We start from the raw sequence: 70,833 nt of genomic DNA on the forward strand, positions 1-70,833 counted from the left end.
CCTGCAACTTGAGCCCCTTATTCCGTGTCCTGCACTCTGGGACGATCTTGAAGAGATCCCGGCCCTCCTCTATGTGACAACCGTTCATGTACTTGAAGAGTGCTATCATCATCATCATCATCATCATTATTATTATCCCGCCTGTCCCCTAGGGGGCTATATCGGGCTCATGTTCCTCCCTCCCTCCCTTTTGCACCAACTATATCCGTTGCCTTTTTGTTTCCAAGCACAATTCAGAGTGCTGCTTTTGACCTATCAAGCCCTAAACAGTGACCAGGTTGGACAGCTTGGACAGCTCCTTGAAAGTTCGGACTAAAACCTGGATTCCACTGCCCCGCTGATGTGGAGCCACCAGCCGCCACTGCCTCTTGTCTAACCTGGCCCTCAATCCAGATCTTCCACAGTCTAGGCCCGCCTCACTGTCCCTTCACAAGATGATAGAGAGCAGGGCCTTTCCTATGGCGGCCCCTGCCTCTCCAACTCCCTCCCCCAAGAGATTCGTATGGCTCCCATACTGCTTACGTTTAGGAAGGCAGTTGAATGTTTTATTTTTGGTCAAGCTTTTTGAGATATAGCCTAGATAATGGGGCTGTTGTGGTAACTGCTGTTGTTTTATACCAGGGATGGAGAACCTCAGGCCTGGGGCCTAAGTGTGGCCCTCTAGGCCTCTCTGTGTGGCCCTTGGGATTCTCTCTGGGCTTTGTACCCTCCTGGAGTGTTTTTTACCCTCACAGAGTGGCAATCCCCAGAATGGCTGACAATCAATGGCTCTTCCCCGGGAAGCCCCATGAGGGGAATAGGGGTCTCCTAACAACGCTCAGTGAAACTGAGGTTATCCTACTTTGGACACATCATGAGAAGATATGATTCACTGGAAAAGACAATAATGCTGGGAAAAACAGAAGGGAGTAGAAAAAGAGGAAGGCCAAACAAGAGATGGATTGATTCCATAAAGAAAGCCACAGACCTGAACTTGCAAGATCTGAACAGGGTGGTTTATGACAGATGCTCTTGGAGGTCACTGATTCATAGGGTCGCCATAAGTTGTAATCGACTTGAAGGCACATAACAACAACAACAACAAACAAACAAACAACTCTCAGCAGTACCTTTAACAAACTACAGTTCCCAGGATTGTTTGGGAGAAGCCATGACTGTTTAAAGTGGTGTGAAAGTGCTTTAAATGTATAGTGCGGATGTGGCCACGCTTGTCATTGGGGTTAACATATTCTGGGCTCTTCCAGACAACCTGTTTATGGAGCATTCATCCTGATTTGTTTTCACAAGGTTTGCACAGAGGTTATACCATGGCTGCTGTTTCTTGAGCGCCCAGTCTGGTTTGCTTGCGCGGAGGTTGTACGCCATCGCATCACGCGATTGTGATTCCATGCTTTCCGGTGCACTTTCTTTGCCACAAAAACTCTGATGCTTATTTATATATTTATTTGGAAGTGGGTTTGGGCACCAAATCCACTTCAGTTGTGCAGCCTAAGGCCTCATCTTCAATACTGCGTCCAGTTCTGGTCTCCGCACTTCAAGAAGGATGCAGACAAACTGGAAAAGGTTCAGAGGAGGGCAACGAGGATGATCAGGGGACTGGAAACAAAGCCCTAGGAGGAGACACTGAAAGAACTGGGCATGTTTAGCCTGGAGAAGAGAAGACTGAGGAGAGATAGGATAGCACTCTTCTAGTACTTGAAAGGTTGCCACACAGAGGAGGGCTGGGATCTCTTCTCGATCGTCCCAGAGTGCAGGACACGGAATAATGGGCTCAAGTTGCAGGAAGCCAGATTTCGACTGGACATCAGGAAAAACTTCCTAACTGTTAGAGCCATACGACAATGGAACCAATGACCTAGAGAGGTAGTGGGCTCTCCGACACTGGAGGCATTCAAGAGGCAGCTGGACAGCCATCTGTTGGGAATGCTTTGATTTGGATTCCTGCATTGAGCAGGGGTTAGACTGGATGGCCTTATAGGCCCCTCCCAACTCTACTATTCTATGATTCTATATATGTGCTCGAACTGCAGCAGCACTAAGTTCCCCTGCCCCTCCCTCCTGCCCCAGCGCAATGAGACTTGCTGACTCCAGCATTTGGCAACCAAGCTGTCGTGGGCGGGAGGGGCACCCAACCTGGCTCTGCAAGGTTTTAGTGGCCATTCATGCTGGAGAGGGTGTTTTCAAAAGAGCTGGCTCCCTTCAGCTTGAAACTTGGTCTTTTGACAAGAGGTGCATTTCCTCATTTCCCCACTCCCCCCCACATCTTCAACAAAGAGGGTCACACATATTGTTTTAAAGGCATTCGCTACAGAAACCAACACAAAATATCCAAATGTTTGATGATGCGTTGTTTTTGGTTTTTGCAGAGATACTTTGCTTTGTGCTGAGATACTCGCTTTTCCAGCTCCTGGATAAATAATCAAATAAAGCAAAAAGGAAGAAGCAGGTATTCAGGTCTGGGGGAGGGGTTGACCCACTTCAAAACAGCAAGATTCCCTGAGACTGCATTGTCCTTAAGGGAAGAGTCATCACTCAGTGACAGAGCATCTGCTTTGCACATAGAAGGCCCCCGGTTCAAACCCTGACAGCACTTCCAGGTAGGACTAGGAGAGAATCCTGTCTGGAATCCTGGAGAGCTGCTGCCAATCAGTGTAGACAATACTGAGTTAGATGGACCAATGGTAATTGGAGCTGACCTTGAGTGACCTTGTGGGGAGAGCCTATTGGAGACTTGGGGCATTTTCAAAATATCACCACATTTACATATATACAAACTGGGCTAGTCTTTAAAGAGGCATCAGTCCCACAAAGGCCAACAGAATACCATTTGCAGCCTCTCAAGGCTTTATGTTGCCTGCCAGCTGGCTGCAATCTGGTGCTCGGGTATTTAGAATTATTTTGGTAAAAAAGACATTATAAGTGGACTTCTACCAGGTGAAATTGTCCAGGCCAGTATTATCTCCACTGATTTGCAGTGGCTTTCCGGGGTCTTAGGAGGCAAAGAGAGGGGGATTGAATCTGGGGTCTTCTGTGTGCAAGACATGCACCCTACCACTGAGTTATGGGCTCTCCCCAAAAGATAGGGTTGCAAGTGTTGCAGGAATTGATTTGCTAGGCAAGCTTTTGCCCACCCTGGTACCCTCTAGATGTTTTGGACTACAACTCCCATCAGCCCCAGCCAGCTTGCAGGTTGTCCTTCAAAATATCTGGAGGGTGTAGGGTTGCCAGGTTCATGGCCTGAGACTGATCCTGTATCTTTAGGAGAAGAGGAAGTCAGCCAAGTGCAGGTGTTCTTGCAATGCTGTAATGGGAAAAACCACAAGGTGGAATTCTCCCTTTCCCCTGCACAACTTTTAAAGATACAGAAGATCTCTTGGTTGCCAGGCCCAGCCTCCAAGAGGTCTTCTGCATCTTTAAAAGTTGCAGGGGGAAGGGAGAATGTCACTTTGTGGTTTTTCCCATTACAGTGTTGCAAGAACACCTGCACTTGGCTGACTTTCTCTTCTCCTAAAGATACAGGATCAGTCTCAGGCCATGAACCTGGCAACCCTAGGAGGGCGCCATATTGGCAAAGTCTGTCCTAGATCAAAGACCACACTACTTCTGCATAAACTGAGCCATATGTCAACTAAAGAAGAATTATGCTTTTTAATTTTCAATAACACTAAATATCAAGCATCATATGCCCACCAATTTGAAATCCAGTTGGGAACATCAGTGCCCAACCCCATCCCACCCGTCTGCTAAGGAAATAATGCCTCCATGGTCAACTGGAGCAAAATGCCTCTTATGACTGAGAAGGGAAATATTTTATTGATTGATTGATTGATTGATTGATATCCCGCCCTACCTCCCAGCAGGGAGAATTACTCAAAGCCCGCCTCCTTCCCTTGCTGGACAGATGTTCCAGCATCTTTGCACTCATAGATCAGAATCTTGGTTTGCTTATTACTGATTGGCAGGGCAATCCTTGGCTATTTACTGAGCCCTCCTCCTGATTTGTTTGCAAGGAGGTTAAGACGATCTTGTGCCAAGCAGACTTTTCAGTGCATCTTCCCATCAATTTCCTTATCTCAAAAAAAGCCCAAACTTTTGGGGAAGTAGGTTTGTTGCACAAGAGCACCGAATCCACTTTAATTATGCAACCTACATTTACGTGTATGTGACTGCATCCCACTCAAAAATAGTGACAGTCTGGAAGCACCGTTAGTAGGTATGATTAGGATTATGAGGGTAGGTCCACACCATACACTTAAAGCACATCCAGCGCACATGTAAAGCACATGACTTCCCCCCCACAAAAAAATCCTGGGAACTGTGGATTTCCTCCCAGAGAGCTACGAATTCCCAGCACCCTTAACAAACTACGGTTTTGGGGACGTCCTTAAATGTGCATTGGATCTGCTTTAAATGTATGGTGTGGATCTGCCCCAGCACATGCAAAACGTACATTTAAAGCACATTGCCGCCCTAGGCTCCTGCTGGGAGGAAGGGCGGGATATAAATCAAACAACAACAACAACAATAATAATGATGATGATGATGATAATAATCCAACTGCCTGCAAGTTCTGATTTAGGAGATCACTTTAAAGGAAATGGCACACGGCTTTTCTTTCTTCGCGTACTGCAAGCATGACATTCAGCAAAGGGACCTTGAACACCCCTGAGGGGCACGCCCTTCACTCCTCTCCCCACTGCGAGCCGCCAACGGTTCTGACTTTGGGTATTTTGGTCTCCCCTGGCATCAAGGCCAGTGGCTGTGCATCAGTGCGGAGATGAAACGTCCTTGCTCGGAGAGGGTTTCATTCATTATTCAGAGGCTGCTTCTTGGCACTGGCGTTAAATGCACGGAGCGGAGTCGATGGCCCCTGCTGCTTTAAAAACGTGCCATTTTGCACAGGTAAAACAAAAGGCAGACCAACAGTTCCTTCCACTCTGAGGGCCAGCCTGGACATAATTTAGGAATGTAGAAAGCTGCCTTGCACTGAGTCAGACCATCCGTCCATCTAACTCAGTACTAACTACACTGACCGGCAGTGGCTCTCTGGGATTCCAGGCAAGAATTCCCTCAGCCATTTCTAGAGGTGCCGAGGATCGAACTTGGGACCTTCTTCATGCAAAGAAGATGGTCTACCCCTGACTTGTGGCCCCTCCCCAATATCAATAATTTAAGATATGCAGACGATACCATACTACTAGCAGAAACCATTAACGATTTGAAACGAATGCTGATGAAAGTTCAAGAGGAAAGCACAAAAGCAGGACTACAGCTGAACATCAGAAAGACTAAAGTAATGACAACAGATTTATGTAACTTTAAAGTTGACAACAAGGACATTGAACTTGTCAAGGATTATCAATACTTTGGCACAGTCATTAACCAAAATGGAGACAACAGTCAAGAAATCAGAAGGCGGCTAGGACTGGGGAGGGCAGCTGTGAGAGAACTAGAAAAGGTCCTCAAATGCAAAGATGTATCACTGAACACTAAAGTCAGGATCATTCAGGCCATGGTATTCCTAATCTCTGTGTATGGATGTGAAAATTGGTCAGTGAAAAAAGCAGATAAGAGAAAAATCAACTCATTTGAAATGTGGTGTTGGAGGAGAGCTTTGAGCATACCATGGACCGTGAAAAAGACAAATAATTGGGTGTCAGAACAAATTAAACCAGAACTATCACTAGAAGCAAAAATTATGAAACTGAGGTTATCATACTTTGGACACATCATGAGAAGACATGATTCACTAGAAAAGATAATAATGCTTGGAAAAACAGAAGGAAGTAGAAAAAGAGGAAGGCCAAACAAGAGATGGATTGACTCCATAAAGGAAGCCACAGACCTGAACTTACAAGATCTGAACTGGGTGGTTCATGACAGATGCTATTGGAGGTCGCTGATTCATAGGGTCGCCATAAGTCGAAATCAACTTGAAGGCACGTAACAACAACAACTTTTATTATCATCAGATGAGTACACACTATACATTTAAAGCACATGACTTCCCTCAAAGAATCCTGGGAACTGTAGTTCCCCCCCAGAAAGGGATAATTCCCAGTAACTTTAACAAACTGCAGTTCCCAGGATACTTTGGGGGAAGTCATGCACTTTAAAAGTAAGGTCTATATGCAGCCTTTGTAGGTATATATGTCTTGCAGGCTGCTTTGGGGCTTGCAGAACATTGCACCTTTGCCTGCAGGGTTTGATTTCAAACCATGCGGACAAAAATGGCTCATCTGACATCATTGTGACATCAGGTGATTGACAGGTGGGTGCCCCCCACCTGTCAAACTTGTAGCTCAGTGATAGAACATCAGCTTTCCATACAGAAGGTCCCAGATTGAGACTCTGGCATCTCCAAGTTTGGCTTGGAAAGACCCTTGTCTGAAACCATGGAGAGACACTGCTGAGTTAGAGGAATCCATGGTCTGACTCAGGGTAAGACAGCCTTCCTATTCTGGCACTTTCCCATGAACAAAGGAAACAGGCAGCTGACATTTTGAAAAATACAAGCCAATTAAAGTTGCGTCCAAATGAGCTTTAGGGAGGACGAGCCATTGCAGACGTAATACCCCCAGATTTCACTCATATGTACAGTCTTCTCCACAGGATTCAGCTCAGGGACAACCAGTTCAGTGTGCTCAACGCCAGCTGTGGATTGCACTAACTGGCGGGGTCCTGTGACATCACCAACCCTCCTTCCCCTCTGGAGCGCAAATGTGAGTGTGTGTTTTTAAATAAAGCACCAAAACAGATATTAAATTAAATTAAATTTAAAAACTCACAATTTAACCTTTAAAAGAATTTTTAAGCCAGATAGCCCACTTGATGCATTGGGTGGGTGTGTTGCGCAATAGAACGACTCAATCTGCATTCAGTTTGCTGATGGCAAAATCACTGCAAAGGTGGTGGTGGTGGTGAGATCCTTGCAGGAGCAGGGAATTCTGGGAAGTCTTTTGTTGTTGTTAAAGTGTAGATCTATATGTACACTGCAGTCCTATACTCACTTAGCTAGGCCAATGGAGGATGAGGCTAACAATCACTACTATGATTTGTCATTAAGGTGCTGCTGCCCAAGCTTCCTGTGACTGTTATGGGAGTTGTTTTATTTTTGTGGGATATTTATTTGTGTTTTTCACAGTGTTGTAAGTTGCTTGGAGGCCTTTGCATAACAAGTGACTAACAAATCTAATAAATAACAACAGCAACCCTGCTGGCTATGTTCTTCTCAGGGGTATAGTCGTCCGGGGTCTTGGGGGATCTTAAACGCCTTGCTTTTTTGGGAGCAGGATCCCAACAGGGTCCCTATGTCTCCAACATCCTGTGAGGCAATCAGCATGAAAGGGGAGTGTGTTAGCCACTGAGAAGAGTCTTCTAACATGCTTCCTTGTTCTTTCCTGGTGACTGGAGCCAATCAGAGTGAAAGGAGGTCAGTCAGCCATTGAGAAGACTCTTCTCAGTAGCTAACACTCTCCCCTTTCATGCTGATTGGCTCCTAGGGACACCTGTTGTTGTGGGAGAAGGCGTTCTCAACCAAGCAGCAAAAGGGGAGGGATGGCATGGCTGTGACTAATATGAAGGGACCCTGCACTTCTGAATTTGCCACTACACTACTGGTTCTACCTCCAATGTTGGGGGCAGTATGCTTTTGAAAAGGAGTTCCTAGAAACCTCAGGAGGGGAGAGCGCTCTTGTGCTCAGGTCCTGCTTACAGGCTTCCTTTTGGGGCATCTGGTTGGCCCCCGGGAGAATGGGATGCTGGATGAGATGGGCCACACTGGCCTGACCAAGCAAAGCTCTTATATTCTTAGGACACCTGCATGATTGTGCTGTCAGGCTCATTCCCCTGAAATAGAAGTCCCACCCCTTATTTATCTACCAGCCTCTGCAATCAGCACTGCCAATGTGCTTTACAGAGTGTAAGAGGATAGCTCCCTGCCCCAAGATGCTTACAATCTAAAATTCAGCACAGCGCAACAACAGAGGGAAGGCAGCAGGGAACAGGATCAACTAATAAAGCAGAATGATGTATTCATTTATTTATTTATTATTTGATTTATATCCTGCCTTTCCTCCCAGTAGGAGCCCAGGGCAGCAAACAAAAGCACTAAAGACCCTTTGACACAGTGATGTGTGGACAGTCCAGTACAAATCCTCCACTAATGCACTGTTATTGTGCAAAGAACATGATGCAGAATAGCAAACACACACCCAAATCATCACTGGAAAAATCACCAGTAGGGCATGGGAACTACAGAGTTGTGTCGAAGGTTTCATAGAAATGGTTTGTTTGTTTTTAAAAGAAGGGGTCCAAAGCAGAGCTTGGAAAAGTTACTTTTTTGAACTACAACTCCCATCAGCCCAATCCAGTGGCCATATTGGCTGGGGCTGATGGGAGTTATAGTTCAAAAAAGTAACTTTTCCAAGCTCTGGTCCAAAGTAAGAGAGCCAGTGTGGTGTAGTGGCCTTGCCTCCAAGAGGTCTTCTGTATCTTTAAAAGTTGTGCAGGGGGAAGGGAGAATGCCACCTTGTGGTTTTTCTCATTACAATGTTGCAAGAACACCTGCACGTGGCTGACTTTCTCTTCTCCTAAAGATACAGGATCAGTCTCAGGACAGGAACCTGGCAACCCTAGTGTTGGACTATGACCTGGGAGACCAGGGTGTGAATCCCTACACAGCCATGAAGCTGACTGGGTGACCTTGGGCCAGTCACTGCCTTTCAGCCTCAGAGGAAGGCAATGGTAAACCCCCTCGGAATGCCACTTACCATGAAAACCCTATTCATAGGGGCGCCATAAGTCAGAATTGACTAGAAGGCAGTGCATTTCATTCAAAGAAAGTAAGGTTACTTCCAGACAACCCATTTATTGAGCACTCATTCTGATTCATTTGTGGGGAGGTTAGGTGATGTGTTAAGAAAATTCTGTTCCACACGTTCCAGGTTGCATTTCCCCATCACTTTCCTTATCACAAAAAGGCCAATCTTTACGGGATGCTGGTTTGTTGCGCAAGGCCTCCCCATTGGCAACAATTGCGCAATCTGAATTGTATCCCTCCGGAAAATAGAGACAGTCTGGAAGTGCCCCAGGTTAGGTAGAATCGTCCAGGTGACACATCTCGAAAATGATAGCATAAATTTAAAGGGCAACTTGTGGCACCTTAAAGACTAACACATTTATTATGGCATAAGCCATGGTGTGCTTAGTACGGGTACCAATGATCTTGGGGATAGAGGGACCTGTCTTATCCCAGGTCAGACTGTTTTGTCCACCTAGCTCAGAATTACCTACTCTGACTGGCAGCAGCTGTCCAGGGCCTCTGGCAGAGAGAGGTCTTAGGAACACAGAAGCTGCCCTTTTACCAAATCAGACCGTTGGTCCAACTAGCTCTGTATTGTCTACACTGGCTGGCAGCAGCTCTCTGTGATTTCAGATTGCGGACGTTCCCAGCCCAAACTGGAGATTTTATTTTTATTACCCGCCCTTCACCAGCAGGTCCCAGAGCGGGTTACGACAACTTAAAATTCACTATTAAAAGCAAAACAAATTACAGTCAAATTCAAGGTGGGTCCTGAAAGGATACATCTCGGGTGTCAAAGGGGCCGAGGTAAAAAAAGTGCATCTTCAGCATAAGCCAGTCTTCCGCAACCTGGCATCCTCTCGATATTTTGCACTACAACCCCCTCTCATATGGTCCTCACAACAAACCTGTGAGGTAGGTTAAGCTGAGAGACAATGACTGGCACCCAGTGAGCTTCCTGGTTGAATTGGAATTTGAACCCTGATCTCCCAGGTCCTTGTCCGAATCTCTACGCCATCTCTGGCTTACAGTAATATTACTATAAGGATAGGACCTTTCCACGGTTTCATGCCCAGCCTCACTTGAAGACCTCCGGGGATGAATCAGTGCAGTGAAGGTGTGCTGCCATTCAGCTATGGCTCTTGCTCATTTATTTATTTCTTACATTTGTATACCGATTTACAACAATTAAAACATAAAAACAAATATACAAATTTAAAAACACATATTTAAAAGCCAATTAAAACACATGCTTAAATGCCTGGGAGAAGAGGAAAGGCTTGACCTGGCACCAAAAAGATAACAGTGTTGGCGCCAGGCATGCCTTGTCAGGAACATCATTCCATAATTCCATGACCTGCTGCCTGGTCCTTGAGACTCGAGGTTCCTGTGATTTTACCTAGGACTTTGTTTCCAAATCCTTTCCTCTGCCTTGGAGCTGTAGTCCTTTTCTTTTCTGGCACAAACTGCCATCTTCCGCAGTCCACCCGCATCGCCCTTTGCAACAACGGCTGTTTCCATCCCAGGCCTCACAGCAACCCTGATGTCACTCTCTCGCCAGTTGTCTTGGGGCAGGGAAATCTTGGCAGGATTAGCAGGGATCAGAAAAGAACGCCTTCATATAGCCAAGCTTAGGTGAGAGAGCCGTTTTTCATGGTTTTAAGGGCAAGGAAGAGATTGGGGAATTAGAAGCTTTCCGCGCTTTGACTAGCAGGAGGCCTTCTCCCAATGTTGGCTGGTGGCTCCATGTCAGTGGGGCAGTCGAATCCACTCTGGGTTTTAGGGAACGTTCATGGAGCTCCATGAAAGTCCAAACTACATCCTGGAGTGGATTCGACTGCCCCACTGACATGGAGTTACCGGCCACCGCTGGCCTCTTTGCTTTTCCCATTTAGAAATCCTACCCCTCCCAATGCTCTTCAGTGTTGGCTCTCAGCTCTTTCTTATCCGCGTCCCTGGCGGAATCTCCACCACTGCCAGCAAAAACAGGCAGACAGAGCAAATGTACATTTGGTGAAATGTTTGCAGTTTATTTGCTAAACAGCGAGGCTGACTTTAAAAGAGAAAGGCAGGAAGGGGGCTGAACAGAGCACCGTTGGGGAAGGTTGTCAACTAAGGATGGGGAAACTTACCTAATTTGCATTTTTCAAAACAATATGAGAACCATCCTTTGGAATTCGGACATCTCTGAATTTTGCAATGCAGTTCCCCAGCCCTGTAATGTATACAAAAAATTGTATATACTAGTGTAAAGCATGCACCAAAATGTATATATTCATAAAAATAACATACAAAAATGCATTACATTAGGGGAAATTGTTTTGCAAAAATGCATATATTAGTCAAAACAGCAAGCAAAAAGGTGTATTAAGAGAAATCCATACTAAGGATTTTCATTAGGATTCTTTTTTTAATCACAAACTGATATTGGAGAATGAACTTAAGACTGGGAGAAGGGGAATCAGAGGGAAACTGAAATAGACAGTTGCTGAATGTGTTATAATTGTCTTTTTTTTGCCAGGAAGGTGGGGGGAGATGCTTGTGGGTTTTTCAGCCTCAAGAGCCAACACAACACACACACACACACACACACACACACACACATATACGTGTTCGCCACATGCATGTGCCATTTGCTGTGTTGCCTTAAACAGCAAAACATCTTAGGTCAACCCTGAAAAAGGCAGCAATCCTTTACATCGGGGTGGGGAACCTTTGGCCCTCCAGATGTTGCTGAATTAGAACTCCCATCAGCCCCAGCAAGCACAGCCAATGGCCAGGGAAGATGGGAGTTGTAGTTCACCAGCTTCTGAAAGACCAAAGGTTCCCCAACCTTCTGCACACATAAACCCAGTTGAACTCAGTACTGCTTACTTCTGAGTAGACACACAGAGGATTGCACCATCAGGATGGTTGGCCTTCAGTACTCCTTGCTGAAGAGAAGGGGGGGGGGAAATGCTCAATCCTTTGCATGTTTACTTAGAAGTAAGGCCCAGGATGTTTTATGAAGTTTACCCCAAGGTAGCCTTGCAGGTCGCCTCACTAGATGCTAAAATGATGGAACTGAGGCAGTAATTCCTGGCTGCTCCCTGCACATAGCTAACACCTGCTCCAGCAAGAATAGGAAGTGGAACAACTCCTGCACCCTTAAGGGGCCATGGCAAAATAGCTGTGCAGCTCAGTAAGGGAACGTCAACAAATCCCCACCCTCTATTGCAATGGCATTTTCCTAAGGACTCTGTAGAGTTCACACATAAATTAATCTCAGTAATCCTTACAACTGCCTCAGTGGAGCATTGATTTAACAAATGCCCTTCAGAATGATGGGAATCAAGAGGCTGGGGACTCTTGAGAGATTAGAACTAAGGTGGGTCCCCAAGTGTGGGGAACTTTTGGCCCTCTATATGCGGCTGAACTACAACTCCCACCATCCCTGGCCATTGGCCGTGCTTGCTGGGGCTGACGGGAGTTGTAGTTTGGCCACATTGGGAGGCCCAGAGGTCCCCCACACCTGGATTAGAGCCTTGATTGGGGTGGGGGGACCATTTTTATTAATAATAATACCACTGCTTGATTGCTTTGGTGATTGTGATGATTTTATTGATCCTATTGATGATTATTTTTGTTGCCAATTTATTGCCGAGTGTGAACTGCTTTGCTATTTCTTTTTGTAAATGAAAAGCAGAATAAAAGTTTAGAAATCTTTTAATTAATAAAAAAATAAAAATTTAAAAATGTAGCGAGCTCACCACACTTCCAACCAGAAATTCAGGGAAGCTGCTTAAGGACTATTTCAATTTGTCTCACCCAGCCTTTGCCAACCTGGTGCCCTCCATCTGTTTTCGGCTACCGTGCTGCCTAGGACTGATGGGAGCTGTTGTCCAAAACATCTGGAGGGTGCCGGGTTGAAAAAGGCTGGCCTAATCTCTCAGCAGATCAAAACAAATTTGGTTAGCCAGTGGTGACATACCCGGCATGGAGAAAGTGGATAGAGAAAAGGTTTTCTCCCTTTCTCGTAACACTAGAACTTGTAGACATCCAATGGAGCCAAATGTTGGAAGATTCGGGACAGACAAAAGAAAGGGCTTCTTCACGCAGTGCAGAGTTAAAACTATGGAATTCGCTCCCACAAGAGGCAGTGATGACCACCAACTTGGATGGCTTTAAAAGAGGACTAGAAAAATTCCTGGAGGATAAGGCTACCAGTGACCACTAGCCACAGTGGCAATGCTCTCCCTCCATTGCCAGTATGCTTCCGACTACCAGTTGCTGGAAACCGCAGGAGGGGAGAGTTGCTTTTTCGCTCAGGTCCTGTTTGTGGGCTTTCCTATTGGGGCACCTGGTTGGCCAGGGAAAGAACAGGAGGCTGGACTAGATGGCCTGATCCGGAAGGGCTCTTCTTAAGTTCTTGCAGTGCGATGAGTTTATTATTATTTATTATTTGATTTATATCCCACCTTCCTCCAGCAGGAGCCCAGGGCGACAAACAAAAGCACTAAAACACTTTAAAACATCATAAAAACAGACTTAAAAATACATTAAAACAAAACAACTTTAAAAACATTTTTTTTAAAAAAGCTTTAAAGACATCTTTAAAGAAAGGGTTAAAAACATATTGTTTTTTTTAAAAAGGTTTAAAAATATCTATTAAAAAGCAATTCCAACACAGACGCAGACTATTAACATAGGATGAGCATACATTATACATTTAAAGCACATGCAACAGACTTAAAAATACATTAAAACAAAACAAATGTAAAAACATTTTTTTAAAAAAGCTTTGAAGACATCTTAAAAAAAAGGTTAACAAACTTTTTTTTTTTAACACAAAGGTTTAAAAACATATTAAAAAGCAATTCCAACACAGAAGCAGACTGGGATAAGGTCTCTACTTAAAAGGCTTGTTGGAAGAGTTACCGCTTATAGCCGGTAAATCCACCTGTGAGACCTCAATGACGAATTAAACTCTTGCAAGTGATCAACGTAAAGGAGAAGTTGGGATAAGGAGATAGGTCTGGGCTTGGCGTGGTGCTCCACCAGCCCACAGGGCAGCGTTTGGTGAGGGCCCAAGGGCCATTGGCAGAGCACACGCTTGGCATGCAGACGTCCTTAATTCAGGCCCTGGCATCTCCAGTTAAAAAAATAGTCAGGTAACAAGTGATGTGGAAGAGCTCGTCTTGAGACCCCTGAGAGCTGCTGCTAGTCAGAGGAGACCTGTATTCTTGCACCTTGGGTCCCCAGATGTTGTCAGACTCCATCCCAAATGGTCACAGATGGTGGGAGCTGTAGGCCAACGCTATGTTGGGACCCAAGGTTCAAGAGCATTCAGTGGGTCAAATGGGTTAACAGGCTGGAGCCACATCCGCACTCTACATTTAAAGTATCATGCCACTTTAAACAGTCATGGCGCCCTCCCAAAGAATCCTGGGAATTCTATCGTGTTAAGGGTGCTGAGAGTTGTTAGGAGACCTCCTATTCCCCTCGCAGAGGTACAGTTCCCAGAGCTCCCTGGGAAGAGGGATTGATTGTGAAACTACTCTGGGAAGGATAGCTCCACAAGGGTGATGGGGTCTTCTAACAACTCTCAGCTCCCTTGACAAACTACAGTTCCCAGGACCCTTTTGGGGGGAAGCCATAACTGTTTAAAGTGGTATGATGCTGCTTTCAATGTGTAGTGTAGATGGGGTCTGACTTTGTGTAAGCCACCTTCTGCTGTCCCTAAGGTCAATCAATCTGTGATCTGTTTCACTTTTGTTGGGGTTTGGGGGAAGATTTATCATATGTATCCTGCACAGGGGTGTAGTCATCTGGGGTCTCAGGGTGTCTTAGTCCCCTTACATTTTTGGGAGCAGAGTCCCTATGTCTCCAGCATCCTATAAGCCAATCAGCATGAAATGGGAGTGTGTTAGCCACTGAGAAGAGTCTTCTATCATACTTAAGAACATAAGAAGAGCCTGCTGGATCAGGCCAGTGGCCCATCTAGTCCAGCATTCTGTTCTCACAGTGGCCAACCAGGTGCCTGGGGGAAGCCCGCAAGCAGGACCCGAGTGCTAGAACACTCTCCCCTCCTGAGGCTTCCGGCAACTGGTTTTCAGAAGCATGCCGCCTCTGACTAGGGTGGCACAGCACAGCCATCATGGCTAGTAGCCATTGATAGCCCTGTCCTCCATGAATTTGTCTAATCTTCTTTTAAAGCCATCCAAGCTGGTGGCCATTACTGCATCTTGTGGGAGCAAATTCCATAGTTTGACTATGTGCTGAGTAAAGAAGTACTTCCTTGTCCTTTCCTGCTGATTGGAGCCAATCAGAGTGGAAGGAGGTGAATCAGCCACTGAGAAGACTCTTTTCAGTAGCTAACTCATGCTTATTGGCTCCCAGGGACATCTGTCAACTTGCTCTCCTTTGGACAGACATCCTCACAAAAATTTGGGAAACACAACTATTACTCCCCCCCCAACACTTTGCAAAAAAAGCATTGCTAATTTCTTCTTTGCCTGCTTGTATCTGTGAGGCTTTGCTAGATTCCACTCTGTCAGGGCAGGTCTCCATCGCTTTGCTAGAGAATTAAGTCTCTCTGTGTGGATGAACTTGGCAGAGGGGAGGAGAGGGCAGTTCCTCAGCGAAATAATCTCTGCTTGCCGGAATGCAATGCAGTACAAAAGTCAGCATGTTCTCAGGGTGAAATGGGGAGCCGGACAGTTGTGGAAAGCTATGAAACAGGGAGGACAATTACAGTGAAGGAAGGAAGCCTCACAGTAAAAGTCTGAGATGGGTTTTGTATTCTGCATTGCAAATATCCAAATTCAGTCCCAATATTTTTACGTTTAAATTGGGGGGAGCTCACTCTTCATCTGCCATCCTGGGGGCAGTCACTTGTACCATGTGCCCAAAATCATCAGGAAACAAAGGCCATCAAATCTATAATAAGATTAAAAAAGAACAGCATATCTATCTATCTATCTATCTATATTCATACAATCAGCCACATATTTAACAGGAAAAGCTTTTCCCAGAATACAGATTAAGTAGTAGGGAAAACTTTACCAGCCAGATTTCTGCCTGTCACACCACTGTTAGACACAAGAGCTGTGCCAGGAAACAGACAGCCATGCTAACCTCAGGGCTGCTTTTGTGTGTGTGTGTGTGTGTGTGTGTATGGAGCTTGATGACTACTTTTTTTGCTGCCTGTGGCAGCCATTTTGTGCTGGCACCTACGACACTTTGATCAAGATGTGAGGGACCGGCACCTCATTTTTAAACCAAAAAAACACCACTGGCCAAGCTGTATGTGAATAGGAACATGAACCAGGGAAAGTTAGAAATTGTCAAGCAAGAAATGGAACGCATCGACATTACAATACTTGGCGTGAGTGAATTAAAATGGACAGGAATGGGACACTTTCAGTCAGGCAACTACAAAATATTTTATGCAGGAAATGAGAAATTAAGAAGAAATGGGGTTGCTTAAATAGTGAGAAGTGATGTAGCAATAGCAATTAGGAGCTATAATGCAAGGTCTGACCAAGTGATATCAATGAGATTAAATGGGAAACCTATTAACATCACCATCATCCAAGTCTATGCTCTAAAGGCAAATACTGAAGAAGAGGAATTGGAGAGATTTTACGCAGAAGTACAGGAAGAAATTGATCACACACCAAAACAAGATGTTCTGATAATCCATAATTTCTGCAAAAACAAGACCCGGAGCAGACAGTGGTACAGATCATGAACTGGTAATATCAAAAATCGGAGTAAAGCTAAAGAAGACCAACAAAGCAATCATAATGCCAAAATACAATTTAAATAACATCCCAGAAGAATATAAAGATCAAATAAGGAACAGATTTGAGGCTTTAAACTTAGTTGACAGAGCTATGGAGTGAAGTCAAGAGACATTATCAGGGTAGAATGCAAAAAGGCAATACCTTCAGTTAAAAAGAGAGAAAGACCTCAAGGGATGACTGAAGAAACTCTTAAAATGGTTAAAGAGAGAAGGAAAGCAAAAGCAAAAGGAGATAGAAACACGGTTAGAACCTTAAATGCAACTATGCAGCGACTAGTATGTACCGGACAAAGAGAACTCTTACAATAGTTATTGTAGAGAAATAGGACAACAAAAAGGGTAGAACAAGAGCCCTATTCCAAAAGATTAGAGAAATGAAAGGGAAATTTAAACCAAGAGTAGGGATGTTGAATAATCAACAGGGTAACACACTGACTGACCGAGATTAAATAAAAGGAAGATGGAAGCAATACACCGAAGAACTCTATAAAAGAGATGCAAGGATGACAGATTCATTCATGGAGGAACCATATGATGAAGAACCAGAAATTTTAGAATGTGAGGTGAAAGCTGCTCTTAAAATACTTGGGGAAAACAAATCAACAGGAACAGATGGCATACCAATAGAGTTGCTACAATTTACTGAGACTGAATCTGTCCAAATTTTGACAAAAAATTGACAACAAATATGGAAAACAAAACAATGTCCCATAGACTGGAAGCGTTCAGTATACATCCCAATTCCAAAGAAAGGGGATCCCAGGAAATGCAGTAATTATCAAACTCTTGCCTTAATGTCCCATGCAAGTAAAATGTTCAAGATTCTACAACAAAGGCTCTTACCATATATGGAGCGAGAAATACCAAACGCCCAAGCTGGATTTATATAAGGAAGAGATCATATCGCAAACATACTTTGGCTAATAGAACGGACCACTGCTGGAGGGAGACAAGCTCCTTATCACTGCCTTAGAGTAGGTGTGGGGAACCTGTGGCCCTCCAGATGTTGTTGGAACTCAGATAATTGGCATGCAGACTGGGCCTGATGGAAGCTGCAGCCCAACAGCATCGGGAAGACCACCAGTTCCCCACCCCACCTTAGAGCTTGCTCCATTCCCGTGAAAGACAGGAGTAGCTAAGGATGCGTTCTTATACACGCTTACATGGGAGGAAGCCCCACTGAACACAGTAGGGCTTCCTTCTGAGTAAACATGCAGGAGCTCTGGCTACCTCAGTCACAAAAAGGCCAGAGGAAAAGGAAGCATCTTTCACTTTAACAGCTCAAGGTGACCAGCCTTTGTGCTTGAAGGCTCCTGGGCCACGCCCACTTCCCCCAATAGCCATTGTGGGCATCAAGGGCCAGCCTTCACACTTGATAAAAGGAGGGATCCGCAAAGGGTCTCCTTTGCATTTTAAATGCTGGCCTGGCTTTCTTTCTCTGGTTTGTTGCTAAGAGGAAACCCTTTGAATGTGCCTGGGTGGCAGTTCTAGGCGCCCTTGCTTAAATGGAGCCTGTCCTGAATTTTCAGCTGCTTGCGGAAGGGGAAGGTAAATGTGAACTCTTGGTTATGGGGCTGGCTAGGGAGAGCGTAGAGGCTTCTGTTGAGCAGAGATCTGGAGATGCAATGAATAAATGAATGGATGGAAGACAAGGTCCATGATACACCCATCGTCCCAAAAGTTGTGTTACTCATACAACTGTTTCTCTGTGTGAAGAAGGGCTCATTTGGACTTATTATTATTATTATTATTATTAGATTAGATTTATGTCCCGCCCTTCCTCCCAGTAGGAGCCCAGGGTGGCAAACAAAAGCACTAAAAAAAAAAAATGAAAACAGACTTTAAAATATATTACAACAAAACATCCTTAAAAATATTAAAACAAAACATATTTAAAAACATGTTTTTTTAAAACCATCTTTAAAACATTTTTTTTAAAACAGCTTCAAAAACATATTAAAAAGCAATTCCAACACAGACGCAGGCTGGCATAAGGTCTCTACTTAAAAGTCTTGTTGAAAGAGGAAGGTCTTCAGTAGGCACCGAAAACATAACAGAGGTGGTGCCTGTCTAATGTTTAAGGGGAGGGGATTCCACAGGGTAGGTGCCGCCACACTAAAGGTCCGTTTCCTGTGTTGTGTGGAATGGACCTCCTGATAAGATGGTATCTGCAGGAGGCCCTCACCTGCAGAGCACAGTGATCGACTAGGTATGCAAGGGGTAAGATGGTCTTTCAGGTATCCTGGTCCCAAGCTGTATAGGTCTTAACTTTGGAAGCTATTTCTCTTCCACCCCCACGCCCCAGGCAATGAGATGTGCAGTTCCAAGACATGTGAAATGTGGAGAGTGCCTTTAAGGGTGCCCAGAGTATCCTTTTGTATTCCACTAAGAAATTGCTGCTAACTTGTGCCCACCTGGGACAGGACCTTTGAGGCTTGGGGATGTAAACCTATAGGTACACTTTGGTGACTGAATATCTTAGGCTGCAATTGAAATTGCACTTCCTTGGGAGTAAGCCCCACTGAATTCAATAGGACTTACTTTTGAGTAGATATGGTCAGAATTGTGCTGTTAATCTGAGGACACTTAAATATTTTGCTGGGTCTCAGGTGGATGTCTCCTATGAATGTAGGAATGCATATTCCTTTGTTTCAAAGTGCTTTGTGATTCTGATATATTTTCTTTTTTCTTTTCTGCAGAAGTTTAATGGGAATGGTTAGTTGCCAAAGCCCATCCAGGAGTTTAAAGGATATTAAGGTTGTTGTCTCATATATGCTTATCTGGGAGTAAGCTTCACTGAAAATAAGAGGGCTTACTTCTGAGTAAACATGCGTGGGAGTTGTGCCCCGTGGCTGTGATGCCTTGACTGTATTGCTTGCTTTAAAAAGTTGTTTAGGGAAGCCTACCCAGATATGTAGGTTTTAACACAGTCTTTGCTGACCTGGTGCCCTGCAGATGTTTTAGACTACAGCTCCCATCAGCCCTAGCCCACTGTTTTGGCATAATATCATTACACATAATTTGATTTTAAAAACTGCTGGTTTCATAGTTTGATATAAATGCTATGCTAATTCATTTTCAACATTGGATTTTTATCCATCGATTTCATATGTTAATGTAAACCGCTTAGAGGTTTTTGTCAATTAAGCAGTATACCAATCTTAAAAAAAAATTTCAGTGAGACTTACATCTGAGTAAACCTACTTAGATTGGTTGGGGTGTTCATGTGCTGAAGGGGACCCAAGATGGCAATCTGGTCTGGGGTCTCAGATACAATGCTTGCACTGCCTTCAAGTCGATCCTGACTTATGGCGACCCTATGAATAGGGTTTTCATGGTAAGTGGTATTCAGAGGGGGGTTACCATTGCCTTCCTCTGAGGCTGAGAGGCAGTAATATTACTGTAAGCCAGAGATGGCGTAGAGAGTCGGACTAGGAGCTGGGAGATCAGGGTTCAAATTCAAGTTCAGCCAGGAAGCTCACTGGGTGCCAGTCATTGTCTCTCAGGTTAACCTACCTCACAGGGTTGCTGTGAGGATCACATGGAATCTCCCATGATCCCTAACTGTTGGTCATGATGGCTACTGGGGCTGGTGGATGTTGGGAGTCCAACAACATTTGGAACACCAGAGAAAATGCCCATCCCTGAAGTAACTAAGCCTTAGTATGGCTAATTGTGGAAAATGGAAATGGACTGCCTTCGAGTCAATTCCGATTTATGGCGACCCTATGAATAGGGTTTCTGTGGTAAGCGGTATTCAGAGGAGGTTTACCATTGCCTTCCTCTGAGAGGCAGTGACTGGACCAAGGTCACCCAGCTCCATGGCTGTGTGGGGATTTGAACCCTGGTCTCCTAGGTCATAGTCGAACACTCTAACCCAGCCTTTCCCAACCGGTGTGCCTCCAGATGTTGTTGGACCACAACTCCCATCAGCCTCAGCCGCTGGCTGAGGCTGATGGGAGTTGTGGTCCAACAACATCTGGAGGCACACCGGTTGGGAAAGGCTGCTCTAACCACTATGCCACACTGGTTCTAAATCTATACTATGAGCAAATTGGACTTTTGCTTAATAGAGTTCAATGGTATTTACTTCCATGCAATCATGCTTAAGATAGGTAAAACTGACCATGGGGATGGGGAGGAGGGGATTGGAAGGAGAGGGGGAGGGGGAGGGAGGGGCAAAGGAAGGGGGAAGAAAGGGGCAAGAGGGAGGGGATAGGAGGGAGGAGAAGGGAGGGTCGGTTTGGTCATTTGCATACTTTTTGAGTTCAGTGGGATTTATTTCTGTGCAATCATGTTTGAAAATGGAAATGGACTGCCTTCAAGTCAATTCCGATTTATGGTGACCCTCTGAATAGGGTTTTCATGGTAAGCGGTATTCCCATTGCCTTCCTCTGGGGCTGAGAGGCAGTGACTGGTCCAAGGTCACCCAGTGAGCTTCATGGCTGTGTGGGGATTCGAACCCTGGTCTCCCAGGTCATGGTCCAACACTCTAACCACTATGCCACACTGGCTCTTAGATGCAGTGCTTATGCATTGCTTAATACAGAGTTCCTGATTCCTGCTTGACCTCATCAGCAAAAAGGAACTGGGCATCTGTGGCTTATTAAATAGGTTTGTGCCCCCACAGTTATCTATCATCTGCTTTGAGCCTTCCCTTCCTCCCCTTCATTTGCTCTTCCCACTTCTTATAAGCTCATTGGCTGCATTACCCCCTCGGCCTTAAGACAGCATCTGCTCAAGGTGCTTATCCTCTTTCTATTCATAGGGTCGCCATAAGTCGTAATCGACTTGAAGGCATATAACAACAAAATCCTTGTCTGACCTGATGCAGGTTGCTGTGGCAATTAGCTCTTTCTTTTCTCTAGGGCGTCAATGACCCTCAAAGAGCTGATTCAAAAATTTGGGGGGGGGAGAAGCATGTGACCTTCTTACCGCCTCAAAATGTTCCTGCCCAGCAGACACCCTTCCTGTGGAAAGCTAGCACCTCAGGAAGAAGAGTTGTAATGTAGCCCAGGGGTAGGCAGAAAGTAGTTTGGGATCTGCTGGTAGATTTCATTCTACCTAAGTTAGACTGCTGAAATGAAGAAAGATAATCAGGAGTGGGTGTTGGGCTGTGAGCTCTGTTTATTTCTGATACTGAAAACTGATTCCTAGGCTCTGAATGGGATCAGAGGCACCCTCTTCTCTACTGCTAATCATACGTGTCTTTTGCACCCGGGTCTGACTGGTAGAACTCGGGCTTTTGGTCAAAGACAGAGTAGATCTGACGCATCTGAAATCTGCCCACCTTTGCTTTACTTCAGTAATGTTGGAAGGCACCCTATATGGAGTCAGAGCATTCGTCTTTCTAGCCCAGTACTGTGGAGAGCGCCTGCCTGTCAGTGCAGGGTTTCAGATGGGGCATTCCCAGCTGGGCAGCTCTACCCAGAGTTTAATTTTTGTTAATTGTATTGTTTTCACTGATGTATTTTTTCACTTGTGTTTATTTTTCTTTGTAAGCCGCCTTGAGGGCCTTTATAAATAAATTTAATAATAATACCTGTGCACTGTTTGTAAATCTGGTCTCAAATACATAGCTGTCTTGATAAAAGTATGTGGGGTGCCCCAGCGGAATAGCCCCCATATTCCCCAACCTGGTGCCCTCCAGATGGTTTAGGCGACAACTCTCATAATCCCTGACCATTAGCTAGGCTGGCTGGGCCTGATGGGAGCTGTAGTCCAAAAACTCTGGAGGGCACCGGGTTGGGAAAGACTGTTCTGGGGCATGGCACTGAATGTTCCACGCACCCCTTCTCCTGTGTGAGAGGAGCCTCTTTTTTTTTCTTTTCTGCTGTGCAAGCAAGCTTTGAAAAGTGGCCAGGCTTAATCCCTCCTTGGCAAGGATCCGAAGGGTCTGGATAGAAAGGAGTGGTGCTTTCCACTGTCTGTGCTTGCGAGGACACCAGCTAGCATTTCTCGTAAGCTGCAATCCGCTCCCCAGAGGCTGAGCTAGATCAGTAGGAAGGGAGGGGGCATCAGGCCCATTAGCCGGACCTCCACCCCAGAGGTTAGCAGCCTGCCTCTCAAAAGCATAGTATCTGTGCAAGCTAGGAGTTGGCAACTTTCCCCCTGCCCAGCCCATAATAACAATAGGTGGTACTTATTTAGGGATTTACTGTTCAAAGTGCTTCACGTCCATTATCTTGGCAATTCGTGGAGCCGCTCTGCAAAGTGGATCGATAAGACGCGGGGGCGTGAGAAGCCCATGAGGGTAGCGCTTTTTGCAACTTGTGTTCATCTCTAGTGCCTATGGTACTCCAGCCCCCATGATGCATTTGAGGCTGAAGGATAAGGGGTGAGTATGGCTCTCTCCCACCCCAATGCAGTGATGGCTGGTGCCCGTTGGGACCGGTAGGGTGGAAGGCAGGGAGCCCACCAGTAGGTGGGGCCAGAGAGCCCATGGCAGGCAGAGCCAAATATTTCTAGTGTTCTGCCTCAATGGGGTTTCCCATTGCCTCCCTCTGAGGCTAGGGCCTGATCAGCTTGCCACAGCTGCACAAGCCAGCCCCTTCCTTGTCCGCAGCTGCCAGCTGGGGGGCAACTGGGCTCCTTGGGACTATGCCGCTTGCCCACGGCTGCACAGGTGGCAGGTCACGTAACCCCTGAGCCACTCCCTGTGGGGTGATCTTTAGCTGGCCCTTAACACCCAGGAGACACGAGTGGGGATTTGAACTCACAGACTCTGGACTCCCAGCCAGGCTCTCCCCTAGAGCATCCCTAATATTGGTGCTGGCTCGTGGGAGGGGCTTTCTATCGGAGACAGAGCAACTGCTTTGTATGCAAAAGTTCCCAGGTTAAGTGCCTGTCATTGCCAGGTAGAACTGAGAATGGCCCCTGCCTGAAACCTTGGAGAGCGGCTGCCAGTCAGCGTAGACAACACTGCGCTGGATGCACCAATGGTCTGGCTTGATTTAAGGCAGCTTCCTAGATTCCCTGTGTTTCTAAGCACTAGGCCAAGGTGACCCAGAAGATGTTCTGAGGTGCTGTGGTTGGTCTTTTGTGAGAAGTGATCACTCCTGTGAGCTGGCGTTTTAGTTATGCCTCTTACTAATATTTTATTTTATTTATTTATTATTTGAGTTATATCCCACCCTTCCTCCCAGCAGGAGCCCAGGGCAGCAATATGCTTTGTTTTCTATGTACGATGCGTTGATTTGCATTTGAATATGTGCTGTAAGCTGCCTTGGAGATCTTCCTGAAGAAAATATATAATACTAACTCTGTTTGTTAGACCAGGGCTGGCCAACCCTCCCTTTTTTGGCCAGAGGACTGTATTCAAGATTAGCCAACACTCCAAGAGCTGCATGGTGTGCACAGCTCACATGCAGACTCTCCACATGCCCCAGGTGGTTGCAGTAGTGAGTAGCAAGCACTCCTCCCATCAGAAGTGTAGTGGCAAATTCAGAAGTGCAGGGTCCCTTTGTGTTAGTTACAGCCCCCTCTTTTGTGCTGCAAGGTTGAGAATGAGATCTTTGTTAATGCCTCTTCCCACAACAGCAGAGACCCCTAGGAACCAATGTGCATGGAAGAGGGGAGTGTTAGCTACTAAGAAGAGTCTTCTCAGTGGCTGACTCACCTCCTCTCATTCTGATTGGGTCCAACCAGCAGGAAAGGACAAGGAAGCATGTTAGAAGACTCTTCTCAGTGGTTAAACACTCCCCATTCATGCTGATTGGCTTGTAGGATGCTGGAAACATTGGGACCTTGCTCCCAAAAAAGTAAGGGGACTAAGACCCTGGATGACGCCACCCCTGCTCAACAGCTTCCTACATCCTGCACACACTCCAGCTCCTGGGCCTTGGCAAAAATGGGGCCACTGCAAATAATAAAGACTCAGAGTTTACCTTTTCTCTCTCTAGCAGGTGCTGGTGATAGAGTGTGAGGGACTTAAGGCAGAGTTATACAGCTGTGAAATGTATCACAAGCAAGGCGTATTTGAGCACTGACCATTAATTAGAGCATTTCCCGGAGGTGGCTGAAGAGATGATGGGGGTGGGGCGGTGGCGATGACTTTGAGCCCAGCCGCCTGGCTTGCCATGTTGTCTGTCTGGGTCCTTTGAGTCTCAGTTTCCTCCAGGCCTTCTGTAGAGGGAGCCAGCAAGGAATGACTCTGCACAGGAGTGGCAAAAAAATCTGGAATTCTGCTGAGCATCGTTTTTTAAAAGTGTGTGTGTGTAGGGGAGGGATTGGTGCCCAGTGTGAGATGGAGATGCCTATTTTTTCCCAGCTGGCTCCTAATTGCTGACCTTGTGCCTTGTCACCGTCTTTTTAAATAAATGATCATTTATTTATTTATTATTTGATTTATATCCCGCCCTTCCTCCCAGCAGGAGGAAGTCCTCATGGCAGTCTTTCTCTCTCCACAGACAGTCAGACAGACACACACGCTTGCACAATGCATCAGTAAGAAGCATAGAGCACTTAGCTTTGCATGCAAACGATGGGATTTGTGGATTTGATCCTGCAGTCAGAAACTCTACAAATATATGGAAGCCTCTATTGATGTTGCATGTAAGAGCTTGAGCTCTGGCTTCAGTATATTACATAAGGCAAGCCTGGCTTCTGGCTCAGGCCATCTAGTCCAGCTGCCTGTTCTCACAGTGGCCAACCAGACCTCCCAGTGGGAAGTCCACAAGCAGGACCTGAGTGCAAGAGCAGCACTCTCCCCAGTTGTGATTCCCAGCAACAGGTATTCAGAGGCATCTTGCCTCCTGTGCTAGCAGAGTTAGAACATAGCCAACATCGGCCAGTAGCCATTGATGTTGTTGTTGTTATGTGCCTTCAAGTCAGTTACGACTTATGGCGTCCCTATGAATCAGCGACCTCCAAGAGCATCTGTCATGAACCACCCTGTTCAGATCTTGTAAGTTCAGGTCTGTGGCTTCCTTTATGGAATCAATCCATCCCTTGTTTGGCCTTCCTCTTTTTCTACTCCCTTCTGTTTTTCCAAGCATTAATGTCTTTTCTAGTGAATCAGGTCTTCTCATGATGTGGCCAAAGTATGATAACCTCAGTTTCATCATTTTAGCTTCTAGGGACAGTCCTAACACATTTGTTCTAACACCCAATTATTTGTCTTTTTCGCAGTCCATAGTATCCACAAAGCTCTCCTCCAACGCCACATTTCAAATGAGTTGATTTTTCTCTTATCCACTTTTTTCACTGTCCCACTTTCGCATCCATACATAGATATCGGAAATACCATGGTCTGAATGATCCTGACTTTAGTGTTCAGTGATACATCTTTGCATTTGTGGACCTTTTCTAGTTCTCTCATAGCTGCCCTCCCCAGTCCTAGCCTTCTTCTGATTTCTTGACTATTCTCTCCATTTTGGTTAATGACTGTGCCGAGGTATTGATAATCCTTGACAAGTTCAATGTCCTCTTTGTCAACTTTAAAGCTACATAAATCTTCTGTTGACATTACTTTAGTCTTTTTGAAGTTCAGCCATTGATAGCCTCTCTGAATTTGTCTGTTGGGCTGTCATCTAGTTATGATTGTAATTTGCCTTAAACTGTTTTTAATATCGAATGTTGTGGTCACCTGCCCTGGGATCATGAAGGGCAGATTTATTATCATTATTATCATTATGGTTATCATCTACCATCCCCTTTTAAAGTTATCCAAGTGTCCTCTGTCGCCATTGGCTCAGCGGCTGATGACTGTCACGGAATGTTATGAGCATTCTAACAGATGAAGAAACTTGCATCACACAAGGCCAGTGGGTGGATGGGACCGTGTGCTCTCTGGAGAAATGCGTTCAGGAGCAAAGGGTGTAGAACAGGCAGCACAATTGCAGGATGGGTCAACTGTTAGACCGTATGTCTGTGTATGTGTGTGTGAGAAAGAGAGAGTGTTGCACACACGAGAATTCATCCGTGAACATATTTGAATCATGTCTTTTTAGCATTGGGGAGGGGGCTGCTCCATCTCCCCCAACAAATCAGCAGATTTGTAAATGAGATGAGCCATTTCACCTGGAAGTTCATGATGGTAGTCCCAAGAGTTGCCTGTTCAAATCCTTGGGTTCAAAATCTTTGTAAGCTCAGCAGGTGTGGCTCAGTGGTAGAGCACATGCCTTGTAAACTTCAAGCCCCAGGCTCACTCCCAATATCTCCAGGTGGGGCTGGGAAAGATGGACCCCTGCCTGAAACCCTGGAGAACAGCTGCTAATCACTGTAGACAATAGTGAACTAGAGGGACCCTAATGGCCTGAATGAGGGAGCATCCAGTGGTCTTGGCGCAGAGGTTGAGCTCCAACTTGGACACTGGACACTGTGGCCAGGGATGGTTGAAGTTTAGCAACATCTGGAGGAAGTCTTCCCAGTGGTGGTTGGTGGCTCCATGTCAGTGGGGAAGTGGAATCCGCTCCGGGTTTTAGTCTAAACTTTCAAGGAGCTGCCCAAGGTGCTGATGTGGAGCCACGAGCAACCATTGCTCCTGCCTCTGGATTAGTGTTTCTCAAACGTTCTCTGCATAGTGCAGTGTTGATGCTAGCTTGGAGTGGAGAGTATTTGACTAATGCTTCCCCCGACTCTTTGTCTCTCATCCAGGTGGCTCCCGGACCACTTCCACCTCCTCTACCCCGAGTGGCGATGCCCTAACACCACTACAGATGTCTCCAGCAGTGACACCCGACAGCCCGGCCAGCCTGCCCATGGATCCCACCCTTTGTGGCAAAGCTGTGCCAGTTTTCCTGCCATCAAAGAAAGAAGACCGGCCCCAGCCTGAAGGAGCCAGCTACGACACGGCTGTTGGCAACGTCACGACAGGCCTGGTGGCGCTGAGCGAATGTGGCCAGGTCATGCTGGAGGAGGCTCCAAAAGTCACCAAAGTGGTCCCCCAAGGTCTTGGAGAGCCTCCAGGTGTGGACATGCTGGATGCCAGGATAGTCATGGGGGAGGAGACGCAGTGCCTCAGTGAGGAGGAGGAGGAGGAGGAGGAGGAGGAAGATGGGAAAGGGGCTGGTCTGCAGGCTGCCCCTGTCCCACTCAAACCTGGCCTCTTGGAAGCCAGCTCTGGCGAAGAGGAGACAAGTGATGCGGAGGAACAAGCGCTGGAAGACCACCTGGCGATGCTTACCCATTTGACCCCAAGAGACTCGAGCAACCGGCAAGCCTGCATGTCCCTACCTGTCCTTCTGAAGCACAAGGAGACAGAGACGGTGACACCACCACCACCACCATGCCTCTGTCAGGATGAACTTACGGCTGATGTGCCTTTCCCACCTCCTGCGCTCACCAAAGACCTTCCTGTGGAGCTGGCTGAGGCCCTGCCTGTCAAGCACACCTGCGGCCTGGATCCGGAGCTCTACTTCACGGCTCCCTCGACCCCCATCAAGACTGTGTTTTCCCACCTCAGGCACCCCCCTTTCTCCAAAGAGAGCCTGAGTGAGGAGCAGAGCGACATGGACAATGAGGGCCTCTTTTCCCCGCCCACCTCACCTTCGGGGTCCTACATCACTGCTGAGGGAGGCAGCTGGGCCTCAACAGGCACCGCCAGCACCTCTCCGTCATGCTCGCCAAATCTGATAGCGGAGTCTGAAGCCATGGAGGCCCGGGCAGTGGACAGCGAGTCCCTGTCGGATTTGGAGCCAGCTGAGGACCCGCCAAGGCCTCCTCACATCCCCAGCCTGTCTCCCAACTTGGAGGGAGAGTTGGCCTTCCAAACGCTCTCTTCTAGCACTTTAGTTCATTCTTCATTTCCGCAGGGCGAAGGCCACGGGCAGACGACCCCAGAGGAAGATGGTGACTGGGGTTCTGAAATGGCTGCCTCGAAGCCAGTCCCTCAGACGTTGGAGCAGGCAAACCCATCTTGGCCCGAGGGCGAGAGAGACTCCAGGGACGAAGGAGATCTGCGCTCCGGTATGACGGGCCGTGAGCTTTTCAAGGCGGAGAGCTTGCCTTCTTTTGAAGCAGGAGCTGGAGACATCGCAAAGGAGTCTGCAGGACTGAAAGCTGACCCCTTGCCCGCGTCACTTGCTGCCTCCTCTGGGCTCCAGTCCCAGCTCAATAGCATGTCTGGGGCGGACATCTCGGAGATGGATGCATCCAACTGGCCACAAGCAGAGACGGCGGCTTCTGCCCCAGACAATGGTGTGGATGGCACTGACGATGATCAGATGATTTCTGCTTTGCTTTTGCCCTTTCGTGGAAGCCTCATATTTGAGGCGGAGTCCATGGAGCTCACCCTATTCCCCCAGGGGGAGTCGGTGGAAAATGACGCACTATATGGCTTGGAGGGTTACGACAGCATGTCTGCCTCCTTCCTACATTCTCTCTCGGAAACCTCCACCAACGAAGGAGTAGATGGGTCCTTTGCTTACCAGGATGACTCCTCCCAGTCCTCCAGCTCTGACTCCTATAATGGAGAGGAAGATGAGCGGTTGCACAGCATTGAACGGCATGCGGTGGTCACAGAAGCGGCTCACAGGGAGGCCAAGTCTCTTAGGGAAGACCTGCAGCCAGGGCCGTCCCGCTCGAGCAGCGAGAGTGAGATGGAGACCTCATCCGATGCTTATGACACGGATGAGGAAGAAACTGCTTCTGCAACGGGCGAAGGGCATCTGAGGGTTGAAGAGCAACTAGAGGAGAGAGGCTCCTCCCTGGATGAGCTTGAAAAGGAAAAGCCACCCCAGGAGGACCAAATCCAAGCCTCAAGCCCCTTTGAGGAAGGAGGGGCCTCCAGATTGCAAACTGCTTCAGAACGAGAGGGCCCTGGTGAGTCTTCTGAAAGTTCCAGAAGCAGCTGTGTTTCACCTTCTGATCAAGGATGGGAGTCTTCTCTGGAGCAGGGCTGTGTAGTTCTTTCTGGAGTAGTGGGCCATGGAATCAGGTGTGAAGATGACGAAGAGCCTCAGAGGGGAACAGGGTTGCCACATGGCTTCCTGGGGCACCAGCCACTCTCGGTTGGGCAAGAGGCTCTCGAGAAAAGTGTCCCTGACGCTGGAGAGTGTCTGATCGCTTGCTTTGATACAGATGAAGAAGCGGATGCCTTGCTTCCTTTGGAAAACTCCACAGAGGCGCCTCAGCCGGCGGACCAGATTGCCACAGAGTGGGTAGGCCAGGTTTGTGTGGGAACGGCCATCCCTCTCGGATGGGATCCAAAGCCGTATCCTGTGCAGTTTATGGCGGCTCCAGAAGTCACTGACTCGTCTGCCTTCGATATTGGTGCCAGGCTAAAGGAATCGGAGGAACGTCTCCTGGAGCTCCTCGACCAAGATGGGGCCTCAGGGGGAGGCTCAGTGGAACTGGGGAGGCACCACAAAGGGATGTTGATTGTTGAGCCCGAGAAAGAGGAGCCTCCGTTTATGTCTCTCCTTGGATCCTCTGAGGCGGCCATCTTGGAACAGCCTGAAGTGACTCGAGCTGACAATGAGCCAGCAGCTGAGTGCCTTATTGCCTGCTTCGAATCGGAGGATGAGCTTGAGGAAGCCTCGTCTCTTGATCAGATGAACAACAATGAGGACCGTCTGGTGGTGATGTTTTCTGAGGGAAAACCTGATTCTCAGCCCCTCTTGGGGCCAAACAGTACCCAGCAGAACACCTTGGAGGAGGCAGAATGTCTGCCCCACACAGATGTTGGGGAGCGTGCTGAAGTCCAGAGCTGGGGTGTATGTGGGATGCAGAGAGTCCCACATGGATCAGAGATGGGGGCCTCCAAAGGGCATCTCGCCAATGAGGGAGAGGTTCTAGGAGATGGTGCAACTCACCTCAAACTATGCTTGGAGACTGGCGAGGCCAAAGATCCCAACGTAAGGCAGCCTCAACCCAGTGAAAGCTCTCACAAGCCAACCCTGGTGGGAACAGGCAGCCACGCTGAGGAGGTGGCAGAAGAAACCCTAGAGGATGCCAAGAGCAAGCATCAGCTGTGGGGAGAGGTTGCTGTGGCAGACAACAGTCCGGAGGAAGTGGCTGAGGTGCCGGAGCACTATGTCTTGTCGGATGAAGGTGACACTGACCAGAACTGGGAAACTCCATCAGAAGAAGAAGAGGATGCTACATCAGGACTTGAAAGTGAAGAACGCGGAAGAGCAGACGTGGTTACCGAACTCCCACCAGTAGATGATGAGATCCGAGTGGGAGACGGGCTTGAAACTCAACACCGCTTGGCTTTCAAGCAGCCTAGCCTGAGAGACAGCAATATGAACTTGTTGCAGGTGCAGAGAAGAGAGACAATATGTGCTCCTGTTGTTAGTGAGACCAGCGATGATCCAGCATTGCCAGCAAACTCTAAAGAGAGGGCTGACCACCAAGAAGAGAGCGAGCTAATGGTTCCTGCTGCTCACCAGACAGGCCTCTCTGAGCCTGCAGATAGCAAACAGGGCACTGAATGGTCACAGCTTGGGGGCATGCAGATTCCAGAGACACAGGCAGTAACCAAAGATACCAAGCTGGTCATTCAACAGGGGCCCGAGGCTCACAGCCATGTGAGATGTGCAGAGGTGGCTGTATCTCTGTCTGCTTCGGTTGACCATCCTCCTTTGGACACCAACGCTCAGGTAGCTAGAGCTGCCCCAGGAGCTTCTCCTACAGGAAGCTTAGGTACAACACCTTCTGTAGAGAGTGTTGGTGACCTGCCCAGGCAACACTTGCAGGTGCCAAAGAAGACCTTTGCTCAAGCTCTGCTTCAGGGTCTCCTGATGCCTGCTTCGGATGCTGTACCCACCTTGCCGGAAAAGGATCTAGACGCCACTCTCTCTTCCCCAGAGCGGTCTGAGGTCTCCCCATCCGACTCTCAGACAGATACCAGCTTTTTCACAGCTGCTGAGGATACTTCTGGTGAGACGGTTGTGCTGGCTGCATCCTTTGGGTTTGAGAGAGAAGAGCATAGAACCCCTGAGCAAGCATGGGGTAGCTCAGCTGAGGAAGTGGAGGAGAGCCCTCCTCCTCCACAAGAGCAGCGGGCAGCTGTTTCTGAGTTGGAACGTCTGGTGGTTGAGGCTAAGGATGCTGAGGCTGAATGCTTGGCTGCGCCACTGAAGATCCCAGTGGCACAGGGACCTTCCCAGCAGAGCATGGCCTTGTGTCTGCATTACACAGCTCTTAATCAGGCTCCTTCTCCAGTCATCTTCCGACGGGTGGTGGCACCAAGGGACGTGTTGCCCGTGCTTGGTAATAACCAACAGCTCTTCTTTGCTTCTGAAGATGAAATATATTTGACAGAGCCCAAAGATGGTCAGCACAACCCTTCCAGTGGAAATGTAGACATGGAGCATGTCGGTGCTACAGAATCTTCAGGGACCCTGAGTACTGGTGCCGCTCCAGATGATTCCGAAACAGTGACCAGAGAGAGACTGCCAGCCACCTGTAGCCAGCTTGAACCTTCTGGTGCCTTGTTGCAGAGTGCCACTTTATTAGCAAAGTCCCAAGATGTTCTTGCAGACCAGCAGCAAATTGCCAATATGTTGCAAGGGTCCTTTGGAAACCTTAAGGAGCAGAAAGTGGGAACTGCTCATCTCATGAGTGGCCTGCTCGTGGCAGAAGCACAAAGCCTTCTTGGCAGCCTAAAGAAAGACATCTTGGAGGACTCCTCTGGTGACATCACACCTGACTTGTCGGAATCAAAGCATTCTGAAGAGGAGTTTGAATTTCAAGCACCTTGCAATGCTGCTGCGGATCAAGGCCCAGATGACTGGCAACCTTGTGGGGAACCTAGCGGCCAACTGGAGACGGACAAGCTTGGCATTCCACCTGAAGCAGAGGCTATTGCCTTCTGTTTAGAGGAGGTAGAGGAAGCTGCCAGCCAGCTGGTGGCTTCTGGGTCAGAAGAAGCAGACCAGCCTGCCAATGATGTCTGCATGCCCAAGGAAGACCAAGAAGAGGCAACCGAGGCTGTTGACGGGACTCCAGATCAAAGCCTGCCAGGCAAGCTGCCACTCCGGAGTCCGGAAGCCGATCTCATGGCAGAAGAGAGAACCACAGCGATGCTGGGAGAGATGAGATTAGAGGATGCTGCTGTGGAGGAGACTGGCCATCCAATTGCAGAGAAGAATCAGAATGAAGAAGAAACGCTTCTGTCAAACGGTTTCACCGAGAGCATGAAACTCTCTGGCCCTGAAGCTGCCTTGATGCCCATGGACTCCACCACTCCTCTGTCAGAGACCCACCAAACATCTGAGCCTCCACCACAAGACTTCTTTGTTGCTCCTTTACAGCCTGAGTGGCCCCCATCTCCTTCCTTTCAGGAGGCTCCCATCTCGCCACCTTTTTCTCCAAGTTCTGGGCCCCAAGATGGGCCTGCTCTTCTGCCCTCACCGCTTCTGCCGCCGTCACCCCCCTTGGAGAGTCAATTCCAAGGCCCAGAAGCCACTTCGTGGCTTCCTGCTTCTACAGCAAGCCCTGATGAGGAACACACTTCTTCCAAAGAGGCCCTGATCCTCCTACGGGAGTCCAGAAAGCCTCCGGTGGAAGGTAAGCCTTCCTTTACCTGATTTCATCCAGATTTAAAAAACAAACAAACTTTATAATAATTATTAATATTATTAGTATTGATTTACACCCCAAAAGAGCTCAGGATAGCAAACTGCAAGACCGCAGAACAATAAAATAAAATGAAACATTTTAAAAACAGTCATGTACCCTCATAGCTAATAATTTTTAATGCTTTAATGTATTTTAAAGTCTGTTTTTATGATGTTCTAAAGTGTTTTTAGTGCTTTTGTTTGCTGCCCTGGGCTCCTGCTGGGAGGAAGGGCGGGATATAAATCAAATAATAAATAAATAAATTTTAAGGCTGCCAGGAACTATAAATGTCAGCCAGCAAATGCCTGGGGTGAACAGGAATGTTTTAAAATGCCTCCTGAGTGTTAATAATGGGGAAGGCCAACACATCGCAGTGGGGAGGGCATTCCATAAATGAGGAACCACCACCGAGAAGGCTCTGTCATGGGTCAACAAGGAGCCATCATGGGGAAGGCCGTGTCCTGGACCAAATGGCAATCCAGGCAGCACTACCAAGAGGGCCTCCCTTGCTGATTGTAGGGCCCAAGATGTTTGATTTTGGGGAAGGCACTCTCTTAGGTACAAGCTGCTAGATTGGTATGTGTCCTGGTATTGTACCCATCCCAGCGACTGGATTTCCTGGACATAAAGCAGACCCTATATATGCTATTGCACATCATCAATGTAACCTAATGGCCCCGGTGTGCTTGCATAATATATGCACATACTAGTATGTTTGCAGCCTGTGGGCTGTGAATCCTGCCATGGTTTCTCTGGCTACCATTGGCTTGGCTGTTCTGATGTCAGAAGTGCAGGGCAACCTAGGGCAAAGCTTAATTGGTACCCCTAAAATGTTTTTGCCCCTGGACAGCCCCAACTGGCCCTGCACTCTGTCCAATGCCACTGCATTGGTATAACAAACGCAGCACTTGGTCTGGTACCAGTATAAAAATGGCTCAAAGGTGTATGCCTGTTTCACGTAGGGATGAGAAACCAGCTGATATTTTTTGGACTTCAACTCCTGTCATCCCTGACCATGGGCCATGTTGGCTGCGGGTGATGAGAGCTGGAGTACAAAAACATCTTAGGGCGGTATTTAGCTGACTTGTACTTAGAGCAGACCCATTGAAATTAATGGACCCAACTTAGTCATGTTCCTTCATTTCAGGGGGCCTGCTGTGAGTAACGCTTAGTTGGACACCATCCCTGAAGGGCCACAGTTCCCCCTCCCTGATTTAACGTAGCAAGACCCTCGTCTGTGTGTGCATGCCTGTCTGTGCAATCTTCCAGAGAGCCCGTCCTTTTTCTTGACTCACACTCTGACCAGTGCCATGTGCCTAGCTGTAGCTCCCTTCGAAATATCCTGCAGGGGCCCTGAGTTAGCATTACTGTAGGATCGTGCAGGAGATCAAACAGGTGGTGTTAGCCAGCTTCGCTCTCCAGCCACATCAGCCTGTCAGGGCCGACGGGCCAAAGAGGTGGCTGACTGGAAGCCACGTTGCACAGAGGCCCCTCAAACCTGGCCCAGTCCTGCTCCCAGAGGAGTCAAGTCCCCAACATCTGATTGGGAAGAAGTCCAACGTGCTGCTATTCTTAAGCGCAAAAGCAGCCTTCCCCAACCTTGGCCCCCTTTGTATGTTTTGAATTGCAACTCCCATCAGCCCCTGCTGGCATGGCCATGTTGGCTGGGGCTGATGGGAGTTGTAGTCCAAAGCCTCTGGAGGGCAGCAGGTTGGCGAAGGCTACTCATGAGTATGAGGATTCGTGGCTTCCAATCCCTATGGAGAAGAACCCACACACATTCACCCAAACCACGTCCTAACCTGCATCTTTCCTCAGCCCTCGAGAGCTCTAGGCCGGCGGTGCCCTGCCGAGGAGACCAGCTTCCCAGTAGCAAAGATTCCAGAGGCCGGAACCGGTTGCCTGGCAACAAAGATGCCCGAGGAAAGGACTCTGTCTCTGCAGGGGAGAAGCCAGGCGATCGGGGGTCCGTGCAGATGGAGTCGAGCTCTTCCAGTGAGAGGGAGCTGTTGTACCGCTGCCCGGAGATCGAGAGCCTGAGGGAAGCGGCTGGGATGATCCTCTTGGAAGAGAAGAAGCCGTTGGTGGGGAAGAGGACCCAGGAGACCAACCACAAAGGTAAACGATTCCTTTGGTCTTCTGGGGCTGGTCCTGGGGTCCCCTTGTTCTACCAGGGTCGATGCGTTCTCTGGCATTGCCACAGTTGGCTGTACCCCGCCTGCAGTTGAGCCCCTGGCCATTCCCTTCTGCCAGTCTCTCACCCCCTTCCCCAGATGTGCCTACCCAGTAGTTGTGCTTTTGAATGAGAGCAGAGCAGCCAATGGGCTCTCATTGGTGGCAAGTGGCAGCCGCCATCTTGTGCCTCGGATGTTGAAGTGAGGGGAAAACGTCTCTTCCAGGCTCCCCATAAAGCTTGTGTCTCCTACTTGTGATAGCTGTATCCTGCAATGTATCCTGCAGTGTAAAATGTAGGGGCTCACTTGGATCTCTCAACCTGAAAGATTTAATGTCTGAAAATGTTTTTTAAAAATGCCATCCCCTGTTTTTCTGTGAGAGTCACTAACCTAGGATGTGCTGCCTTCAGGTGGAGCCTACAGTGGCAACCTAGTTATAAAAATGCACACACACACGCACTAGCACACATGTGCTAGGACTGATGGGAGTTGTAGTCCAAAACAACTAGAGAGCGCCAGGTTGGGGAAGGTTGCTTTAAGTCTGACTAACTCTGCTGTAGCCTGGAACCAGGTCTGTGCAGTGCAACTGGCTCCTGAGTGGGACCCAGGCGTGGGCCGCGTGCGGAAGCTCCCCTCCACCTTGGTTCCTGCCCATGAAAGCAAGCCTAGAGTGAGAGGCTAGGTCTAGGATGATGTCAGTAGGTTCCAGGAGCCCTCTTGGTTGTGAGATTTTGAGGGGTAAGCCGTGTTTCGGCCCTTGGTGAGAGCCAGAGTGGATGTGTGGAGTCGTCCTGGGTGAGAAGTGCTATCAGAAGGAGAAGGAATTGATATCGGCTTATAAGTATGAGTGACTTGTATTAATGAGGATCATTCAGACCATGGTATTCCCGATCTTTATGTATGGATGTGGAAGTTGGACAGTGAAAAAAGCAGATAAAAGAAAAATCAACTCATTTGAAATGTGGTGTTGGAGGAGAGCTTTGCGCATACCATGGAGTGCGAAAAAGACAAATAATTGGGTGTTAGAACAAATTAAACCAGAACTGTCACTAGAAGCTAAAACTGAGGTTATCATACTTTGGACACATAATAAGAAGACATGATTCACTAGAAAAGACAAGAATGCTGGGAAAAACAGAAGGGAGTAGAAAAAGAGGAAGGCCAAACAAGGGATGGATTGATTCCATCAAGGAGGCCACAGACCTGAACTTACAAGATCTGAACAGGGTAGTTCATGACAGATGCTCTTGAAGGTCACTGAATCATAGGGTCGCCATAAGTCAAAATTGACTTGAAGGCTGTGCATTTTTTGTGGCATTTATTGTTTAAGTTTCCTGTTGCTGTTTTTTAAAGTTTCCATATACTGCTTCGAGAGATTTTTTACATATTAAGTGCTATAGAAATGGTCAAAATAAATAAAATGATAAATGACCAGGGCTGACCTAAAGGAACGAGTCTTGGTGTTTTCTCTAAAAAGGAGCTTTGGGAGAGGGGAGCAAATTGGAACAGGAAGATGGCACGGGGTTGAAAAGGTTAAAGCCTCAATATGGCTGTCCTGATCTGACTTGACTGCCTCCATTGCTGTTTTTACCTTTTTGGGGGTGAGGGAGGGGAGTTGTAGTGCAGTCCAAAAGATCCCATTGTAGATCCCTATCTCCCGACAGGCCTGTTTTGGCCCTCTGAGTAGCTGCTGAGAGGCTGCAAGAGCCACTTTCCTTCCAGTAAGTTCTTAGCTCAGGATAGACGGACTGCATTGAAATGGATGGGGAGGGGCAGCTTTGCTCATCTGCTGCAGGAAAATCTTCTAAGTGCCACTGCTGAGTGGATGGTTTATGGCTTGGGATAGGAGGCGATCGGAGAAACAGATGCACAAAGAGCAGTCAAAAACAATATAAAAGAGGCCTCCTCTTTCCACCCATCCTTCTGCAAATGGAGGCCAGCTGCACTTGCAACAAAAACAGTGACAATCCTAAGATGCAAAGGAAGGCAAGTAGGTTGTGTTTTGCAGCAAACCGGCTAGGAAATACTGGGGGGGAAAATGGCAAAGCACTGGGCCCGGCTCAGTCTTAACCATCCAGACCTCCTTTAATTGGAAAGGGGGGTATCTCCACCAAGACTCGGGTTAATGGCTAGGGTTGCAATTGTGGGCCCCTCCAGACTGGTGGATGTATTCTGCAATATGTCGTTGATGCAATAACAGTGCGTTAGTGATGGATTTATGCTGGACTGTCCACATATCATTCCTCATCTGCAATGCTTCCCCCTTGTTACTGCATTATCGTCATGAGCATGAGCACAAATCATTTTATTTATTTATTTATTTGATTTATATCCCGCCCTTCCTCCCAGCAGGAGCCCAGGGCAGCAAACAAAAGCAATAAAAACTTTAAAACATCATAAACACAAACTTTAAAAGGTATTAAAACAAAACATCTTCAAAAACGTTTCTTAAAAAAAAAAGCTTTCAAAACATCTTCTAAGATATAAAAATAGTTTTAAAAAAAGGTTTAAGAACATATTAAAAAGCAATTCCAACACAGACGCAGACTGGGATAAGGTCTCTATTTAAAAGGCTTGTTGAAAGAGGGTCTTCAATAGACGCCAAAAAGATAATATTTAATCATCATGAATGCACAATAGAAAGAATATGTGGAAGGGCCCTGCATGTCTCTTCACTTGGGAGGAAGCCCTGTTGGACCTGATCAGACTGACAGCACAGCTCCAGGCATGTATACTCAGAAGTGACTCCTACTGTATTCAGTGGGGCTTACTCTCTACTAGAGTTTTCCCAGTGTGGTGCCATCCAGGTGTTTTTGGCTCTGGCTCCCATCAGCCTCAGCCAGCATGGCCAGTGGTTGGAACAATGGGAGGTGTAGTCCAAAACATCTGAAGGGCAGTGCTTGGGAGAGGCTGCTCTAGTTCCTGGTAGTCTCCTGGTCTCAAGCAAGTGCATGCACGTATGTGGGCCGGCAAAGGAAAGATGGCACCTCTTCTTCAGAGCTCAGCACAGGAAGCCAATGGGGTGCCAGGGGAGAGAAATCACATCCTCCAGGCCCAGCATGGAAATGCAGCCATTGCTGGGGTGGGGAGATTTCTGAGTCCTTCCTCAGCCACCTAGTGATTTTTTTTTTCAGGCTAGCAATTTTCATGGGCTTATCTGCAAGGTTAGTGTACATGTAGCTGGGAGTCCTGACTGATGAAGTAGGTATGCTAATGCTCCTTATGTAGAGCTTGGAAAAGTTACTTTTTTGAACTACAACTCCCATCAGCCCCAGCCAGCATGGCCACTGGACTGGGCTGATGTGAGTTGTAGTTCAAAAAAGTAACTTTTCCAAGCTCTGTTTATGCATATGCCACTATGTACAGGGATGCATGTAAGTTTGGTGATGTGAACGTCCGGGGGGAAATTTGGAAAAATCTGTTTCCCCCTTTTTCCCCTGTTTCTTTTTTTCCTGGGCCTTCACATTTCTATGCGAGTGGGATCCCTCTTACAAGTGTTCCCTTGACTGAGGAAGGTGTGTGAGAGAGGACTGCTTTGGCTCCACCCCCCCAGTGCAGAATGCCCTTCCCAAAAAGGCACGCCTGGTGCCAGTGCTGTTACCTTCTAGCTGTTAGCTAAAAACTCTTGTTTACTCAAGGCTTTTAAATATGGTTGATGCCTTTTTAAAATATGTATGCTCTATGGCCTGCCTTCAAGTCGATCCTGACTTATGGCGACCCTACGAATAGCGATTTCCTGGTAAGCGGTATTCAGAGGGGGTTTCCCATTGCCTCCCTCTGAGGCTAGTCCTCCCCAGCTAGCTAGGGCCTGCTCAGCTTGCCACAGCTGCACAAGCCAGCCCCTTCCTTGTCCACAACTGCCAGCTGGGGGGCAACTGGGATCCTTGGGACTATGCCGCTTGCCCACGGCTGCACAGGTGGCAGGGCACGTAACCCCTGAGCCACTCCCTGTGGGGGTGATCTTTAGCTGGCCCTTGACACCCAGGAGACACGAGCAGGGATTTGAACTCGAAAACTCTGGACTCCCAGCCAGGCTCTCCTCCCCACTGTGCCATACCATATCTTTAAGTGGATGTTGTATTTTCCATTATTGTAAACCACCCTAGAATCTTTTTTTCCCCTCATGAAAGGCAGCATAGAAAGATCTAAATTTAAAAAATTAAGATAGATACTATTTGGGTGAAGGAGTATCTTTGTGGAGGAGAAGGCTATCAGTGGCTACTAGCCTCGATGGCTAGGTTCCCCCTCCAGTGTTGGAGGCCGTATTTTTATTTATTTATTTATTTATTGCATTTTTATACCGCCCCATAGCCGAAGCTCTCTGGGCGGTTAGCAACAATTAAAAACATGAAAAACAAATATACAAATTTAAAAACACATTTTAAAGAAGCAATTTAAAAACACATGCTAAAATGCCTGGGAGAAGAGGAAAGTCTAGATCTGGCGCCGAAAAGATAACTGTGTTGGCGCCAGGCACACCTCGTATGCCTCTGGATACCAGCTGTTGGGGATCACAAGTGGGAGTGAACTGCTGTGCTCGGGTCCTGCTTCAAGTTTTCCCACAGCCGTCTGGCTGGGCACTGCAAGAACAGGGTGCTGGACTAGATGGGTCCCTTTGGCTTGACCCAGCAGGGCTTTCCTTATGATATGTTCTTAACTGGGCTTGCATGCCCACTGCAGAAGCTCAGAGCTAAGAGTCAGAGGCGCACGCCCAGTGTGTAAAGGAAGGACAGCTTTAAAAATAGTCTACAATCTGAAACGCTTGGAGTATGACTTTAAGGAATTGCTTCGTCTCCCTGTCTTTCAGGGTCTTCGAATGACTCGGAAAGCAATGAAGGGTCAATCCCTGAACTGGAAGAGGCAGAAGTTTCAGAACCACGGACAGCTCAGACACAGGTACTTTGTTTTGAGAGGAGCTTGCCTAGTAGGAACCGGAGGCAGCCGGCTTCCCGTGAAGCTTTCTGCCACAGGAGCCGGAGAAATCTTAAGCCTTCCCTCCTCTGCCCTGCCAATAGTGTAGTGACAACCTCAGAAGTGCAGGCACCCCTTCATGATAGTCACGCCATGTCCCCTCATAGCCACATCCCATCATTCTCTTGCTCTCGGCTGTCATCTCCCCACTTCTCAATCCTTCCTACCTTCTCCTTGAACAGCAGATGTCCATAGGAGTCAATCATCATGCAAGAGGAGTGTATTAGCTACTGTGAAGAGTCTTCTCAGTGGCTAGCTCACTTCCTTTCACTCTGATTGGCTCCAATCTGCAAGAAAGGACAAGGAAGCATGATAGAAAAGTCTTCTTAGTGTCTAACACACTTTTGGGCTGATTGGCTCATAGGATGCTAGAGACATAGGGACCCTGCTCTTAAAAAAGTAAGGGATCTAAGACCCCCCCAAGACCCTGGACCACTTAACACCTGCCCCCCACATTTAGTGGCCTGGGCTTTCTTTGTCCAAAAGGATTTTTAAAAAACCACCCAGGACCACATAAAGGCCATTTGGCTTGAGGGAGAAAGAGTAGTCTGATCCTTTTCAGGGATCTCCAGTAGACCTTCAAGTATAGCCGAAGTTGGGAACCGTTTTCAGCCTGAGGGCTGCATTCCCTTCTGGACAGTCTTCTGGGGGCCACATCCCAGTGGTGGGGCAGAGCCAGGGGAAAAAGTGGGTGGAGCAATTAATGTGAATTTTACCTTTGTCAGTAGGCTAGTTTCTACATCCACTCAACATGGAGTCCTCCACCCAAGCAGGCAAGACGCTTGATCGGAGTCAAATGACACATTCCAGTCAGGCAAAAGCATGCAGAGCATGAAGCGGGGTCAGCAAGGGGTGTGGCCTGGAAAGGGGTGTGGCCTGAGCAGCGTTCCAAGGGCCAAGTAGAGAGGACTGGAGGGCTGCATTCTGCCCCAAGGCCTAAGGTTCCCCACCCCTGAAGTTATTGCATACGGCTTAAGTTTTGCCATTCTTCCTAATCCTCATCCTTTAGAGTTACACTGGCAACAAAGTTAGGCTTCATTGCTTGGGGGAGTAACGGAGAAGGGACGCAAATGTGCTTAACTGCAAGCATTTACATGCAGATGTGGGGTTTTGGGGGGCAGAGTCCTTGGAGGGGACCAGTTCAGAAGGTGGTGGTGTGTGTGGGGGGGAGGCTCTGTTTTGGGAAGTTAACCCCTTCCATGTCCAATGGGAGACTACTGAGATGGATTCCTCATGTGCTTATAGTTATAGCATTAGAGTTGGTGAAGGGTTGCTGACCCAGCTGCCTGTTTGGAGAATGAGACTTTACCCTAGGAAGATGAAGACCACATGGCTGGAACCCTTTGGGGACTCCAGCTCTGGCCTGTCATGTGGAGCTGGACTTTGAAGCCTCCAGCTGGACCTTGAAGAATGAACAGGCTGGGGATAGTCTTGCAAGCCTTGACTACCAGACTTGCCAAAATTCTGTGATTCGAAAGCAGCTTTCCCCAATCTGGTGCCCTCCAGATGTTGTGAGGACTCCAGCACCCACCATCCATGACCATTGGTTTTGCTGGCTGAGGCTGATGGGAGCTGGAGTCTAACAACATCTGTGGGGGGAGGGATCAGTTTGGGGGAGGCTTCCTAAAAGCTACAGGAAAGGATCCTATTCTACCACTAACCTGAATTGGTAAGCATCAGGCTTGCTGTCTATGGCAGAAGAAACCTCTTGGAAAAACTTCAGCAAGGGGCTGTAGCCAAGAAATAAAACAGATGTGGCCCTCCCCGTATGAACCAACCCAGACTCTGCAGCCTTCATCGGAGGCCCTTCTCTGTGTGTCTCATCCAAGGGAGGTGTATGCAAGAACAGGCCTTTTTAGTGGTGGCCCCTGGTCTTCACCACATTTCAGTGGTGGCCCCCAGTCTTCTCTCCCCAGGGAGACATGCCTGGTGCCATCCTCTTCAGCCTTTAGACCTTTTAATTAACCAAAGGCCACAGTAAACAAATGTTGCTGTAACGTTTCCCACTTGCATCTTCCAGGCGCAGCTAACACACTCCTTGGGGACCGGTGAGGAATCCATCAGCAGAGTGAAGCAGAGCCGGAGTGAGAAGAAAGCACGCAAGGTTGGTACAGAACGGGACATGGAAGGTCAGGGCAGAGTGGAGCACAAAACCAGAAGCCTTTCTCATAACCCAGTATTTAGTGGAAACCAGTGGCTCCGATGTGAGCAGGGCCGTGAATCCACTCCAGGTTTTAGTACGAACTTTCAAGGACCTGTCTGAGCACCTGGAATGGATTCACTGCTCCACTGCCAGTAATTCCTCAAATGGTATCCTGAGGCATGTGGCAACCCATGAGAGAGAACTGGTGTGTTCAACATAATTAAATAGCCAAAGACTCCCATGAGTCCAAGATACCCTCCTCTATGAATGGGTTATCTGCAGTGTCTCTGAATGAGTCCATGCACTGGCCTTGTCTCCTTGCCATCAACACCTGTTGGGAGCAGGCATTCCTGGTTTAGCTGCATTCCACGCGAGTTCAGTTCTTTTTTTTTAGTTGTAATAAAAGTTTTTCAGTTGTTTTGGTTTTTAATTTGTGAAATGGCCTCAACTTCCTATTGTTCTTATGGATTGGCCAGTTTTAGAGTTCATCACTGGGATGACAAGTCACCCCTGCTGCACAGTTGCAAGGGCCACCATTGCTTGCTTCTTCCTCCCCTGCTCCTTTAACAAGCCACATGACTATCTGCCTCCACTGTTGGAGACAGCGTGCTTCTGAATGCCATCTTCTGGACACTCCAGGAAGGGAGAGTTGCTCCTGTGCTTGTGGGCTTCCCATGGAGGCATCTGGTTCGCCACTGGGAGGACAGGCTGCTCAACCAGATGGGATACTAGCTCTGCTTATATCCTTATGACGCTAGCTGGGCACAGGATCATAAATAAAATGTAAATGGACTGCCGTCAAGTCGATCCCAACTTATGGCGAAGCTATGAATAGGGTTTTCATGAGGCTGAGAGGCAGTGACTGGCCCAAGGTCACCCAGTGAGCTTCATGGCTGTATGGGGATTCGAACCCTGGTCTCCCAGGTCCTAGTCCAACATCTTAACCATTACACCACACTCATAGCAATGCATTATTAAGTTTCTGTACCACTCTTTCTCCTGAAGGAGCCCAGGGTGGCAAGCATCAAGATGTTAAAACAGTACAATTTAAAGTAAAACAAAAACATATTTAAAACATTTTAAAACCAATTTAAAAACGTATAGAAACATTTGGAGCATCCCAGTCTGCGGCTGTGTTAGAATTGCTTGTTAATATGTTTTTTTAATAATGTTTTTAACCCTTTTTAAAATATGTTTTTAAAGCTTTTTCTTTAAAATGTTTTTAATGTTGTTTTGTTTTAATGTATTTTAAGATCTGTTTTTATGATGTTTTAAAGTGTTTTTAGCACTTCTGTTTGCTGCCCTGGGCTCCTGCTGGGAGGAAGGGCGGGATATAAATCAAATAATAAATAAATAAATAAAAGCATTGAAAAGGATTTGGTTACCAGTTGCTGACCAATGTCATGTTGTTGGGACCCAGATAAATATTCCCAGGGAGGCACAGTAGGGGCTAGACTGCTGTCAATCCAGGAAGCGCCGGCTGAAGTTGCCCTGGGAGCGGGTGGATTAGAGACTGGGTAAGGCTGTCTACGTTCGTCACTGGCTTTGGGGATTAGCCTGGTTTATGACATCAGTGCTACTTGTGCCTCTCCCTGTTCCTTCTTTTGAGCATGGCCTTATTCTAGCCTTCCCGCTTTGGATTGGCCTAAGTGGTTCTAATAAGCTAGTATCTTTCTCCCCCCCCTTTCCTTCCAGGCCATGTCAAAGCTTGGGCTGCGGCAAATCCACGGCGTCACCAGGATCACGATCCGCAAATCCAAGAACATCTTGTTTGTGATAACCAAGCCAGACGTCTTCAAAAGCCCTGCCTCGGACATCTATATTGTCTTTGGAGAGGCCAAGGTGAGGGATGGGTGTGCTAGTGGTAGTCAGCAAGGGCCCACATGAGGGGGCCCAGAGGATCCATCCCCTCTCCAATATGATGGGACAAGAATTTCCTTTAATAGAAGGAAAGTCAGACTGGGCTACACATTGAGAGCTACTGACATGGAAATGGACTGCCTTCAAGTCGATCCCGACTTATGGCAACCCTCTGAATGGGGTTTTCATGGTAAGCGGTGTTCAGAGGGGGTTTCCCATTGCCTCCCTCTGAGGCTGAGAGGCAGTGACTGGCCCAAGGTCACCCAATGAGCTTCATGGCTGTGTGGGGATTCAAACCCTAGTCTCCCAGGTCGTAGTCCAGCACTCTAACCACCATGCCACACTGGCTCTCATTGAGAGCTACTACTATGGCCTTATTGATCTTTGGGAGGCCTCTTCTTTTCTTTTTGCAAAAGAGCAAATGCTTTTAAAATTTAAATCCATTGTAGGGGGACCTTTGGCCTTCCAGAGGTTGCTGAACAAGAATTCACTGGCTGTTGGCCACGCTTGCTGAAAATGATGGGAGTTGTGGTTTAGCAACATCTGGAGGGTCACAGGTTCCTCACCCCTGGTTTAAATCAAGAAACGATAACTTTCCTCTCTCTGCAAAATGACCGTAAAGCAAGCTGTTGCAGTGGATGTGGAACCACCTTCTCTTTACAGTAGGGGTGGGGAGCCTGGGGCCCTCCAGATGTTGTCAAACTACAGCTCCCATCATCCCTGAGTCAACTGGCCATGCTGGCTGGGGCTGGTGGGAGCTGGGAGTCCGCAACCTCTGGAGCACTGCAGGTTTCCCATCCCTGGTCTAGGGTGTTGGGCCCAGAATCCTGCCGGGCATATTACCCCATTTTTCACTTAGTTATCATAGAACAGTAGAGTTGGAAGGGGCCTATAAGGCCATCAAGTCCAGCCCCCAGCTCAATGCAGGAATCCAAATCAAAGCATTCCCAACAGATGGCTGTCCAGCTGCCTCTTGAATGCCTCCAGAGTTGGAGAGCCCACTACCTCTCTAGGTCATTGGTTCCATTCTCGTATGGCTCTAACAGCTAGGAAGTTTTTCCTGATGTCCAGTTGAAATCTGGCTTCCTGCAACTTAAGCCCATTATTCCGTGTCCTGCACTCTGGGACGATCGAGAAGAGATCCTGGCCCTCCTCTGTGTGGCAACCTTTCATGTACTTGAAGAGTGCTATCATATCTCCCCTCAGTCTTCTCTTCTCCAGGCTAAACATGCCCAGTTCTTTCAGTCTCTCCTCATAGGGCTTTGTTTCCAGTCCCCTGATCATCTTTGTTGCCCTCCTCTGAACCTGTTCCAGTTTATCTGCATCCTTCTTGAAGTGCAGAGACCAGAACTGGACGTAGTATTCAAGATGAGGCCCAACCAATGCTGAATAGAGGGGAACTAGTACTTCACGCAATTTAGAAACTATACTTCTGTTAATGCAGCCTAATATAGCATTTGCCTTTTTTGCAGCCACATCACACTGTTGGCTCATATTCAGCTTGTGATCAATGACAATTCCAAGATCCTTCTCACTTGCTCTTACCTGCTGGTGTCCTTTTTTCCAGTGAGCGTACAAGGCAATGCAGTCACCTGGTATTGCTGGCTTTAAGCTTCCAGTCTGAAGTCTCTAACATGTATTTAGACCTCTTGTGTTTCTGGGCTTTTGTGCCACCACCCTCAGTTTCCTGGCTGCTGGCTTCAGGGCCAGCCCAAGGCATTTTGCTGCACGAAGCAAAAGATAAGATGGTTCCCCTTTCCAATCATGCAGAAGCTAGCGGGACTGGCAGCTGAATCTTGCGTCAACACTGTCAAGAGGGCGGTGTCCTACACCACATCTGAGGCTATTGGGTTAGCTTGGGGGGCACTGGATGGGCAGACAGAGCTCCCCATACCTTGCCAACCTCAGCAATTGCCACCTGGGGCAGCTGCCACACTCTGCCGATGAACAGAACCGGCCCTGATTGGCCTGCAGTGGAAGTACTCATGTGGGCATTTCTCTGGCTTTGCAGTTGTCAGGGGAAGCCTCTCTCTTGGGGGAAGCCTCTAGGGGTGCCCTAGTGACCAAATGGCCCTTGTGAGGTTGATGGGTGACCCATAGTGTGTGCTGAGGTCTGTTCCCAGGCCTGTTCTGGACGTTCGGAGAGGCGGGAAGACTCGGGGGGTGTTTTAAATCCACCCTTCCCCTCTGGTTTCCTCAGATCGAAGACCTCTCGCAGCAGGTGCATAAAGCTGCCGCGGAGAAGTTCAAGGTCCCCGTGGAGCACTCGCCTTTGATCACCGAAACGGCTCCCACCCTCACGATCAAGGAGGAAAGCGAGGAGGAAGAGGAGGTGAGAGGTTCGGGCATGAAAGGAAAAAGAGCACAGGGAGCAGAGGGAGGAGGAGTAAGGTGCCCCTCTTCTGATGGGGCCACCTAGAGCTGATGTGTGTTCTGATCTCTTTTAACCCTCCGGTTGCTTTTAACTGCTTGTTTTTAACGGTTTTTGTTGGTAACTTTAATGCTTTTTTTAAAGGGCTTAGAGGTTTTTCACTATCAATCAGTATATATATATATATGTATATTGTTGAATGAGTGGGTTTGCAAAATGCAACGTAAGGAAATGCTCAGTCCCCAGATGCAGGGTTCCCACCCCCCAAAAAAGCATACAAAATGGCACCCCAGTTTCCCCCAGTCTCTTCCCAAGGACTGGAGTTTATTCCTTGGGCAAGGATGGGCATTCTTCCTGTTGCAAGGGAAGCACAAAAGGCGCAGTGTTGATGGAGCTCTTCTGACCACAGAATCTAACATCTGCGCACCTCCTCCTCTTCTGGGTGTTCTCTGCCAATGTTTTCCCAGCCACAGGCCCTCCTCTTGGTACTAGTCTAGCTGTGGCTTGGATGATCCTTGAAAACCTGGCTTGTATGATGGTCTCTACAGCCAGCCGGCCTGCCTTCCGTCCGTCCGTCCGTCCTTCCAAAGACTAAACATAACCACACACTCCTTCGTCTCCTGGTAAAGTGCTGGCAGGAAAAGGACGTGCCTCAGTGGCCGAGAATCTGCTCTGCATGTGGAAGGTCTTCTGCTCCTGCTGCGAGGAAGGGCGGAATACAAATGAAATAATAAACAAAGAAACAAAATAAGGTCCTATGTCCAGTCCCCAGTGGCATCTCCAGGTAGAGCTAGGAGAGGCTCCCCATCTGAAACCCCGGAGAGCCACTGCCAGCCGGTGGAGACTATACTGAGCTAGATGGTCCAACGGCTGACTCGTCCCTGCATCAGGGGAACGTGCAGCCAGATTTGCTAGCACCCCGCTGGGACCTTGCGCTCCTAAGTCCACCGCTGCCTCTTTCCCTCTTGCCAGGTTGACGAGACGGGCCTGGAGGTGAGAGATATCGAGCTGGTCATGGCTCAGGCGAACGTGTCTCGCCCCAAAGCCGTGCGCGCCCTCCGGCACAACAACAACGATATTGTCAATGCCATCATGGTGAGTGTTGCTGTGTGCCTGGGAGAGTCTGTGCCGACTGTGGGAAAGTGGGTGTGTGGAATCAGCAGGCTGACAAGATCCTTTTGGGTGGTGTCCTCTGATGGTGTGAGGTGAAGTTCTTAGCTTCTTCGCCTTGAGGGGTTGGCCACCTTGCTCCAAAGCAATCCGGCCTGCGGCCCTCCAGATGTTGCCGGATTTCTCAGCCAGCAAGGGCGATGGTGAGAGGTGAGGTGCAGTAGCAGCTGGGAGGGCTGCAGGTTTCCCAGCCCTGCTGTAGAGCAGAGGCAGCCAGTGAGGTGTCCTCCAGCTGTTGCTGGGCTGCAACTCCCATCATGTGTGACAGCATCAGCCAGACTGTTAGGGGTGGCTGGGAGCTGGGAGTCAAAGAACATCCTGGAGAGCACCGTGTTGGCTACCCCTGCTGTGGAGCACCTTGGACAGCTCCTTCAAGGTTCAGACTAAAACCCGGAGCGGATTCACTGCTCCACTGACATTGAAGTCGCCAGCTGGCACTGCAGCTGAGTAAAGCTCCCTCTGGGCAAAGGGCCTCTTCAGACTGCAAGGCAGAGGGGTAGGCAACTGGGAGATCTAGATCTGTCTGGCCACATCCTTATCTCCCTTGCCCCCTGCTGGCCAAGTTTGACAGGTGGGTGGGGCGGCGGACCTGTCACACTTGCCTGGCCGTCAGCTCGTTGGGCCTTGCAAGCGTTATAGCTGGAGCTATGTGGGAAATGATGTCTTTGCCTGCCTGCCCCACAATAGCCTCTGTTCCACTTTAGGCTGTGTAGGTGTTGGGTGGTTTTTTTTAATTGTTCTACCTACTGCCATGGTATGATGTCTGCCAGTGTTGGCTCCAGGTTTTGGGGGCCCCGTAGACTTGACCTCTGCGCTGCAGTTGCGAGCCCAAGAAGCTCTTGCCAGTGCTCTCCCTCCCCCCAGCTACAATATGAATCCTTGGCACATGCCCGATCCTGCCAACCCTCAACGCCAGCCCTAGGAGCTGCTAAACGTGGCTGGAAGCTTTTCTCCATTATGCAAGATGGGTGGGAGGCCTCAAGAAGGCTGCACCAGCTCCCTGACTGGTTTAGCATCTGGCTCCGGGGAAGCTCAGTGTTTTGCAGGCACAATGTCCTAGGTCCTGTTGCTAGTGCCTTTGGGCAGGGCTGGGAATGTCTCCTGCCTGAAACTGGGAGAGCTGGTGCCAGCCGGCGTAGATGACATTGGGCCAGGCAACAGCCTGACGCTGGCATAAGGCCGATTCCTGTGTGCGCACATAACCAAATCGTTGTGCGTTTGGGTGAGCAGCTGTTGAATGCGTGAGAACCAAGTCCCTGAAAAAGCATCACGTTTGAGTCAGTTGAACGTTAAATATGTGGCGCTCAATCCAGGACGGCCCATTAAATGGGGGGGGGATCCAGTCATCAGCCAACAGGCAGGGCTGTACCAACCTGTCCCTGTAAAGGGGCAGCATGCAGTAAATGTGCTTTGCTGGTTTGCATTTGCAGCGACATTCCATTTCTCTCTCTCTCTCTCTCCATGCAGGAGCTGACGATGTAGCAACCGGCTAGCAGGCCCACCCAGCCTCTGCCCCCCCTTTCTGTATAGATGCACAGTTACTCATATCCAATGCAGCTGCTGTTTGTTAGGACTGCAAATAATTAGTCCCAACTATTCTGCATTGAAAATGCTGCTCAATAAATGGTATATTCACTTGAACTGCACATAGGCTGAAGAGTTCTCGATCATTGTGAGGGATTCCTGGGATGTGAATTGCTTTTCAAGATGAATTTTGGGACTAGGAGCTTAGGGTTAGAGGGCAGGGAGAGCTGTTCTTTTAATATTTTCCACTGTATTAAGCCTTGCTGGCATTATTTTGAGATGAATGCTCTGGGCTAGATATTCTTCATACCACCTCTCAAACTGCTGGTGGTTAGGTATTTGGGGGCATACATGATGTACACATAAAGCCTGACAGTTTCTATTTTTAGGGAAAAGCAGCTTTAGGGGTGAGTGCTGGAGTGGCAAACGGGTAGGTGCTTTTAATCATTCCTCCACCTACCACTCCTGACTTCCAGATTTTGCCTCCTGTCCCTGCCATGCATATCTCCAAACATCTCTTTGCCTCTGTTAATTGGTCAAGTCCCTCTCCACTTCAAATCACATGTCATACAACAGACCCAGTTCGTCTTCTGCTATGATGGAGGTGGGAAATGACACCTGCATGTTTCAGGAAGAACTATGACCATTCTACCTGAGCCCCCTCCATTCCTGAGCCCCCTCCACTCAGATGGCAGCTGGGCAGAGGAAAGGAGTTTGATCTCTTGCCAGGGGAGGACCATAGCTCCAGGGGACAGCATCTATTTTACATGCATGTCTCAGGTTCTGCTGTCAAGCTCTTATTATACCCTGCTATTGGACAGGCACTCTATCCATGCTTGATAATACTTCCCCCCCTCCATCTTCCTATAAAGGACAGCCATCGGCCCCAGCCACCACAGCCGAGGGTCAGGGCTGATGGTAGTCCAAAATGTGGGCTGTACACCACAGTGGGGAATACTGGGATAGACCAATTCTTTAGTAGAAATGGCTGTAGATGAACCACGAGTTCTAGAAACCATGTTTTGTTTTTTTTCATTTTAAAAAAGTAAATATTGCAGGCTATATGAATGTCCTGCAGCAAGAGCTAAGTGGCAATCAGGTGTACACAACTCTGATCTTGAAGAAAATGCAACCCTCTTACTGTTTGCAAACATGCATTGCCAAGTTTCAGACGAGGGAAGAGGAGAAAAGCCATTGGCATAGAGTGCTGGTGGCCAGCTTTTCTGATGTAATCAGAGGCAAGAGCAGCTCAATTGCCTGAGTGGCTATCCATCACTGTTTCAGCAGGCAAAGAATGGAATCTCGATTCCTCCAGGGCCAAAATGACTTTGCAACAGGAATGGGGAAGAGTAGGGGTTGGATCAAATCTACTTTATTTGTTACCAGAACCTCAAGTACAAATGAGACACAATTAGAGCGAATGACAATAGGGCCTCTGAGCTAGGAAGAGGCTTCCAGTAGCAGAACTATCCCCTAACACGAAAGGTTCATTCCATGTTAGCTTGTTAAAAACTTCAGCAGCCTAATATGTTGGTGGGGAAAATGGGCTTGTTGGGAGTAAGAAACCCTTGGAGGGTCGCCCACGGAGCCTGATCTACTTTCTCCCACCTCAGGGGTGACGGGGTTCATTGGGTCCCTAGCAAGCACTTCCAAATCCACAGCAACTCACATTACCCTGGTCTCTCTCAGCTAGAGGACAGTCAACTAGCAAGTCTTGAGTTGAAACTACTACTGAATAAGGCTTAGTTAAGGAGTGGGGCCCAGTCTCTACCCATTTTAGTTATTGTAAACCGCCCAGAGAGCTTCAGCTATGGGACGGTATATAAATATAATAAATAAATACTTGACGGGCACCATCCTTGTAGGCTGAAGTCCTTCCTCTTTCAACAAGCCTTTTACGTAGAGACCTTATTCTAGTCTGCATCTGTGTTGGAATTGCTTTTTAAGATGTTTTTAAAGCTTTAGATTTTTTTTTAAAAAAAATACCTTTTCTTTAGTATATTTTCAAGTCTTTTATTTTTAAGATGTTTTAGAGCACTTTTAGTATTTTTGTTTGTTGTCCTGGACTCCTTCTGGGAGGAAAGGCAGGACAGCCATCTGTGGGGAATGCTTTGATTTGGATTCCTGCATTGGACTTGATGGCCTTATAGGCCCCTTCCAACTCTACTATTCTATGATTCTATATAAATATTATTAATAATATTAATAAATAATAATAATAATAATCTACTGAGGGGTGGCAGGTCCCATCCATGTGTACAGTTTTGAGTTCCCTTTACTGGTCAGCTTGCCCTGCTGGAGTGTACACAATTCTCTACCGCCCAGCAGGCCTTTTTGGAGCCATTTCCCTGTTCCAACCTATTCTGGAAGACTATATCCATCTACAACAGGGGTAGCCAACTTGGTTCCCTCTAGATGATGTTGAACTGCACTGCCCATCAACCCTGACCAGCAGGCCCACTGGCTACCCCCATAAGAACATAAGAAGAGCCTGCTGGATCAGGCCAGTGGCCCATCTAGTCCAGCATCCTGTTCTCACAGTGGCCAACCAGGTGCCCATCTACAAGATGTATTAATTCTAGCTAGCCTCTTCTTAAGACTGTTGGAACGAGTAGGAACAAGCCACTGATGAAATAATTTCTCTTCTGTTGGCAACAGGGCCTAGCTGCTGGTGGTGAAAACTTAAATATAGCTCCCTTGCTTTTATATACGCTCCCATTTCTATCGTAAAACGCCTGGGGAGATAGCCCTTGCTACTTGCTTTCCAGAGGCTTTGCAGAAGTAGCATATGAGGTGCCAACCGCATGCTCTCGGGGGGGGGGGTAGTCAGGAGAGGACTGCATGTGACACAAGTGAATGGTTTGGGTGAACCAGGCTTGAATGGAGCTGGTTTGGCCAACAGCCTTTCAGCATTTAACCCCAGAAACTGCTCTTGATGTGTTCAGCCCTGCCCTAGCAATGATTATAAAGGGAAGCGGTGACGAGAGATTTAAACCCCTTCCCTGACCTTTTAGGGTTAGTAAACTACAAACCCAGGAAAAGAACATATCCAAGCCAATGGGGTGCTTGAAGCAAGCTTGCTCCTATCTTCCTCTCTAACACAATGAGAATGTTATGTGCCTTCAAGTCAACTGCGACTTATGGCGACCCCATGAACCAGCGACCTCCAAGAGCATCTGTCATGAACCACCCTGTTCAGATCTTGTAAGTTCAGGTCTGTGGCTTCCTTGATGGAATCAATCCATCTCTTGTTCGGCCTTCCTCTTTTTCTACTCCTGTTTTTCCCAGCATTATTGTCTTTCCTAGTGAATCATGTTACGAGAATAGCATTATATAAATAAATAAAACACACTCCTCTCACCTCCAGAATGATTGCTATAAAGTATGAACCTATGGTTCTCCAGAGGTGGTTAGGACTATATAAACCCTCACATCATTTCCCACAAGAGCTAGAGGGCCACAGGTTCCCCAGCCCTACGCTAAATCTAACTTGAACAGGAGGGGCAGCCTTTTTCACAGCATGGCTGGTCAATGTCTAACAGGGCAGCTCTTAACTGAGCAAACACCCCATCTTGGCTGAGCTGCATGCTCTGGTATCAGGCAGGCTATGGTTAACATGCGCACGCACACATATCCCGGGCCCACGTCCTCCATGGAGGGTGAACTCTGCTTCCTCTGTGGTTTAGCTGGAGAATGACAGCACTTTCTGCCATTCAAAAACGCCAAAGGGAGGCGAGGTTACAACAGGCTGCTCAACCAGGCATTTCAGGATAGGGAAAGGGGGGGGGGAACCTTACAAGGAAGAGCAGTTAACTTACTTGCCACAGGTCAACGCAAAGGTTTTCAGTCAAGACTGAAAAGGGTTTTGCACACTAATATTTGCCAGATAGTGCTGTGATCTTGGGAGAGGAAGAGATGCAAAAGACCACTCACCTATCTTTCCATGGCTGAAGAAGTTCCTGGACTTGAATACTTTCTCTTACAGAAAAGGGCCCCTGCTGTGCTTATCGCAACACCCCAAGAGGGGCTGTAGGGAAGGAGGCAATCTCTCAGATATCTGGGACCTAAGTAGTTGAAGGCTTTAAACACGAGCATGAGCCCCTTGAATTGGGCCCGACAACCAATGCAGCTGTTTTAAAATGGGCTACATCTTCAAGGGCATCCTCACATAGAGCGCATTGCAATAACCCAATCTTGAAGTTTCCAGAACATGGAGTACTCTGGCCAAGTTATTTCTGTCCAAAAGGGGCTGGAGCTAGTGAACCAGCCAGAGCTCTCTGGAAAAAGGCACTCCTGGACACTAGGGGCACCTGAGCGTGAATTTAGTTCCCCTCTATTCAGCACTGCTTAGGCCTCATCTTGAATACTGTGTCCAGTTCTGGTTTCCGCACTTTAAGAAGGATGCAGACAAACTGGAACGGGTTCAGAGGAGGGCAACGAGGATGATCAGGGGACTGGAAACAAAGCCCTCTGAGGTGAGACTGGAAGAACTGGGCATGTTTAGCCTGGAGAAGACTGAGGGGAGACATGATAGCACTCTTCAAGTACATGAAAGGTTGTCACACAGAGGAGGGCCGGGATCTCTTCTTGATCGTCCCAGAGTGCAGGACATGGAATAATGGGCTCAAGTTGCAGGAAGCCAGATTTTGACTGGACATCAGGAAAAACGTCCTACCTGTTAGAACCATATGACAATGGAACCAATTACCTAGAGAGGTAGTGGGCTCTCTGACACTGGAGGCATTCAAGAGGCAGCTGGACAGCCATCTGTCGGAAATGCTTTGATTTGGATTCCTGCATAGAGCAGGGGGTTGGACTTGATCGCCTTATAGGCCCCTTCCAACTCTACTATTCTATCATTCTGTGAGCCTCCATGACAATACTGGATCCAGGAGAACTCCCAAGCTATGGCCCTGTTCCTTCTCAGGGACTGCAGCCCTGTCCAGAAGAGGCTGTCTCCCCACCTACAACTCCCATCAGCTCCAGCAAGCATGGGCGATGGCCAGGGATGATGAGAGTTGTAGTTCAGCAACATTTACTAAAGGAGTAAATCTTCCCTGCACCTGCTATGCAGATGTGCTCACTGTTTCCTCAACAAGACCTGTCCTAGAGTGCAACATCACCTTAGCACAGCATGGGCATGAAATCAAGGGCAGATTTAGGCCCACACACACACGGTGCTGTTCACAACCAGGCTTACCCCCCGGTCCCCAGCAGTGAAACACATTTGGCTGAAAAGGTGGCTGGTTTTACCTGTAGCTGACCAGCTTTTCACTTGCAACTGAAAGAATGAAAAGGGATTGGTATTTTCAGTTGTCCTTGCTGTTATAGAAAACACATACTCAGTATCCCCAGTCAAAGAGCTAAAATAGTATACAGGTCAGTTTATAGTAGCCAGCAGAGGTCTTGTGTGACATGAAATTCATATACAAAAATAACTGTGCATTTATATGTATAATATATACAACACATATACATTATGTATATATTTCTTCCACTCCTCGTTTCTTTTTTAAAAAAAACAACAATCCAAAATCAAGGAGCCTGTCCACACTTTAGCTGGCTGCCAATTCTCGTGTCTGAAGAACAACTGGATTCAATCCATACAAGAAGGTTGCGTGGACCCTGAATGCCCAAGATACTGTCGCCTCAACAATGGAAGAAGCTGCTTGCAGACTGGCCTTGGACACCCCATGACCAGCTCAGAGGTCCAAGGCCGCCATAAGAGATCCCACAAGCTATTCTTTGCCAAGACAAGACCGCCCAGCGCCATCCCAGCGGGACGGTTCCCTAGGCAACCTACAGGCCCAGATGCAGCATGTCCCAGATAGAAACGGTAGCACCAAATTCTGCAGGAAGCCAGACACCACATGGGGGTGGGGGAAGAAGGAAAAGCATCTGTGCCCTTCATCTGGGATAAGGAAATGCCAACACCTGCTAGCTGTGCTTGGGAGCTGTCGGGCACTGGGCCAGGATGGGAAAGTGGACAGCCTAACTAACAGATGGCTTTGCTCGAGGTAAGCTGGGTCATTGTGCAGAAGACTTGCCGGTGCTTCTCAACGGGAGTTGTCATGTCAAGTTGAGTTCACCCAACAGTACCCAGTGCCAAGCAGTGAAGCCGAGGTAACCGCATTTCAACCAGGCTGCTATGATGTGGCCAGCCAAGGAGGTCACCTGGCCCCTATCCCACCATCCTGGCTTCTAAGGAGAAGGAAAACAGGTCAGCTGGCCAGGCTTGGGGAAGGGAAGATCATCTCCCACCGAGGCCTTTGCCACAACAGGGGCAAAGGGCTCAGCTTCACAACCAAGGCCACCTTCTGGTTTGGATCAGAAATGTTTTGACAAAACACCTGGAATATTAAGTTATTCACATTGTGATAAACTTCATTAAAAAAACCACACACACAAAGGGTTAGAAATGTCATGTGCAAAAACCGTAAACCGGCTTGTAGAGTCCTCACGGGTCAGCCATCCTCGGCAAACCCCAGGCTCCTTTTCTTTGGAGTCATGGCTTCTCCGACAATTCAGCCCCTGGCAACAAAAACAGAAAGACACCGTGCCCTGCAAGGGCCAATCCTGCCCAGCTCTCTTCCAACCCAGCCCATCTTTGATGGCCTGCTCGCTCTCGCTCCTTCACAGAAGAGACCTCTGGCCACCAGCGCAAGGTGGGTCCCAAAGAGTCACAGAAGAAGGGAGGGAAACAGGGCCTTCGGGGAATTGACCCTGTCAGCTTCACCCAGGACAAAAATGTTGCTGTTACCCCACGGGTGGGGGGGAATGGAGAGAGGAAAAAGAGAATATGAGTGAGCGGTAGGGCCTGCAAGGGGACAGCTGCCTCCTCTCCCTCTCTCTGCGCCACCCCCTTCACGAAGAATCATGGTCCATGCTGCACCCAAGAGCTTCAATGTCGTTGCTGATGTCCGAGATCATCCGGTCCCACTCGTCTCCTTCCGAGGGCACGGATTGGTCGTCCGAGCTCCCCGCAGCTCCGTTGCCATTGGTCGTGGAGTTGGAGGTGGTGCTGACCGTCCGCCTGTACCTCCCAAAGCTGTCAGTAATGATGCCCCGCCCATCCTTCACACCAATCGTCTCTAGGAAGTTCTCAAAGTATTGGCTGTCCTTCTCGGGGATGAATGGTCTAAGGCCTTCAGAGATTTGGGGAGGGATATGGAGGGGGAACAAAGGAAGAAAACCACAGCAACAGTGTTTAATCCTTCTTCTAAAAGGCCAGCCTCAAACATTCTGTCACTTTTACTAGAAAGTTCTGAAAGCGCTCCCAGGAGGAAGTCACTCCTTTTCTAGACCCATTAAAATGGCAAGCTCACACACCCCACACAGAGCTGTGTTTGATGTCTGCCTGACATAACTTATTTGCGGTGGCAAAAGCCTGCTTTTCAGATGTGACTGCACATCGGGGGTTGGGATTTTGTGGTCCTCCGCAGACATTTTCAGCCAGCAGGGCCCATGGTCAGAGTTGTTATCCAGGAACATCTGGAGGGCCTGCCTTTGATTCATGTTACCTGCTTTTGATTCGAGGTTAGTGAAAAACAGCATGGCTGGAATCCTGATGTCCAGCATTGCTAAGTATATGTTGTGAGCTTGGGGGGTGATGGCAGTTGTCATCAAAAGCATCTGGAGGGCACCAGGTTGGGGAAGCCTGGGCCATGGTTCAAATCCATCACACATAATACCCGAAGGAAGGGTTTACAGTAAAAAAAAAAAATGCGTCTTACTTATAGCTGAATCTCTTCTATATTTATTTTTAAAACAAAAATCTCATGGGGACGCTTTTCAAGAACTAGAGGTGTGCCTCAGTCTAGAGTGCGTCTTGAGTGAACAAAATCCAGTCTGTAGCAAGGTTAAAATGCCATTTTGGAGTTTGGGTGAGGGCAAGTGTCTGCTGTTGTTTTGCATGAAGATCCAGAGTGGCATAGCGCAGAGTGTTTGATTTGGACTGGAGAGACTTGGGGTCAAGATCTGTACTTAGCCTCAGGCTGGCAAGTCTGCGGGCAAGTTTGCAAGGTTGGATAGGAACATGTAAGAGGAGGGGAAAATGCTTCGACCGTCTCTGTGCAAGATAAAGGAGCGCCGCCGCCCCCCCCAAAAAAGATGCATCCAGAAAATGTGTTTATTGAACCACTAGAGGGAGCCATGGGGAAGTGACAGCTTAATGGGGGAGTGTCCACATCCTAGCAGACTATGAAATAAAATCATTATTTTCTCTTTTTCCTCTTGATTAATCATCTTTCATTATGTTCTTCCTTTTTGTTGCCCACATTTTCAATTTTATTTCAAAAAGAAATTTCACAAGACTTGCAGCCATTGTCATATTTTGATAGCTATCTCTCAAGACAGCAGGCTGCCCAAACCTTTTTTGTTTTAAATAGGATGTTTGAACATTAGTCTTATTAATACGAAGGCTGTCACCCAATGAAATATTTTTATATTAAGCAACTATATCAGCATAAATTTGACTAACATCATAGTTACAAAGGAAAAAGCAAAATGGTGCGACCTTAGAAATTTTTTTCCAGTTTGCCATTGCTCAGGTGACCGATTCAGACATTAGTGCTCAGTAACCTACACACTGAGAGCCAGTGTGGTGTAGCGGTTAAGGTGTTGGACTACGACCTGGGAGACCAGGGTTCGAATCCCCACACAGCCATGGAGCTCACTGGGTGACCTTGGGCCAGTCACTGCCTCTCAGCCTCAGAGGAAGGCAATGGTAAACCCCCTCTGAATACTCCTTACCATGAAAACCCTATTCGTAGGGGCGCCATAAGTCAGCACCGACTTGAAGGCAGCCCATTTCCATTTTCAACCTACACGATGAAGGCAATCTCAGGATGTCCCATACATAGGAATAACGTGTTGCCTCAATATATGCACATATCTAAGTTAAAAGACAATTTCTACTTTCCCTTCTTGTGTAAGGGGAAGAAATGCAGACATAAAAGTGAGTCTTGCATGCGTTTAAGTCCTTGGATGCAAGCTAGACCCGAGTTCAGCATTACATGCAAGACGCTTCTGGTCTCCTCCTTGAAGCTGCCCCAGGAAAGGGAAGTGGAGGGCACGCCTTGCTCACATAGCATTAAACTATGATTTAGCGTGAAGGTGAAAACGGCTGATCTTGGCTTGTTAGGACAGTTTAAAAACACCAATTTGTCCTGGATAGACGGAATAAACTGCAGTTAACTGTACCGACACCGCGTTTTCTTGGCAGGTTGCTTCCGAAGCATGGAAACATCTCATCTTCTCCATTCAAGGCTCCTCAAGGACAACTTCAGGAGTTTTCAGCTTTGGTCTACCTGCTCCTACACCTGTTCCAACCAGGGCTGTGGAGTCGGAGTCATAAGCAATTTTGGGTGGAGTCGGAGTCGGTAGAAATGTACCAACTCCGGCTTCAAAATAAAATTAATATTTTAATTTTAATATTAATTTATTAATATTAATAAATTAATATACATTTGCTATTTATGAAGGAGTCGGAGAGTAAAAAAATAGAAGACTCGGAGTCGAAGGTTTGATATACCGACTCCACAGCCCTGGTTCCAACTTCTCCTTGTGGCAGCCTTTGCCATTCTGACACCCTCCAGACATTTTGGACTACAACTCCCATCAGCCACAGCTGGTGTGCTGGTTGAGGCTGATGGGAGCTGTAGTCCAAACCATCTGGAGGACAGCAGAATGAGGAAGGCAGCCTTACAGTATCGCCTCCTGTCCTAAACCAGTGGGATATAGACACAAGCATCTTTAGTTCATCAAATTGGGGGGGGGAGAGACTCACCCAGGAGGAGGAACTTTCTGCTGTCCCCATAGAGCTGTCGCAGGTTGACACAGAACTCATGGATGGATGCCCCGTTACGATATTCATGCAAAAGCATTGCAAACTGCTGGATCTCGTGAGAAGAGAGTTTTGTTCTTAACTAGGAAAAAAAGGAGTGGGTGGCATAAAATCTAAATCTGTGCCGATTCTAACACTGGGAAAAAAAGGATGTTCAAATGGAAGCTGCTCTGTCATTTGGACAACTTTCCATGCAATCTTAGACAAGGCCCTTAAATGAATGTTTACATCCTGAGAGGTAAGGCATTTGTTACTCCAAGTTCACATCTGTGGGCAGGCTAAAATATTAAACGCACCGTCAAATAATGGCACTGCCTACGCTTTTCATAGCTCGCCGTTCCTCTAGGGCTCAGTTATTTCGAACAGTGACAGAGCACAAAGACAAAGGCAGCTGTAGGATTCAAACAACAGCTTAGTCATTGGCGTGGGTTAAGGGAGCTGAGCCAAGGCCGCACACGAGAGCCACAATCAAACTGCTTGGGGGAGAGGGATGCAGTCATAGTCCTAGAGAGGGCAAACCTTGGAAAACTTGTTTCCTCCTCCCTCCCAATACATTTTCCTTTTATGTCGTGTCTTTTAGATTGTATGGGGGGGGCTGGGGTGTTTTTTTCCTTTTGAATCCCTAACCTGCTCTGGGAGCCTTTTCGCCACATGATCCATTCATGCAGGTACACAAACTTGGGGGAAGACGGTTGGTGTGATCCAGCAGTGCACAGAGGAAAGCAGAACCATCTTAACAATCCTAGGTGCTGGGGTCAGGGAAATAAAGTGCCAAGATGGCTTCTGGTTCAACCATGTACACCATCCCGTTCACATGAACCTCTCTTGACGCTGGCGCACGCCGGATCACATGCAGAAATCCATTCCTGTAAACGAGGCCTCAGGTGCCAAGAGAAAGCAAAACCCAGCACCTCCCAAAACCTTTTTTGTTCTTCTAGCACAGCATTCTCCAACCTGGTGCCCCCCAGATGCTTTGGTTGGGGCTGATGGGTGTTATAGTCCAAAACATCTGGAAGGCACCAGGCTGGAGAAGGCATCCCCTCCCAATCCCTCTAAAGCAGCCTTTCTCAACCAGTGTGCCTCCAGATGTTGTTGGACCACAGCTCCCATCAGCCTCAGCCAGCATTGCCAATGGTCAGGAAAGATGGGAATTGTGGTCCAGCAACATCTGGAGGCCCACTAGTTGGGAAACTCTGCTCTAAAAGATGGATGGGGAACCTTGTGGTTCACCAGATGTTCCCGGACTCCAACTCCCGTCAGCCTCAGCCAGCATGACTAGTGGCCAGGGATGACGGGACCTGTGGTCCAATCGTAGCTTCCCTACCCCTGCCCTAAAAGAAGAGAAAGGGACTTGATGACTCCAAGTCCTCCCAACTGAGGCACCATGTTAAATGGGTAGCATGCCCCTCTGTTCAAAGTGTAACTGCCTGCACCCCAAATGGGCCAAGGCTTCCCTAGGGAGAGGAAGGCATGTTTCCATTGCAGGGCAGGGCCCCGCCTACCGTCATCATGTAGTCCTGGAGCAGTTCCGCTGCGGTGGTGCTCAGCTCACTTTCACTAACCGTCTTGGTGTGGGGAGATGGCTGTGCCGAGAAGGAAGAAGGGGAGTTGCCACCAGTCTCCAAGGACCTGGGGAAAGAACTGAAAATGCACAACAGGCCCATGCATCACCCTCACTGAACTAAGAGCCGCTTGTTTCCTCCTCCCTCCCAATACATTTTCCTTTTATGTCATGTCTTTTAGATTGTAAGGGAGGAACTGGGTTTTCCCCCCCTTTTGAATCCCTAACCTGCTCTGGGAGCCTTTTTTGGCTGAAGATTGGGGTAAACATGATTAATGATTACCCCAGAATCAGCTCAGTATTGTCTACAATGATTGGCAGCGACTCTCCAGAGTTTCAGACCAAGGTCTCTCCCAGCTGCACCTAGAGATGGCAGGGATTGAACCTGGGACCTTCTGCATGCAAAGCACATGTTCTACCACTGAGCCACAACTCTTTCCCAATAATTATGCCTGAACAATCCCTAAGGTGACCAGGTATGGATAAAGAGCCCCCAAATGTTGAGTGTGTGTCCACACACACACTCTTCAGTGCTCCCATATATACTCACAAAGTGCTTGCTTCAGTTTCATAGGAATCTTTAACGTCCACTTTTGTAGAAGAATCATCTACAAGAAAGGTGTCAGAGAGAGAAGAGCTGTAAGTGCCAAGTACTTTTGGCTGATACAGCTGTTGCAAGAGATGTCCCAGAACACAAGAAAACAATGACAGTTTCTCATACCACTGTGCAGGGATAGATGTCGCGTTGGTGTGGAAGCCCCATCAAATATTGCTCTGTCTAGGAAGTCTATTGTGGACTCCGTGTAAACAATATGGAAGACTTGGCTAAGAAGCGAGCAGAGCTCCTCTGCGGTTACCTGGAGGAGGAGGGAACAGGTTGAATGGCTTTAGGAGTGAGCAGAGAACTTCCTATGAAGAGTCTGCTGGATCAGGCCAGTGGCCCATCAAGTCCAGCATCTTGTTATGTTACGTTGTTATGCTTTATTTCTAGGCCGCCTTTCAGCCAAATAGGCTCCCAAGGCGGCTTACACACAAATAAAAATACAAATAATACAATTTACAAAAAAAACCCAAACTAAGAAAATCCTAACATTTCTAAAAAACAGGAACAGCAAACCAAAAGCATTCATCTTCCTGGTAAAGGGCAGTCCCCAGAAAAATGTCACTAAGAGCAGGGGGGGGGGGCAAAGCAGGTGGAAAAGCATGCCCCTTGGTGGTTCCAGCACAGTCTCACCCCTGCAGCAGCCAACAAGTAGCCAACGAGATGCCTCAATGGGTAGCCTGCAAAGAAGATCCTCGAGTGCAAGAGCACTCTGCCCACGTGCGTTTGCCAGCAGCTGGCATTCCTCAAGACACAGGCTCCACCCACCACCGGCCTCACTTAAGGCCATGAAATATACAAAGTGAACTCATTTTAGCAACAAGACTAGAGGTTCTGGGAGAAGAGGAAGGGTTAAGCCTGTGGCAAAATTTAGTTGCGTTCCAGGGAAAGAAAGTGTTACAGCCTGGGTAGGAAAATTTCTATCTACAGTGCAAGATTTTAACAAGGCCACAAATGCGCATCATCACTGAAAAACCATTTCAGATAGACAAGATTATACTAGGCACTGTACGCAAATCAGATAAGCTGATCTCTACCTGTTGGTTGCACGAATGCACACAGGTCTTGGGACAGAGACTTGGCCTCTATGTGAGGCTGCCCTTGCAGACAACTCGGAAACTTCAATTGGTCCAAAATGAAGCAGCCAGATTACTGGCTGGGGTTCCATTTAGATCTCACATAACCCTTGTTTTAAACAGCTGCATTGGTTGCCAGTTTGTTTCCTAGACTAATTCAAGGTGCTCCTTCTAGCATTTAAAGCCCTAAATGACTTCGGCCCCAAATATCTGAGAGACTGTCTTCTTCCCTGCACACCCTCTGGGGTGTTAAGATCAGCAGAGGAGTCCTTTTGGTAGTTTGGGGGGGTGGTGGTCTGGGAGAGGGCCTTCTCTGTGGCAGCCCCTAAGCGGTGGACCTCCCTCTCCACAGAGGTGCATCTGGCATTTGAACTGTATATTTTTTGGGCAAATACTAAAAATACACCTCTTTATCCCGGCCTTTGACACTTGAGATGTATGTCGTCAGTATCCACCCTATTTTTGTGCTTGTAATTTGTTTTAATTGTTGTTAATGAATTTCAAACTGTAGGAAGCTGCCCTGGGATCTGCTGGTGAAAGGCGGGTAATTATTATTATTATTATTATTATTATAACAACAACAACAACAACAACAACTATTATTATTATTATTCCTTTGGTCTCAATAACTTACTGGAATGTGGCCATTTAAGCAGCTATTCCAGGGACATATTTTTTCCTTACTCCCTCTGTCTGCAACAGAAGGCTGCCTTATTCAGACAGACCACAAATGAGCATAAGACACCCCTGAGTCAAGATCTCCTCCCAGGCTATATGGATCCCTTCACCACAGCTGGGCCTGTCCAAAGTGAAGACAGGACGCGACTCCTGGATCCTTTCCAGCCAAACCAAACATGCCTCAAAGGAGGAAGATGACAGAGGCAGGACGCATCTTACTTTATTCTCTGTAGCCAGGACCACCAGGGAACAAGCTTCAACAGGCACCACTCCGCTCTCCGAGAGCGACCCGGATGCAAGAGCTTTCGAGCTTTCAGCACAAAGACTCTGGCTGGGGGAAATCCCGGGCTCCTGAGCTAAGAAAAACCAGAGACCATGAGTGGAACCAGCATGCAAGCCGTGACCCCTACATCATTCTGTGTCACACACACACACTCTCACATACTCTCACACACACACTCACACTCACTCTCACATTCACACACTCATGCTCTCACAGTCTCACGCACACACACACTCTCACGCACACACACACTCTCTCACACGCACTCTATTTAGGAATATAGGAAACTGCTTTATACAGAGTCAGGCCACTGATCCATCCAGCTCAGTATTATCCACACTGACCGGCAGCAGCTTTTCAGGGCTCCAGACAGGGGACGCTCCCAGTCCTTCCCAGCTCTAATGAGGATTGAACCAGGAACCTTCTGCATGCAAAACAGATACTCTACCCCTGAGCCTTTGGGATATATTCTACCTGAACTGCTAACTGTTGAATTGTTAGTGTTACAGCTTAGTGATATTATAATTATCATGCATTATGGTTACTGTTTTTGTTGTTGTTATGTGCCTCCAAGTCGACTACGACTTATGGCGACCCTATGAATCAGTGACCTCCAAGAGCATCTGTCCTGAACCACCCTGTTCAGATCTTGTAAGTTCAGGTCTGTGGCTTCCTTCATGGAATCAATCCATCTCTTGTTTGGCCTTCCTCTTTTTCCACTCCCTTCTGTTTTCCCCAGCATTATTGTCTTTTCTAGTGAATCATGTCTTCTCATGATGTATGATAACCTCAGTTTCATCATTTTAGCTTCTAGTGACAGTTCTAGTTTAATTTGTTCTGATACCCAGTTATTTGTCTTTTTTGCAGTACATGGTATCCTCAAAGCTCTCCTCCAACACATTTCAAATGAGTTGATTTTTCTCTTATCCGCTTTTTTCACTGTCCAACTTTCACATCCATACATAGAGATCAGGAATACCATGGTCTGAATGATCCTGACTTTGGTGTTCAGTGAGACATCTTTGCAGTTGAGGACCTTTTCTAGTTTTCTTATAGCTGCTCTTCCCAGTCCTAGCCTTCTTCTGATTTCTTGACTATTGTCTCCATTCTGGTTAATGATTGTGCCGAGGTATTGATAATCCTTGACAAATCCAATGTCCTCATTGTCAACTTTAAAGTTACGTAAATCTTCTGTTGTCATTATTTTACTCTTCTTGATGTAGAACCATTTAATTTCTGCTTCTAAGGTCCCATATAGGTGCCTGAGTGTGAAATTGGTTAGCTTGGCAAGCACACAGCACAGGACCTTCCCAGTGGCAGCCCCGGAGTTCTGGAACAAATAGTTGTTTGATCCCTTCAATTCCGGCATTCAAGAAGGCCTTAAAAATCTTCCTACTGCCTCCAGAGACTTTTGGTGAACTAATTCATTATCTCTCTTGCATCTGTTTGTCTGTATCCGCTGAGGACTGTGTACTCTGCCTGAGGCTCTTATCGTTTTGATTTCTCTCACACAGCTGCTTTATGAGGGATGATAACCTCAGAAGAACCTTCTGGATCAGACCAGTGGCTCATCTAGTCCAGCAGCCTGTTCTCACAGCGGCCAACCAGATGCCCATGGGAAGCCCACAAGCAGGACCTGAGCGCAAGAGGAGCGCTCTCCCCTCCTGTGGCTACCGACAACTGGTCTTCAGAAGCATTCTGCCTCCAATTCAGGCCCTGAAAAGTGACTTAATAAACGGAAGGAACAAACAAACTGCTTTGAGCACAAACGCACGGGTAGAGAATGTGATATGCAAACAGAGTTTATTGGTATATCACATTTTTTTTACCGATACATCTGTCTTCCTGAAGCAACACAGTCACACTGCCTATCGATTCCCCTCTTAGCTGCCTCCCGCCTGGCTGAGGGACAGAAGAGTCGGTGGATGCAGCAGAGCCCCTTGAGCGGAGCCCAGGTCCTGCACAGGCTGCCTCCCAGACTGGAAGGCAACCCCTCTTCCGGCGCCGGCCTACCTGTTTTCAACACCACCAAGTGCGAGGAGTCGTCGCGGATGTAGGAGACGGACGCGATGTCATGGATGGGAACCCTGAGGATGATATCTTCACCATCTCGCCACACCAGCTTGATGTTGTAGGCCGAGAGGCTGATCACAGCGTCATGTTCTTGGGTCAGCTGCCCCGGAAGCTGATGCGCCCTCTAGGACAAAGGGTGGGGAGGGGGGGAACAAGGGGGTGGGGTGGGGTTAACTAGCACATCTCCTCCACGGATGGACAGGCTTTTCAAAGAAAGGCAGTGCCAGAAGACGAAGGAGGGGAACGAAGAGAGAAGCAAGAACCAAGAGGAACTCCCTTTAGATGGTCCTAGAGTGTGTCTTCCCCAACCTCATATTGCTGAGTAGCCTTCTTCAACCTGGGGCCCCTCCAGGTGCTTTGGACTACAACTCCCATCAGCCCCACCTGGGGCTGATGGGAGTTGTAGTCCAAAGCACCTAGAGGGCCCCGGGCTGGCTGGGGAAGACTAGACTATCATTTCTTCAGGTACAATTATATCAGAAAATTTGCACTGATTCACTAGAAAGGAGAATAATCCTGGGAAAAACAGCAGGGGGTAGAAAAAGAGAAAGGCCAAACAAGAGATATGCCATCCAAATGTCATCCAAATGTCCAAAGAGGTATTCAAACTACATTGGTGTTTATAAGAAGTATGTTCAAATGTAGCAAGGGTGTTAATGTCTTCAGACCATTGCATAAAGGATGAACAATAATGCTGGGGAAACAGAAGGGAGTAGAAAAAGAGGAAGGCCAAACAAGAGATGGATTGATTCCATAAAGGAAGCCACAGACGGTTCACAACAGATGACCTTGGAGGTTGCTGATTCATAAGGTCACCGTAAGTCGAAATCGACTTGAAGGCACGTAACAACAACAAAACTACTTGGAGGCATCAGGCAACTAGAGAGACAACTAGGGGTGATCAATTTGTTTCCCCTCCCCCATTTCTTTTTTTGGGGGGTGTCATCCAATGAAGCCGAACGGGTGGGAGATTCAGGACAAGACCAGAGGAAGGACTTCTTCACTCAGGACAGAGTTAAGATGGAGAACTTAGGTGTGACGATGGTCACCAAGTTAAGACAACTTTAAAGGGAAACTGGACACATTCCTGGAGGATAAGGCTGCTATCAATGGCTACTAGTCATGATGGCTACCTGCCACCTCTGGGATCAAAGGCACCATGCCTCTCAATGACGAGTTGGTGCGGAACAGCAGGAGATATTTACTTCACTCAAGTCCTGCCCGTGGGCTTCCCCGAAGCATCTAACTGGCCACTGTGGGAAGTAGGATGCTGGACAAGTTGGTCCTCTGGAGTGATCCAGCAGGGTGGCCCTCCGGTACAGGCACAGGTCTTTCACGGCCCTTCTGAGAACCTTTAATGGGAGTTGTCAGGTACTGAACCTGGGTGTTTATGCATGCAAAGCACCTGTGTTTTCACTCGGCTGTGTTAAACCAGCAGTGAGCAATGGCACCTGCCAGGACTATCAGGTTCCTCCTTTCCAAGTGCCAAATAGGTTATTCCTTTTATTTTTCAAAGGCATACCCTTGCTCATGACTTCAAAGAGCCCCATCCCACCCCCCGGGTCTGATGCTCAAGCAAGCTGGTACGCACCTTTGCATTGTCTATTAAATGCAGTATTTCAGTACGGCTGGAGGGGTTCAGGTACCCTGGGACAGATGTTAATTGACCTAAATACTGGACAGAAATTAAGATTTGTCAGAGCAAAATGCACGCATGCGCAAACTACCTCTCAGCCCTCTGAAGGAGCAGGGCGGCCTTCAAAGATGGGCAACGTGCCTAAGAGAAAGGTATCTCTCGGCAACCCCACTAGTGCACTTCACAAGTACTGGCAGGGGACTGCTCTTAAGAAGGAGCACGCCTTGAAGGAGAGGAAGACCCAAGTGCGTGTCTGCCCCAATCTTCCAGAAAGCTCCACCTAAACCATAAAGGCATTCAGAAAATATTATAATACACGCGAGCTATTCAAATGGGCCTTTGGGGACTTAGGATGCACGCAAGTCAATTTAGAGATTGATGATCAATTTAGAGATTGGTCAATGTTTACGCTATACGTTACAGAGGATTAGACACATTGCTGGAAGACAAGTCTGTCAATGGCTATTAGCCCTGATGACTGTATTCTACCTCTACAGTCAAAGGCAGTACGCCTCCGAAAGCCGGTTGCTGGAAACCACAGGAGGGGGAAGAGAGCTGCTGTTGCACTCAGGTCCTGCCGGCACCCAATGGGGCATCTGATAGGCCGCTGTGAGAACAGGATGCTGGATTAGATGGGCCACTGGCCGGATCCTGCTTCAGGGCTCTCCTTACGTCTTATTACTTTTTTAGTGCTCTGATACAACAGCTATCCCACTTGTGAAGCTACTGAATGTGGATTGTTGTAATCAGCCTTGAATTTCCAGAGACTGGCAAATGCTCCCACTGAGTCAGAACAGCTACTACTGGCTCCTTGTGAAAGGGCTGAATGGCAACTGGAAAAGTGGAGAATATTCAACTTCCTAACTGTTAGAGCCCTACGACAATGGGACCAATTACCTAGAGAGGTAGCGGGCTCTCCGACACTGGAGGCCTTCAAGAGGCAGCTGGACAGCCCTCTGTCGGGAATGCTTTGATTTGGATCCCTGCATTGTGCAGGGGGTTGGACTTGATGGCCTCACAGGCCCCTTCCAACTCTAGTATTCTATGATTCTATGAAATAACCTGTACATGCTAAGAACTAAAACAAAGGTAGCCAGCCTGGTGCCCAGCAGATGTGGCTGGACTACAACTCCCATCATCCCTGACCATGCTGGCTGGGGCTGACCGGAGCTGCAAACCAACAGTGTACAGAGGGCACTGCGTTGGCTACCCCTGATCTACAACAGATTTAAACACAGGAGGGACGTAGGATGCTGCCTTTGTTCACCAGACTTAAGCTTGCTGGGATGTTCACCCAGAGGTCTTTGAAGAGATGCTTTGGCTCACCAACGAGGAGGCCAGTAAGCCGAAGACCAGGAAGCGGTTACCTTCACTTCCTTCTCTATGTAGTCGTTCAAGAGGACGTCTGGCTCAACTCGGTCAGGCAAGGAGAGCGAGACGGTGTGCAGGGGCCGCCGCTCCGTCACCTTCTCCTGGGCCTTCTTATCTCGACCCTTCTCGCCTTTCAGGAAGACGCGCTTGAAAGGGGACACGATCCCAGGCTGCGGGCAGAAAGCAGGAAAGGGGAGTTTTAAGGCAATGTTTGGCCAACCTGATTTACAGGCCTACAGACTGTCAGATATGAATCAATGACGGTAGCTGTTTTTTTAAAAAAGGAAGAAGAAGAAGAAGAGAGATGCATTCATAGAACAGAGCACTGTGTACCCAGTTTCAATGAGCCAGGCAGCCATTATATTAATTGCATCTGCTTCCTCCTCCTTTTGAAAGGACTCATTATTCACCTGTTCCTATGTGACTTTTCCAAAACGAATAGCTGGTTCTTTGCCAGACAAAGAACCCTATTAGCGAAAAAGTATATAGACTGGAGGCTCCTTTCCTTAACCCTCGCCCCACTCAGCCCCTGGAAACTGGGCTAGCCCAAGACATTTTGCTGCCTATCCCAAGTGAGCTACATCTTGCAAAGTCTGATAGGGGAGGACGAGGGTTGGGAGCAAAGGAACACGGGAAGTAGTCTTATCCTGAGTTAGACCATTAGTCCATCTAGGTCAGCATTGCCTACACTGACTGGCAGCGGCTGTCCAGGGAGTCAGGCAGGGAGTCTCTCTCCCAGCCCTGTCTGGAGATGTCATTGAACATCTTGATTGAACTTGGGAGTTTCTGCATACAAATCAGATGCTCTCCAATGGAGAGACAGTCTTTCCCTAGGAACTCTCACAACATCGGAGAACATAGGCGGAGGCATTGCAAAGGATTCTGGGGCACATGAATGTCAGCAGGACCCCCAACCAACAGCTTGAGCCACTTCTGCATACTTTTAACCATTTATTGATAAGAGTTCACAAAGTTTCAGAAGAACCCCATCAACGGAACAGTAGAAGGCAATCTACTCCACTGCCACAATCCTGCCAAAGCTGGCCCATCCACAGTACAATGTTCCAGGTAACAGCCTTGGGGCTGTATTTTGGACTAGCTGCAGTTTCTGAACAGTCTTCAAAGGCAGCCCCACATATAATGCATTACAGTAGTCTAATCTGGGCATGGATCACCAAGGTTACCTGGAGCCCCCTGGCTAAAAATAAGACTCCACAAGGAATGCCAGAGGAAACACAGGCCTTTCCAAGCCGCTCATTGCCACTGGAAGGTGGCAAGGGTGGGGGATGTATTTGCGAAGCCCAGAATACCACTGTGCACCTCCCCTCACACATCTGGAGTCATATGGGAGGGTCTGTTATGGGAGCCTTCCCTTCTACGTTATTTAGGTTAAAGCTTCTAAAGGTCAAGGTTGGTCCACTGCTCTGTACAAAGTGTGCCTTGCAGAGCTTTCTAAACAGGCAGGCATTGAATGCTACTTGCTAAATGCCAAGCAGAGAGATTACAGAAGCGAGCCACCCTGACCATTCAGGCAACCAGATGTTTTGTTTTTAGAGTGGCCATGTGCTTTCGCCAAAGGGCAAGCTATTATCAACCAACATAACTCCCAAGAAAAGCAATGCTTTTGTCCTGGAACTGGGCACTTTCTGCTGCTTCTCTTCTGGCTCTCAAGACCTTCAGTGGGCAGGGCATGAAGCTGCAAGCGATGGTGACCGAGTGAAGTTTCACTATCGCTAAAGGGAGGCCGCAGGGTGGAACCTTCTCACGGCGAACATGACTCCTTAAACTAGGCCTTCGTGGCCAGATGTACAAAGAAGTCTGTTGGTCCCAGAGGCCAAGTAACCATCCCTTCAGCCTTCCCCAACTGGTGCCCTTTGGAGATTTTGGACTGCAACTCTCATCAGAAGTGCTGCAAGACTCAGTCTTGCCCAAGCTCACAAAGAGGCAAGAAGCCATTTGGGAGAGTCCGCCAAGCAACAGAGGGGTGGGCAACCTTTGGCCCTCCAGGTGCTGCTGAGCTATGACTCCCATCAGCAAGGATGGCCAACGGCCAGGGATGATGGGCGTTGTAGTTCAGCATCTGGAGGGCTGGAGGACTAGAGGCTCCCCACCTCTGCAATAAAGCAAGGGTAGGTGCGCCTGTAAGCTCTACCCACATGCCTTTCTTTGGAGAAATGCAGGAGGCGGCAACACCACCGCTCTTGAGGGAAGCTCCACACATTTGGGCTGATGAGACCACTTTTGTAGTACGGGCACAGCTTGCTACCCAAAGCGGCTGGGGAGGGCTGTATCTGACCTGCGAGAACAGAAAGTGGCTAGCATCCATACCAGGGAAGAAAGGGAGGCCCGAAACCAAGATGCTAGAAAAGTAGAAATGTATCGTTTGTAAAAACCCAACACGT

At 47.9% G+C, this 70,833-nt stretch overlaps 2 protein-coding genes across 6 annotated transcripts in view; one reads left to right on the forward strand and one right to left on the reverse strand.

The window, feature by feature from the left end:
* The first annotated feature begins 17,978 nt into the window (after positions 1–17,978).
* LOC133365055 (NAC-alpha domain-containing protein 1-like) lies at positions 17,979–49,430 on the forward strand. Its single transcript, XM_061586332.1, has 9 exons — positions 17,979–18,137; positions 27,186–33,044; positions 34,914–35,213; positions 40,077–40,165; positions 42,261–42,344; positions 44,079–44,225; positions 46,444–46,575; positions 47,587–47,709; positions 49,252–49,430. The coding sequence occupies exons 1-9, from the start codon at positions 18,095–18,097 to the stop codon at positions 49,264–49,266; spliced, it is 6,792 nt and encodes a 2,263-aa protein (XP_061442316.1). The 5' UTR covers positions 17,979–18,094; the 3' UTR covers positions 49,267–49,430.
* A 5,242-nt stretch (positions 49,431–54,672) lies between these two features.
* CCM2 (CCM2 scaffold protein) overlaps positions 54,673–70,833 on the reverse strand; it is a 47,610-nt gene continuing 31,449 nt past the window's right edge. The window contains exons 2-10 of one of the 5 annotated variants that reach the window (XM_061587108.1): positions 68,428–68,601; positions 67,016–67,099; positions 65,365–65,548; positions 63,288–63,424; positions 61,435–61,570; positions 61,264–61,321; positions 60,655–60,781; positions 59,096–59,234; positions 54,673–56,453 (exon numbers count right to left, since the gene is read on the reverse strand). In XM_061587108.1, the coding sequence (XP_061443092.1) occupies positions 56,173–56,453; positions 59,096–59,234; positions 60,655–60,781; positions 61,264–61,321; positions 61,435–61,570; positions 63,288–63,424; positions 65,365–65,548; positions 67,016–67,099; positions 68,428–68,601 (1,320 nt within the window). In that variant the 3' untranslated portion in view covers positions 54,673–56,172. Of the gene's footprint in view, positions 56,454–59,095; positions 59,235–60,654; positions 60,794–61,263; positions 61,322–61,434; positions 61,571–63,287; positions 63,425–65,364; positions 65,549–67,015; positions 67,100–68,427; positions 68,602–70,833 lie in introns of all 5 variants that reach the window. The other 4 variants (XM_061587107.1, XM_061587109.1, XM_061587110.1 and 1 more) reach the window with 4 other exon arrangements.

This window comes from Rhineura floridana, chromosome 10, assembly GCF_030035675.1.
Source record: "Rhineura floridana isolate rRhiFlo1 chromosome 10, rRhiFlo1.hap2, whole genome shotgun sequence".
Lineage (NCBI taxonomy): Eukaryota > Metazoa > Chordata > Lepidosauria > Squamata > Rhineuridae > Rhineura > Rhineura floridana.

Excerpts from the sequence above, each read along its gene's own strand:
- LOC133365055 (XM_061586332.1), top strand. The coding sequence starts at position 18,095 with ATGGAGCCTGTCCTGAATTTTCAGCTGCTTGCGGAAGGGGAAG. Across the intron at positions 35,214-40,076 it reads CCAGGAGACCAACCACAAAG|GGTCTTCGAATGACTCGGAA; the intron begins GTAAACGATTCC and ends CCTGTCTTTCAG. Across the intron at positions 40,166-42,260 it reads CACGGACAGCTCAGACACAG|GCGCAGCTAACACACTCCTT; the intron begins GTACTTTGTTTT and ends TGCATCTTCCAG.